At 37.2% G+C, this 72,089-nt stretch overlaps 2 protein-coding genes across 5 annotated transcripts; one reads left to right on the forward strand and one right to left on the reverse strand.

Moving 5' to 3' along the window:
- Window positions 1-27,217: 27,217 nt before the first annotated feature.
- On the forward strand, window positions 27,218-30,732 carry LOC110928869 (protein CHLOROPLAST IMPORT APPARATUS 2). The gene is made up of 3 exons (XM_022171919.2): window positions 27,218-29,616; window positions 29,812-29,967; window positions 30,419-30,732. The coding sequence occupies exons 1-3, from the start codon at window positions 28,351-28,353 to the stop codon at window positions 30,455-30,457; spliced, it is 1,461 nt and encodes a 486-aa protein (XP_022027611.1). The 5' UTR covers window positions 27,218-28,350; the 3' UTR covers window positions 30,458-30,732.
- Window positions 30,733-31,808: 1,076 nt separating this feature from the next.
- On the reverse strand, window positions 31,809-43,179 carry LOC110928870 (pathogenesis-related homeodomain protein). 4 transcript variants are annotated; one of them, XM_022171921.1, is made up of 12 exons: window positions 42,820-43,179; window positions 42,499-42,581; window positions 41,041-41,428; window positions 38,972-39,137; window positions 38,599-38,722; window positions 38,375-38,487; window positions 37,004-37,384; window positions 36,237-36,467; window positions 36,045-36,134; window positions 34,681-34,731; window positions 33,771-34,022; window positions 31,809-32,304 (listed from the first exon to the last, which is right to left on the reverse strand). In XM_022171921.1, the coding sequence occupies exons 3-12, from the start codon at window positions 41,424-41,426 to the stop codon at window positions 32,005-32,007; spliced, it is 2,094 nt and encodes a 697-aa protein (XP_022027613.1). In that variant the 5' UTR covers window positions 41,427-41,428; window positions 42,499-42,581; window positions 42,820-43,179; the 3' UTR covers window positions 31,809-32,004. The 4 variants fall into 4 exon arrangements, with proteins under 4 accessions (XP_022027613.1, XP_022027612.1, XP_022027615.1 ...); XM_022171920.1 differs by having other exon boundaries at window positions 41,041-41,462; XM_022171923.2 differs by lacking the exon at window positions 42,499-42,581 and having other exon boundaries at window positions 42,820-43,158.
- Window positions 43,180-72,089: the final 28,910 nt, after the last annotated feature.

The raw sequence follows: 72,089 nt of genomic DNA on the forward strand, positions 1-72,089 counted from the left end.
TTGTATTCAAAGAGCCAGATGACGATTCTGGAAGAGCTGATAGAGCCAGGTGACGATCCAAGAAGCTGAAAGCACGGAAGCTTAAAGCAAAGGGGAGTCTGAAGGAGGAGTCAAACGAAAGGGGGAGCCGCAGAAGATAAAAACAGATCCACGGGGATTCTGTTAGTGATTGGGGAGTCTGTGTTACTGACTATGTCAACATTACTAAAAGACTTAGGGAGAAACAAAAAGCTACGAGATTGAGTGCAGCAATATCCAAGGGGGAGTCTGTGAGTGCAGTATGTCTATCGCTTGCGTCAATCACGGAACGTAGCTGGAATGAGTGAGACAAGACAGGTGCTAAATTGTGAAGATCATGAAGACAATTAAGAATAGGTGTTTTGGTTCGAAGGGTCTGTTCGAACGAAGCCATGATGGTCATCATATGTTCCTTCTTACGAAGGCTCATGGCTTTGTACGAAGGCTCATGGCTTCATACGAAGCCATACGCTACTTGGTTCGGACCTGGAACTTTATATATAGTAGTCTTGTTTAGTTCATTTGTAATCTTTGGAAAACTTTGAGGTGAAGCTCTGTCCGTTTGGTTTCGTGGTGTAAACTCTGTCAGATCTTAATAGAAACCAGTTATAATTACATCTCTGTGTTCATTCCACACATGTGATTAGATTCCACACATTTCACGTGTTGGTATGCATTCAAGGTCAAGGAATTCATCAAGATCCTGAATTCACAATTGGTTATAGGATTTTTCAAGTTTTATTTACCCATCTTGTTTCTACTAGTACCCTAATCACTTCCATACAAGTTTTATCTTGAAATCATGAAGATTTATGGTTGAAATTAAAGGTTTTAGTATGAACTGGGTTAGAACCAAAACAAGGGAAATCTGACAATTTTAGCCAATAATCGTATGCACAAAGTGTAAAAGACAAGTAATACGTACCTGGAGATGAAGATTCTCGAAGAAATTTGGAAGGAAATGGTGATTTTGAAGTCGTGATGGGTGGTGTCGGGCCGTAGAGCAAGGGAAGCTGCAAATGGGTTTTGAGCAAGACAACTTTTATACCCCACTTTTTGGGTCTCGCTCAGGCACGGACGTGCTAAGCTGGGCACAGGCGTGCTTAACAATTTTTCAATAACATTTTTTTTTATTTTTAATTAATTTTCAGAAAACCGGTTTTATTAAATGAATCATCATTGTGCACGGTCGTGCCTCGGGTTAGGCACGAGGGTGCTTATTATATAGTGTGCCCAAAAATAATTTTGATGATCTTTTGAAAGTTTGATCCACCACTTTTTCAATCCACAGGTCTAGTGAACTTACCTTCCTGATTTCTATACATGGTATGAGCTACCTCAAGGTAATAGATAGATTTTGATGGTAAAAAGATTTAGAGAAAAGTATTTCCCCTAGAAAAAATTTAGCTCCCGTTTCGCCTTTGTTATATTGATGACACATTCGCGGTGGCCATCCTTGAAAGAAATCCGCAAAATAACTCAGGAACGAGCATGAGTGCTAAATATAAAAGTAAAAATAAAAATAGAAGAAGAGAAAAAGAGAGAAAATAAGACTGGTCAATATAATAATTTAAGTTTTTCTATGGAATATGCCATATCTCTTGGCAACAATGCCAAAACTTGATGGCGTGTGAATTAGGTATATTATTTTAGTAATATTTAGCAAACTTAAGTGCATTAAGTTAATAAAGTCAAAGCACGATTATCTAGTTTTCAATTTATAAATGATGATTTTTATTTAAACTAAATACACACAACGGGCAGAGAACCCATCATATATAGTATGACTTTAGATAAGAACCAAATGTCATCCAAGGATATGTTTCCTTTACTCAACCATTTATTGTTATTTTAACCATCCTTATTTATAGTTAGTCTAGTAGACAAAAAAAGTAATATATGACTCTAGGAATAGTCTTTCTTAATCAATATAGTTTACAGTATGAAATGAGGAAAATGGTTACGTCTTCAATTTTGTCTTTTATGAAAATTGGAAGCGGTTCCGGGTCTGGATACCGACAGTCCCTCAACCTTGTCACAACATATCGATAGAATGGTCTGGAAATATGTCCATGATTGTCGCAGCCCCTAACCCCACCCTGAAAGCGGGTGTCGCGAGCCTGACTAGTGGTATTGGTGTTTGTTAAATTTGCAGCGGAATTTAAATCAGCAAGATCGTAGTTAGGAAATAATTTCAGAGTTTATAAAACACCGAACTTTTTATATTAAACAAATGGGCTAAGACCCATAATTCCTTTATAATGTATTTATAGGGATAAACCCTAATTGCTAAAAATATAAACTTCTTCTTTTATTTAGGTAACTTATAGCCACTATATTTAAGCCTTCAGTGCTCCATAGCTGGCTTCTAATAGCTTCACATCAAGTTACCTGAAACGCGTTTTGAAAACATTTTATCAGCAAGAAATACTGGCGAGTACATTCCATTTTTATAAAAGACACATTGTTATAACTTTACAGCATCAGGGATTTTTACATTTGTTTATATCTACCAATAACTTATTCAGTATTTGTCACCTTGGCAGTTACAAACTTACAATGACGGTGGTCATATTACTATTGGCTAATTCTTTGTCCAAAAGCAACGCTTGAATAGTAGTGTATACAAAACCCCACATACTAGCAGAAATTGTAGAATACAAAAACTTAATCACTGTAAGTATAACTGATAAACATTTAGGGTTTTATAAAGTATTTTAAATAAAAAGGTATCACAATAAAGTGACAAAAGGAAGAATGACTCATTTTGTAAACTTAGGTTTTACCATAAGCTTCCTTGTAATATTTTCGGGTGATTTTCCTGAGTTCCTATTAAAAATATACAATGCACGCGTGTTAGTATAATAACCCATTTCAACTTTATCAATATATCAAGAGATCAGAACCCCAACGTAGTTTACAAAGCATAGCCTTTGTTAGCCAATGCTTTGGCATCCGTTGTTGGGTTCAAGATCGATCAGACAGGGTATCGAATCAGTGATCAGGGGTTAAAACAGTTACAACGGGGCAGAGCTTTGTGAAATTAGGGGTATTAGGTATTATATTTTCGTTCCGAAAATCTTGAGAGAGAAAGAGATTTCTAACGAATTTCAACTGCAGACTGAAAGCTCTATTTATAGTTGAAATTTGATCCTCTCGCGCCCCGCGACAGCCTCAGGCTAAGCCTCTCGCAGCCCGCGGGTCCCCTAGCTAGGTTTTAGGGTTGACCAGTCATCAATGTAGGTGTGACACAAGGACGACAAGTGTCTCAAGGCGTGTCCGGAAAGTTACAAGCCTCTCACGCCCCGCGAAAGGTTTTCTTAAGTCTGTCGCGGCCAGCGACAGACATAACATTATTTTTTTTTCATTTTTTCAATCTAAATAACATTATGCTAGCTCGGTTTTTCGTTTACGGAGTATTTTAGGGTACTTTTTAGGGTTGTTTTTCATCCTCGAGATTCACTGAAATAGGTAAGGATATTTCCTTTTCATTTCAGATTCTAGTTCCCATGTGTATTCGAATCCTCTCTTCGAATCCCACTTCACTTTGACCTGAACTAATCTCTTGTGCTTGATATTCTTGATTTTTGTGTCTTCAATTTGTATTGGCTTCTCTACAAACTTAAGCTTTCCATTTACCTCTATATCTTGAAGAGGTATCACCTTCTGGCAACTGTAGCTGATAAGCTACTGGCCTTATTCGTTTGATAATTTCAAAAGGTCTTACATACCTTGGGCTTAGCTTTCCTCTCTTACCAAATCTGAGAACTCCTTTCCATGGTGAGACTTTTAAAGTACCTTGTCTCCAGCTTGAAATTCCAACTTTTTACGCCTGTTATCTGCATAACTCTTTTGATGGTCTTGTGCTGTTTTCAGTCTTTCCTTGACTTGAATGATTTTTTCAGTTGTTTCTTGTACAATTTCAGGACGGGACAGTTGTTTCTCTCCAATTACTGCCCAACATACTGGTGTTCGGCATTTCCGTCCATAGAGTGCTTCAAATGGTGCAGCATTGATGCTTGTATGATAGCTATTGTTGTATGAAAATTCTATTAAAGGCAAATGTTCATCCCAACTTCCTCCAAAGTCTATCACACAGGCTCTAAGCATATCCTCCATAGTTTGAATTGTTCTTTCACTTTGTCCATCTGTTTGAGGATGATAGGCTATACCTAGATTTAATCCGGTTCCCATTGCTTTTTGAAAATTTGTCCAGAAATGAGAAGTAAAACGACTATCTCTGTCAAACACAATAGATAAATGAATCCCATGTAATGAAACTATTTCATTCACATACAGCATAGCTAGTTGTTCCATACTGAAAGTTTCTTTCATTGGTAAGAAATGGGCAGATTTAGTCAATCTGTCTACAATCACCCAGATTGTGTCATTGCCTTTTCGTGTCTTGGGTAATTTGGTAACAAAGTACATTGTTACCAATTCTCATTTCCAAATTGGCATTTCTAACTGCTAAAGTAACCCTGAAGGTTTCTGATGTTCATCTTTAACCTGTGAACAGGTTAAACACTTTTGCTATATCCTTTTTCAATCTTATACACCAAAAGTTTTTCCTTAAATTTTGATACATCTTGTCACTTCCATGATGCATCATATACTTAGATTTATGAGCTTCTTCTAGAATTCGATTTCGTAGGTTTCCTTGAAAAGGTACCCAAATTCTTTCATTATGGAATCTCCAAATTCTATCTGCTCCTTTTTTCTAATTCTTTAATCATCCCTTTTAATCCTTCAGCATCATCCTTGATTGTTATCTCCTGTATCTTTCTCACTTGTTCATTTAAATATACCTGCAGGTTTAATCTGAGAGCACGTACCCTTTTTGGCTTCTCATGGTACTTTCGACTTAATGCATCAACTACTACATTAGTTTTTCAGTTCTTATGGATTACGTATCCTCAGTTTCGTCTAGATCAAGGATCCTCGGGAATGGTGCAGGAAGACTAAGGATCACGAATCCTCACTGGTATTCTTAAACTAACAATTGTTTCCACTACCCTTTGGCTTTGTTTTGCAGGTGCATTTCGTAGAAGACTTATTCCAACCAAGATTCAAGGGGAATATGCTCTCTTTATTGGCACGTGCATGCGCTGAAGACCGTTGGTGGTGAACATGGGTAGATGGCTGAAAATTCGGATAGTTAGTTAAGGATATTTTTTGCTAAGATTAATAGGGGTATTGAGCTAATTTAGAATGCACTTGCACTCTGACTGGCGAACAACAGTTCCGCTACTCTCTCTTTCGTACACACACATACTAGAAATCATTGTATCAAGCTCAATACTTCCGAAGTTGTAACCTTTATTGTTCAATATAGTTGATAGTGATAGTTTTCATTATCCTAGGTTTTTTATGCCAGAGATCATACATTGATCAAGGGTTTTTTCCTCATATAAATCCTCGTGTTCGTTGTCATTTTCATTTGATATTTGATCATACATTTGTTCATTAAACCAAGCACTTAACCTCACAAAAATCAGATTTGGTTACATTATCCTTGTGTTTTTGACCAAAACAATCATAATCATAATCGCTAAGGATTTCCATCCAACGTCTTTGCCTCATATTTAATTCCTTTTGTTCGAAAACATACCTTAAACCTTTATGATCTGTTAAGATAATGAACTTATTACCATAGAGATAATGTCTCCAAATCTTGAGGGCAAAAATTGTCGTTCCTAAATCTAGCTCATGTGTTGTGCAATTTTCTTCATGCTTCTTTAGTTGTCTAGAGGCATAGGCAATTACATTTTGACGTTGCATCAATACACGTCCAAATCCTAATTTAGATGCATCACAATAGACTACAAAGTCTTCAGTTCATCCTGGTAAAGCAGGTATTGGTGCGTTAGTTAATCTTTGCTTCAAAATCCTGAAAGCTTCCTCCCGTTTCGGTCCCCATTCAAACTTAACTTACTTGCAAGTAAGTTTGGTTAATGGAATGGCTATTCTAGAAAAATCTTGAATGAAACGTCTATAGTATCCTACCAATCCAAGAAAACTTCTTACTTCTGTTGGTGATTCAGGGACTTTCCATTTGGTAATAGCTTTGATCTTTGTAGGATCCACATGAATTCCTTCATGATTAATTAAGTGTCCAAGAAATTGCACTTCTTGCAACCAGAATTCACATTTTGAGAATTTAGCATAAAGCTTCTTTTTTCTCAATAATGATAGAAGTACTTGTAAATGCTTCGCATGCTCTTCTTTACTCTTGGAATAAATTAGTATATCATCTATAAAAACAATTATGAAATTATCAAGGTATGGTTTACATATCCTGTCCATCATGTCCATAAATGCGGCTGGAGCATTGGTTAGACCAAATGGCATGACTGTAAATTCATAATAGCCATACCTTGTTCTGAAAGCAGTTTTAGGAATGTCCTCTTCCTGTACCTTCAGTTGATTTTAGAAAAGAATCGGGCTCCTTGAAGTTGATCCAATAGATCATCGATTCTCGGTAGTGGGTACCGATTTTTAATCGTAATCTTATTCAATTCCCTGTAATCAATACACATATGCATCGATCCATCTTTCTTTTTGACAAATAACACCGGTGCTCCCCATGGCGATGAACTAGGTTGTATAAAACCTTTTTCTGATAATTCGTCTAACTGTTTCTTTAATTCCTGCATCTCCGTTGGTGCTAGACGATAGGGTGCTTTGGCAATTGGTGCAATTGCTGATATCAGGTGAATTCTAAATTCAACCTCGCGATCTAGCAGTAATCTAGGAAACTCTTCTAGAAAAAAACATCTGAGAATTTAGATACTACAGGAATATCTTTTAGTTCTTTTCCTTTAGTGCTAATGATTGCCGAAATCATATACACTATTCCTCCTTTTCGTGTGTAGCTTGCAGCTTTCATCATAGAGATGAATTTTGTTGACCTTGTCGGCTTGTCTCTCTTAATCGTGATCCTTTTGCCAGTTGGTGTATAAACTTCTACATAATTTTGTTCACACAAAATTCGTGCATGATTGGCTACCAACCAATCCATTCCTAATACAACATTGAATCCGGCTAGATTCATTGGTAACAGGTCAGCAGTAAACTTATGACTTAAGAATTCTATCGTTCCTTCCCGAAGGATTTCGCTTATATTGACAGAATTTCCATTTTCCGTCTCCACCGTACAGTCTTGGTGAAGTTTAGTTAATGGTTGATTGAGAAGTTTGCAGAAAGAAGTATTTATAAAACTTTGGTTGGAACCAGAGTCAAATAATACTTTAGCATAAACATCATTAACTAAAAACGTACCGGCAATTACATCAGAAATCATCTTAGCTTCTTCGGCTGTCAGTACGAATGCTTTGGCATTCTTCTTGGGTCCTTCTGTTGCTTTTGTTTTGTTGTTTGCTGCTACTTTCGGACAATTGGGTCAGATATGACCTGTCTCTCCGCAGTTGTAACATATTCTGGCACTAGCTTTGTTTCTACACTCTTCTTCATTATGTCCTGATTTCTTACAGAAGTTGCAATATTTTACACATTTTCCTATATGTTTCTTTTTGCATGACTTATATGGTGAAGAAGATGAACCTTTTCCTTTCCCACCATAGGAATTACCAGAAGTTCCTGGGTAATCCTTTGAGCTAGATTCTTTTTCTGACTTTCTTCTTGTGTACGTATCAGCACATCTGTTAGAGTATTAGCAAGCTCCACTGTTTCTTTAATGGTTTGTGGTCTAGCTGCTTTGACCATATCTCTGATCTCCCTGATTAATCCCCAGATATAACAGGAGATTAATACTGGTTCTGGCGAGGCTAGTGTTGGTACTATTCTAGCATATTCAAAGAAGTTGGTAGTAAATTCCCTACAATTTGCCCAATCGTTCTATGGTTCAAGAATTTATTGGTAATCTGCTCCTTTTCATGATGAGGACATAATTTCCTTTCAACTATTTCCTTTAAGTTGTTCCATTCCATGTTGTAAACCATGTCACTTTCTCTTTACTGAAGAATGGTATTCCACCATTCTAATGCTTAGAAGCATACATGATCTTATCCTCATCTGCACACTTACTTATTTTTAAGACTGCTTCAGTCTTTTCTATCCAGCGTAAAGCTGAAATGGCTCCTTCGTTGCCTGAAAATTCTATTGGTTTGCATGATAAGAGTTCTTTGTAAGAACAACCATATGAGATGGTTCTCTTTCTTTTTGGAATTGGAGCTTTGATGAGAAGTCCGTTATCTCCATTCTCACTGTGACTTGACTCGTCTTGCGTACGTTTACTACCTATTATGGTATTATTATTTTCTGCTTTTTTAAGAGTGTCGATAATAAATGGCATGGCATCTATGATTCCTTGAGCTAATATGTGTTCTATAGCACTCTTATCCATTTGGTTCTTGTTATTTCTATTATTCCGGACTTCCTGATTTACTTCGTTTGACATCTGAATCGTAAACATTATCAGGTGTTAATATCACAAAATAATTCAAATAAACAGATACTTAAGCATATTGAATCAAAATCGTCGAACATTGCGAAGTTCTACTCTTTTTCATATATATTATGCATCAATACAAACTACAATTGAAATCCTAAACGTTAGTAATTTTTATGCGTCGATACATATATATATATATATGTGATATATTTTATATATCTTTAGTAGTATGGATTATATATATATATATATATATATATATATATATATATATTATTAATATATTATTATTATTATTATTATTTTTATCAAACTTAAAAAAAAAGAACACACATATATATAGTATATTAGGTTGTGGTTTCTCAGTACTGCATTTCTCTCTCTTCGTATTTCTAGAATAGATTCTCTCCGTTACGGCGTATCCTATTTCCTTCCTCAATCAAATCTTCACCATAGTGGTGAAGTTCAGCTACGTTTTCTTGACTCATGGGTGGCATTATGGCTGGTGCGGGTTCGTTGTAAGCTGGTATGGGTTCTCTGTATGGCATGTAGGGATATGGGTCATTCATCAGATCTTGAAATGCCTAGTCATTAGTCCACCATTGTTCTAGTAGGTTTGGCGCCGGTAACCAGGGTATTTCATTAAGGTTGAAAGCTGGTATTGGCAGTGGGTTTTCTTGATTTGGGTCTGGGTACATTGGTACTGGTGCTATGGGTTATTCCGGGTTGAAGAAACAGTGATCTGAATTGACCGGAATCAATTAGATCATGGGTTTAGTCTCTGCGTAAAAGGTTAACCCCCTTGCTGATTCTGGGGTACAACTTAGCTCCTTCTTCGGTGATCCCTGCAAAACAGAAAGCCGTTAGACTCGCCACGGGGAGAATGGGGGTTCTCTCTGTGACCACCCTCCGGCGTGAGAATAAGTACGGTGATCTCGATGAAGAAGAAGAAGTAGTAAAAGTGAAGTGAAAGTAGCGTGTGAGATCAAACCTGCAATAGCTTATTTATAGCCGGTTTTTGGCAGGAAACCGGTGTGACGGAGGAAAATAACGGAAAGTATTTTCCGTAAGCGGTTACATCTCCCTGCGTTAATTTTTTTGCACACGGATCGTAGATCTTGATCAACGGTTGGGGAGTTGCCATGTAGAAAGTTGTTTCGGGTAGATCCTTCTCCAAGTTAGTGTTATCATCGTGATTTAGATGAGTGTCCAGGATTGTGACACGTCATCTTTCAGTTGTAACCAAATGGTTGTGCACGATGAGCATTAGAGAGTCTTCTAGAAGATCTGCAGCAGTAAACCTTTATCTTTCTGCCACGTGTCTATTTTATTGTAATAGAAAAGATACTATTGTTTAAGTCTTGATTTCAGGCGCGCGGAGAAGTTTAGGATTTTACCTTCAAGTCTAACTTTTCCCTTGCGCGAGCCTGCACAAGTGTGTTAGCTGACTGTTTATTTCTCCCTTCTTCCGACGTATGTTTATCGAAGATTGCTTCTTTCCATATCTTGTTTGGAACCGCTGCGCAGTCACGCATGATCTCATTAAAGATGTTCTAGAAATGAGGCTATGAATGGTCTTCTACGCAAGGCTTTGGGGACCATACTTCGTTATTGAGCTGTTTCTTCCCTAATCTTGTTTGGGACCGCTGCGTAGCCGTGCAGGGTCTTTATTCAAGATGTTTTGGGATAAGGTTGTGGTATGGTCCTATGCGCCTGTGCAAGGTTTTTGGGACCATACCCCTTCATGGGTATAAAGCTAATAGATGTATTTCTGGTTCTGCTACACGATTAAGGTCGAGTATATTTTCTGCGGTTCGGAACCTATCAAGATTGGCTAATCTTCTATCCAGTTCCTCCCACAAAGGTCTAGTTACTGGAATCTGAGCAGTTCCTTCAACTATGGTTATGGTTGCTTGTTGGTTTCTCCTTTTTCTCCTCTTTTCCCTTTTTCTCCTTATTGAACCATCCCATTTTCTTAGGTGGAAAGGCTTCCTCAGATTTAGCTCCAAAAACAAAAGGTTCTTTAGTATCAGCTACGTATCCAGGTGTTGTCTCAGATGATCCTTCATCCATTGGGGAATTGGACAGGTGACGATAGGCGTCAAATATATTTTGATCACTCATACTGTGAACTCAAAAATCATCAAAGTAACATAAAAATCATAATATATATATATATATATTAAGATTTATTTACACAAAATAACACATAAATTATATAAATTTCCTAACACAATTGTTTAAAATTTAGGTATTAAAGAACACCTAAATGGCTTAACCTAGTGACTCTGATACCACCTTCTGTCGCAACACCCGACCCCACCCTATGAGCGGGTGCCGTGAGCCTGACTGGTGGTATTGGTGTTTATTAAATTTGCAGTGGAATTTAAATCATCAGGATCGTAGTTAGGAAATAATATTAGATTTTGTAAACACCAAACTTTTTATATTAAACAAATGGGCTAAGACCCATAATTTCTTTATATTGTATTTACAGGGATAAACCCTAATTGCTGAAACTATAAACTTTTTCTTTTATTTAGGTAACTTATAGCCACTTTATATAAGCCTTCAGTGCTCCATAGATGGTTTCTAATAGCTTCACATCAAGTTACCTGAAACGCGTTTTGAAAACATTTTATCAGCAAGAAATACTGGCGAGTACATTCCATTTTTATAAAAGACACATTGTTATAACTTTACAGCATCAGGGGTTTTTACATTTGTTTATATCTACCAATAACTTATTCAGTATTTGTCACCTTGGCAGTTACAAACTTACAATGACGATGGTCATATTACTATTGGCTAACTCTTTGTCCAAAAGCAACGCTTGAATAGTAGTGTATACAAAACCCCACATACTGGCAGAAATTGTAGAATACAAAAACTTAATCATTGTAAGTATAAGTGATAAACATTTAGAGTTTTGTAAAGCATTTTAAATAAAAAGGTATCACAATAAGGTGACAAAAAGGAGAATGGCTCACTTTGTAAACTTAGGTTTTACTATAAGCTTCCTTGTAATATTTTTTCTGGTTATTTTCCCGAGTTCCTATTAAAAATATACAATGCACGCGTGTTAGTATAATAACCCAATTCAACTTTATCAATACATCACGAGATCGGAACCCCAATGTAGTTTACAAAGCATAGACTTTGTCAGGCAGCGGTTTGGCATTCGTTGTTGGGTTCAAGATCGATCGGACAGGGTATCGAATAAGTGATCAGGGGTTAAAACACTTACAACGGGGCCAGAGCTTCGTGAAAAATTAGGGGTATTGGGTATTACATTTTCGTTCAGAAAGTTTGAGAGAGAGAGAGAGAGAGAGATTTTGATCGAATTTGAACTTCAGTCTGAAAGTTCTATTTATAGCTTAAATCTGATCCTCTTGCTGTGACAACCCGAACCTTGAAGATTAGTGTCGTCTAATCTCATAACTCTTAATCTGGTGTTAGTCCTGTTAAAACGTTTTAACACACGTTACGGTGAATGCTTGTCATTCGCTATTTGTTAAACCCTAACGTAAACGAGTATCACTATTAGTATTGTGGGTCTTGGATATATTTAGGTCAAGTTAATTGAGCCGAGGCCCAAACCTAGCGGGATTTCACTTCGAAATCATGATGGGCCGGACAAAGCCATGTGAGTTAACTGTTGGCTTGTGGGCCGCTTTCCCCTTTCTTTTGTTACCTTAGCTAGTGCGGCCCAAACTAAGAAGCCCAAAGCAAACCTACCCAAACTAACATAACCGATTTGTTTAAGGAATGGACCAGCCCACTTGTTTAAGGGATTGACCTTATATATATACTTGTACGTTACCTCCTCACACGATACACAATCAAAGTTATCAAACCCTATTCTTCCAAGCTTGCGTACGACTGAAGAAACCCCTCCCCTCCTCGAAACCCCATTCTTTTGGAGCGAGCCTTGTGGTTAGTGTTTCGTATTCATGCTAAACCCTACACGATTGATCTTGTTATATATGTGCCTGATTTACACAAAGTATCTGCATGTGATATGTGATAATTGTTCATATGTGATATAATTGTACTAACATGTGGATCCTTTTAATATTGAATGAATGGAAAATATTTGTGAATGATTGCTATGGGACTAATTATAATGGGATAAGGCATGACCGATTATAATGATTATAAATGGGTGGTTACATATGACAGTAGGCATGTGATTGCAGGATATGAATCAGTGATTTAGGGTAGATGTGATCATTGGGGTATCATGCAGATGTTTGTTAATCTTAAACCATATATAATTATATTATAGCATATAACTTCCAAGAAATAAAAGAAAACAATGATAATGTTATTGGTTCTTGTCCTCACGTGAATCCCCAAAAGAAGTCAGCCCTACTCCATGTGATGCCATCCATGTGCACTTGATGTTGGGTTAGTATAATCTTATTTGTTTTAGTTTTAAATTGATTGCTTTCATTTATGAGTGCACCGATTTGATGTATGACCAGAATCGTCTGAGTATATATGTTTAGAGACTAGGATTGCATGAATCAAGGGGTCATTCTAATCATGGCTTGGTCATTGTCGGCCATGTGTGAAGTATCTTGACTTATGGATAATTGAACTAGGATTTAATATAATAATGATTCTTTATTAGGGGGAGTATAGTGTGATCAAACGCTAATCTATAGGCTTGGGTTGCATGATGTCCATAAATTCAATCTGGATGTGTATTATGTGCTAATTGCTATTAATAATTGAAAAATGTTTAGGGGATCGCACATCATGGAAACTGCTAATAATTGGTCTTGCATGGATGAGACTGTTATGAGTGATGGTATAATCACACATGAGGAATTGGTGATTGGTTAATAGTTTATAACTAGGGTAGCATGATTAACGATCGTTACTTTGATCTAACTTAGATAATCACGATTGATAATGATGATGATATAGGATGGTGTTTGTCGAAGTATGATCATAAACTAATGTTATTGTAACAATTGGAGAAATAATTCGGGCTATACTTGTTAACCGGGCCACCCAAACAAACAAATCATAACTGGAACGTTATTTGGGCCGTGAATCTGACTCGGGGCAGCCGAGCAACACAACCGAGATGGGCTGGGCCAGGGGGCTAGCCAGCTTCTTTAATATATGCTAGGTTGAGTTGTTACCTTGAATAGACGTATTGTGGGCCTGCTAAAGAATTGTGACCCACACGTTAATTTTGTATGAACTTGTAAATGAACCAATTATTTACTATGAGATGTCATGGTAATAACCGGCTGTTATGTTGTATGATAATTGTAATAATTCATAAAGCATGTGTGTTTCTTGTATGCTTCCTGTGCTGTGTAAATGAGAAATACGTGATTTATGTACATACAAAACTGACTGTCATTGGAACCATATTAGGACTTGGGTGCCCAACTGTAAACAAGTAACTAATCTTACCGAGCAAACCAAAGGTGAGTTCACTGCACTTTTCTCAAGCATGCGTCCCGGTGGTTTGGGACAACTGGTAAACATTTGGAAGGGAAACATTGGGTAAATAACTTAATCGGTTTTGGTCATTGCCTGGAGGGCAATGGGGGTGATTAGTTGATAGCGCTATTAGGTGGGAAACCTCACACCGGGCCGTAAGGACGGGCGTGAACTAATTATCTGGGCATGGCTATGGTTGTTAGAGGCACACTCCTCGGATACATATGGGCACTCTCCCTAGGGTATCTAACGAAGGCAACATAGCAAACGGTCGTTAAGGGGTACCCACTCCCCGGATACTTATGGGCACACTCCCTAGGGTATCTAACATGAGCAACATCGTAACACAACATTGAATCGCATTAACATATATCTGGTAACACAACACGTTAACGAAACCTTGAACTCACCAGCGTAGTCTGACACACTTGTTGCATGCTTGTAGGTAATTATTGAAGGAACTTGGGAGCTTGCTGTCTGATGCTGCTGGAGTGGTTATGGTCATGATAATCATTTATATTGATTGGGTTTCGACACATTTATACATTTATACTTTTATGCTTCCGCTCAGTACTTTGGTTTTGGTTTAACGTTCAAACAATACATTTCTTTTAATTTGGTATTTCATTATAACTTGTGTTTGATATGATTGGTGGCTCTTTGTTGAATCGTTACACCTCCATTAGGGACACGCCCTAGGTGGTAATTTGGGGGTGTGACAGTTTGGTATCAGAGCCACTGGTTATAGAGAACTCGGTTTTAAAAATGTTTTCATAAAACCAGACTATAACCGAATTGATCCAAACGATGACCATGACACTCAGCTCCAGACTGCAAGGTTCGTTTCTCATCTACTAATGCATAGTATATCTAGTGTACACATATGTATAACATTACACGTGAATTCACACTTGGCACAGCAGCATGAGCCCTTATATTACCAACCCTTGTTATGTGATCTGTTAGTGTGACACTATCCATTGATTATTGTAATTCTTAACCCTGTGATACCTTACGTTTGCTGTTTGGATGAGGGGAACCTTTTAGCGCGAGTTAAAAGGCACTGAGATAAGCATGCAAATTGCCTTATTATTATGGGTGCACACATAATAATAATGTGGGGTGCATGTGAGTCCCAGTGAGGTTTAACGAGTGTGAGAGGGGTTCCGCTCTGTTAATTGACGTTATGTTAGAACACAACAGTCCATGGGAGTCATAGCAGTGATTGTCTCCTACTCGAACATGATCCTTTCACTCCTTTCTGAATCCTTACAAATCTCGATGCTATCAAGTATTATCTGAACACACATCTGAACGCCTAGCGAAACGTGTAGAATGTTAGGTGCTTGAACGAACGTCCTTGAGCTGGTCTATACCTTTCTCGCTTCTCTTCGTTTGCTGGGACTCTATGTATTGACGTCTTAGACTCCGAAGTGTGATCACTTCGGCAACACTCTCGCAGCATACCGTGTATTACTCAATCGACTTACTAGATCGATAGACAAAAGGGTGAGCGTAGTATTTTACCGACCTCAGTATTTGGACAACCCTGATTACCGGCAACGAACACCAGCGAATTGGCTTCAAACGGATCATTCACCCTAGTTAGCGACTTATGGGAGTCAACTCTTACAAACCAAACGGGACATGCACGATGACAATGGACTGTAGAAAGGAATGGATAACTGCCAGTGCAACGAGCGGCGCCTTAGGACGCGGCACGGAATGTGTTATGATGGACCATGTTGGTGAAAGATCGTAGGGCTCTGTTTCGAGCAACAATAGTAGAGGCAACAGTCACGGCAACATCAAGGCACTCGTAATCGTAGTCTATAGTAGGGAAATGAAGGTGCCTACGGCATGGATCGCCCATTGTTAAATCAAGAAGACAACAACCAAGGGAACGACAGAAGTACTAGAAATCCTCGTAACAATAGCAACAACATTGGAAATGATGCTCGTGGAGGGGCATTTAGGATTGGCGTGAGCGACGCCAGGAATACAACAGCATAGTGGCCTGCACGTTCTTGATAACGAATCGACTGACGGCAAGTCAATTGAAACCTTATATGTTCGTTGGGATGCAAACTTGATCTCGTGGGTCAAGTGTTCGACATTGACCTACTTCCCAATACTCTTGTAAGTTTTGACATGGTCCTGGTTATCTATGTATCAAGCAGAAAATTCTCTGCAAAAAGAAAATCATGCGTTCCCTCTCCCCAGTGGGGAATCCTTATCAGTTTAAGATCATCGTGGTGGTGCCGTTGTTGGCATTGTCATCGTCCTTGCAGCTTTTGAAACCCAACCCTACAACACGCGGAGCATCGCTTCTATCCGAGGGTACCGATGATCCAGCGATATACCATGATGGTGTAACGGAGAGGAACTTCACGACCTACAACCTCCGGTGGAAACCGTGGTCATTGGATTTAAGTGGGAGGCATTACTTGGACGGTACCGAATGCACCAATTAGACCGATCACAAGGGCCTCCAGTGCACCCTTGTTTCAATAGAGCTAACCATGTGATGGCATCGCTAGATGGAACTTCCGAACGAACACGGGATTAGGAGAACTATACCCACGCATCCCTGTAGACGAACCTTATCACTTTCACTTGCCATCGCCGCTAGAAGTGAAGCGGTCACAGTTGCACGCGTTTGTCGTTCTGCAACACTAACCTTTACCCACCAAACTCTGTTTTGGACAAATGATACACTCGCGCGACCGCAATATAACGAACCTCCCTGTTGTGCCATGCCGCCATGCACCTTTGTTTAATGAACCCCTGTTTCGCTCGATTCTTTGTACGAACCTCATTAATTCCCTGTTCCTTTGATTGACAACTGATATAACAAAACGCTAACCACCATACCAAGATTTCCACCGATCACAAGATTAGCCCCCAGGCGTTGTAAAGTATCTATAGATCGAGTTCATCGGAACTCACTTCAAGCCATTGTTTTAGATCAATTTTCGGGACGAAAATTCTTTCAAGTAGGGGATGATGTGACACCCCGCGAAAACGCTTAACAAAACCAGCTTCCTCAGTAGCAACGTGCTAAATTTCGGGACAAAATTTCTTTCAAGTTGGGAATGATGTGACAACCCGAACCTTGAAGATTAGTGTCGTCTAATCTCATAACTCTTAATCTGGTGTTAGTCCTGTTAAAACGTTTTAACACACGTTACGGTGAATGCTTGTCATTCGCTATTTGTTAAACCCTAACGTAAACGAGTATCACTATTAGTATTGTGGGTCTTGGATATATTTAGGTCAAGTTAATTGAGCCGAGGCCCAAACCTAGCGGGATTTCACTTCGAAATCATGATGGGCCGGACAAAGCCATGTGAGTTAACTGTTGGCTTGTGGGCCGCTTTCCCCTTTCTTTTGTTACCTTAGCTAGTGCGGCCCAAACTAAGAAGCCCAAAGCAAACCTACCCAAACTAACATAACCGATTTGTTTAAGGAATGGACCAGCCCACTTGTTTAAGGGATTGGCCTTATATATATACTTGTACGTTACCTCCTCACACGATACACAATCAAAGTTATCAAACCCTATTCTTCCAAGCTTGCGTACGACTGAAGAAACCCCTCCCCTCCTCGAAACCCCATTCTTTTGGAGCGAGCCTTGTGGTTAGTGTTTCGTATTCATGCTAAACCCTACACGATTGATCTTGTTATATATGTGCCTGATTTACACAAAGTATCTGCATGTGATATGTGATAATTGTTCATATGTGATATAATTGTACTAACATGTGGATCCTTTTAATATTGAATGAATGGAAAATATTTGTGAATGATTGCTATGGGACTAATTATAATGGGATAAGGCATGACCGATTATAATGATTATAAATGGGTGGTTACATATGACAGTAGGCATGTGATTGCAGGATATGAATCAGTGATTTAGGGTAGATGTGATCATTGGGGTATCATGCAGATGTTTGTTAATCTCAAACCATATATAATTATATTATAGCATATAACTTCCAAGAAATAAAAGAAAACAATGATAATGTTATTGGTTCTTGTCCTCACGTGAATCCCCAAAAGAAGTCAGCCCTACTCCATGTGATGCCATCCATGTGCACTTGATGTTGGGTTAGTATAATCTTATTTGTTTTAGTTTTAAATTGATTGCTTTCATTTATGAGTGCACCGATTTGATGTATGACCAGAATCGTCTGAGTATATATGTTTAGAGACTAGGATTGCATGAATCAAGGGGTCATTCTAATCATGGCTTGGTCATTGTCGGCCATGTGTGAAGTATCTTGACTTATGGATAATTGAACTAGGATTTAATATAATAATGATTCTTTATTAGGGGGAGTATAGTGTGATCAAACGCTAATCTATAGGCTTGGGTTGCATGATGTCCATAAATTCAATCTGGATGTGTATTATGTGCTAATTGCTATTAATAATTGAAAAATGTTTAGGGGATCGCACATCATGGAAACTGCTAATAATTGGTCTTGCATGGATGAGACTGTTATGAGTGATGGTATAATCACACATGAGGAATTGGTGATTGGTTAATAGTTTATAACTAGGGTAGCATGATTAACGATCGTTACTTTGATCTAACTTAGATAATCACGATTGATAATGATGATGATATAGGATGGTGTTTGTCGAAGTATGATCATAAACTAATGTTATTGTAACAATTGGAGAAATAATTCGGGCTATACTTGTTAACCGGGCCACCCAAACAAACAAATCATAACTGGAACGTTATTTGGGCCGTGAATCTGACTCGGGGCAGCCGAGCAACACAACCGAGATGGGCTGGGCCAGGGGGCTAGCCAGCTTCTTTAATATATGCTAGGTTGAGTTGTTACCTTGAATAGACGTATTGTGGGCCTGCTAAAGAATTGTGACCCACACGTTAATTTTGTATGAACTTGTAAATGAACCAATTATTTACTATGAGATGTCATGGTAATAACCGGCTGTTATGTTGTATGATAATTGTAATAATTCATAAAGCATGTGTGTTTCTTGTATGCTTCCTGTGCTGTGTAAATGAGAAATACGTGATTTATGTACATACAAAACTGACTGTCATTGGAACCATATTAGGACTTGGGTGCCCAACTGTAAACAAGTAACTAATCTTACCGAGCAAACCAAAGGTGAGTTCACTGCACTTTTCTCAAGCATGCGTCCCGGTGGTTTGGGACAACTGGTAAACATTTGGAAGGGAAACATTGGGTAAATAACTTAATCGGTTTTGGTCATTGCCTGGAGGGCAATGGGGGTGATTAGTTGATAGCGCTATTAGGTGGGAAACCTCACACCGGGCCGTAAGGACGGGCGTGAACTAATTATCTGGGCATGGCTATGGTTGTTAGAGGCACACTCCTCGGATACATATGGGCACTCTCCCTAGGGTATCTAACGAAGGCAACATAGCAAACGGTCGTTAAGGGGTACCCACTCCCCGGATACTTATGGGCACACTCCCTAGGGTATCTAACATGAGCAACATCGTAACACAACATTGAATCGCATTAACATATATCTGGTAACACAACACGTTAACGAAACCTTGAACTCACCAGCGTAGTCTGACACACTTGTTGCATGCTTGTAGGTAATTATTGAAGGAACTTGGGAGCTTGCTGTCTGATGCTGCTGGAGTGGTTATGGTCATGATAATCATTTATATTGATTGGGTTTCGACACATTTATACATTTATACTTTTATGCTTCCGCTCAGTACTTTGGTTTTGGTTTAACGTTCAAACAATACATTTCTTTTAATTTGGTATTTCATTATAACTTGTGTTTGATATGATTGGTGGCTCTTTGTTGAATCGTTACACCTCCATTAGGGACACGCCCTAGGTGGTAATTTGGGGGTGTGACACTTGCGCCCTGTGACAGCCTCAGGCTAAGCCTCTCGCGTCCCGCGAGAACCCTAGCTAGGTTTTAGGGTTGACCAGTCATCAATGTAGGTGTGACACGTGGACGACACGTGTCCTAAGGCATGTCCAGAAAGTTACATGCCTCTCGCGCCCCGCGAAAGGTTTTCTTAAATCTGTCGCAGCCCACGACAGACATAGAATTATTATTTTTTCAATCTAAATAGCGTTATGCTAGCTCGGTTTTCATTTACGGAGTGTTTTAGGGTACTTTTAAGGGTTGTTATAATAATGAACAATCCCTAGCCTCTCAACTAGTAAACGATATGTCACAACAAGATTGGTTAAAGCCATTTTGGTTTTTGGTTTTATTATCTTTTTATAGCTTAACTAATTAGTGCTTGTAATTCAAGCTTACAATAGGGATCACGTTTAGGGATCTTTAATTTGTTCTAGGCTAAGTATTATTACATTGAGAAAACTTTTGTTCTTCAAATTGTTATTGGCTTGTATCAAACATCTGTTTGGCCACAACAGATGTTTGGTCTTCATGATCAACGTTTTGCTTCAATGGAGTCTTAAATGTCTTGAACAAATGTTCTGATTAGTGTTCATGATTCACTATCTTTGGGATGAGAATGCTTCGTCAACTGTTTATTTCTTGATTAAGAGGTCATGTTTTGGCTTTTGAATATCATATGTTCTTTTGTAGGTTAAACACCCAATTATGGTATATGTCTTCCCAATTATTCGGGGAAAGCCAAAACCACGTCAAGGCTTCACTCGTCGATCTAATGTATATGATGACTAAGATAACCACCGTCGCTCTGGTTTACTCCAATTCAATAAGTTGTACCCACTATTTGGGATTTAACTATCGGACCTCTTCAATCGTCGGTTTCCTTCAACTTCTTACCTTTGAAGCTCGATTTACTATGGAAGTTACAATAATGCTACATTTTGAGATGGCGACTTAAGTAGAATCTGATTGATTTGCTTGTGTTTTTAGAGAACTGGTAGATGTTCAACAATTGGCAGAGGTTCTAATAACTTGCTAAACTACAAACAGTTGGTAGTGTCATTAAACCTGCTAAGTAATTGGTAAGAGGTATTTGTACCCTAAGAAGCTTATAGTATTATAATAAATTTCAAGAAACTTGTTTGATATTTCAAAACCTCCAAATTTACTTCACTGTATGTTTTTATTAAATTTTATTGACACAAGTTGTTTAAAGGTTTTGCAAAACCAAGGTTCTCGAAATGTAACTTGTTACAAAACGTTGAGTTTAAATCATGACCTGTCATTCGTTTGTGCAGTCAATTTTCCGTTATGATTTTGTTATATCGGTTAGACTTGTATGCCACTATGTTTGTTTGTTTGTTTGTGTTGGTGTTTCGCTTAGCCTCATTCTTTCTTAGCACACTAACCGAATAACATTCATGAAGTTTTGTGGTCTTCCATTAGAACTATTCAAATACCTAATGTGGATAACCAACACTAATAGATTCTATAACGAATGTATACTAAAAAAATGCTATAAGATAACAACAAGTATGATAATGATAAATTCTTACTTGACTGTTTCGCTTGTTATTGAAAGGTATGTAATAGTATGGTATGTCGCTCACATTACGTGAATACAACTCTCTTTTAGCAAAGCGCCTGTATCGCAGGTGTCTGAAGCATCGCTAAAGACTTCTTAAGTGGCAGCCACGGTTACTTTTAAAATTATAGGCTTTATAAGGTATGTATTAAGATACACATATTATAGATATGTCGTGACACAAACTTGCGTAGAATAGACGTTTTGTCGACAATATGCGTATTTGGGACATTATTTAGGCTAGGTTTTTATGTACACTTATCGAACATTATAGATTATGCGCAAGTAAAAGTTGAAAAGCGACCATGGATGATATGATTTAAGTAATATAGAATTATTACGAATTAATAAAAAAATGAATTTTGGGTTGGGGGTCGGGTTCAATTAGCAAAAGTCATTGGAATTAAGTGTTCGTGTGATGTTGTTTCCCTTGAGGTCAAGGGTTCAAGTCTCACCGAAGATGGATTTGATGTAATTTAAATCATAATAAAAGAGTTACTTACATGTTACGTCCTTGTGTTTTGTCAAAAATCACTATTTCAGTCCATTAGTTTAAAAATTGTCAAAACAATCCCTGTGGTTTCAATTTCGTAACTGTTACAGTCCATCCTCACTAACGTCATCCATATATTCTATTAGTTTATTTGAAATGACCATAATGACCCTATTACTAAAATTAAAATTACAATAAATAGAGTTAGTTACGTTTTTCATCCCTGTGATTTGTTAAAATAACTATTATAGTCCATTAGTTCTAAAAATTGCTAAAACAATACCAATACTTTCACAATTTCCACATTCAACTCACCAACAATGGCGGTTAACAACTTCATCTCCGCCTCTCAGGTTTTTCAGGTAGGCCTCAAGTTTACTGGTACTGTTTTGGCAATTTTTAGAACTAATGGATTGTAATGGTTATTTTTAACAAACCACAGGGACTAAAAACATAACTAACACTTTATTTATTTTAAATTTAATTTTAATAACAGAGGCATTATGGTCATTTCAAATAAACTAACAGAATAACTGGATGACGTTAGTGTGGGTGGACTTTACGAAATTGAAACCACAGGGACTGTTTTGACAATTTTTAAACTAATGGACTGAAATAGTGATTTTTGACAAACCACGGAGACAAAAATGTAATTAACTCTTAAAAAATTAACAATAAATGAATGCTACAACTAAAAAAAAAACTTTGTTTCAAGTTTTCTTTTTCCTGTTGTTTCAAACCCTGAATTGACAATACCGTTGTATAATTTTTATATTTGTAAACGTCTATCCATTGCACTCGATAACACTCAAAACTAAAAGTTTTAATTTCATAAAATTTTAAATAAACAATACACTTATTTTTAAAGTACACACTTTAATTATGTTATTAAAAATAAATTCAAGACTTAAAAAGTTTAAAATTTAAATCATTTCCCATATGGTACCGTTTGAATTATAATTTTTAATTATAAATTAAAATAAATATAAATATAAATTAAAAAGAGATTGGGTGTTTTTGTTATTAGAAGCCAATGAATATAAACAAGGGAACGTAGGCAATGCATCTACCATACATCTAAGACCTCTTTTCACCCTATGAAAACAAATCCTTTTCTTTGGGTCCTTCCACCAATAAACAATTATCCACGTCACTATGGAAATCTGGATTATCCAATCAATACTTGCCATGTCAGCAGATAAGAGTTATTTGTGTTTGCCAATTATTGTACTATGGAGTACAACCCAATCCCAACCATTTTTCCTTTTTTAAGGATTCAATTCATCATTTTATAGAAAAAAGGCTATTTATATACTTACTCAATTTTAATCGTAGATAACTTTTTAGAAGTAAGTTACTTTATTCGAAATTATATCATTGTAATGAAATCTTAAGAAAAGTTTATACAAACAAAAAATGTGTATCGTCAAGGAGGTTTATTTACTCGTTATTTGTCGTAGTTACGATACTAATGCTAACAAAGTAAATTCATTATTGTGTATCGTTAAGGAGTTTTATTCATAAATGAAAGTAAATAATAAAAATTTATTAAAAATTTAATATATCTGTTTCCTTGAGATTATGCAGACTAGACGCGATTATTATTCATATAAATATATAACCTTTTATTTAATGAGTTCGATCTTAAAAACTTTCTCACGAGCCGAGCTCGACCGTAAGCTTTGTTAAGGTAGACGAATCGAACTCGAGCTTAGGGGAACTCTAGCTCAGCCTGCGTATACCCCTACCTAGCATAGTGGTAATGATCTGGGCTGCGATGTTTGCTAGTGTTGGCCGTTTATACTTTCATCAAAAACAATTAAAAGCGTTGTTCATGTGTTTTGTGGTGGGAAACTCATATTTACGTATCAATTACAACTAAGAATATGATGTTAAGGAACCTCAACCATAACTACTAAATATTGTATCTTCATTACTAATCTTAGTTTTGAATGAAATAAGTTAACATCACTTCAAACGCGTAGTCGTTTAATATAAAAGCTAATTTATACCCTATCAAAATTATCTTACACAAAAATAAACAAAATAAATATTATAACGTGTACAATTTTTTTAGTGATTTTTAAACATCTTTACATATAATATACATATTATATATTTAATATTTATAAAATGACACTTTATCATCTTTGCATGTGATAAAATATTTAATTAATAGGCTATAAAGTGTTGTTGGTTGGTATGGGTGACATACTTAGAAATCTATCCAAAAGGGATATATTTTTCTTTATCATCTTTGCATATGCCCATGATTGGGATTAGATACCACACTTTCTTGCTATAATAATGCCCTTGGATTTTACTTGATTTTTATGGAAAAATATGAAAGAACAATTTCACTTTGATTTTACTTTCCTAACAAAGTGAGACAAAATTTAAAGAGGCAAATCTCGTATTACCAAGTGTCACTCGATATTCTGTTGTGTAAAATATCTACATAGCTTTGATTTTTTGGTGTACATTTTTTAAAAATTTGTTTAAAAAATACAAAAGTTAACAGTTTAATTGATAGAAACGGTTTAATTGATAGAAATAGAATAAATACTAGTAATAATAATATATGAGCATTGGTAATCTCTAAATCAAATGGAGATCATAAGGCGTGTATTAGACTAAGAACGTGTCCAATCGCCTGAAACATTAGCACTACTTTCATGCATTAACAAAAAAAAAATGTTTGACAAAGCAATTCATTTATCATTAGATGATACGGTGTGGGCATGAAAAAGTGGCGTGAAAGCCACAACTACGCCGGAACACCACCCCGTAGACGACGTTGTGGCTGGCATGGGAGAAAGGGAGGAGGGATTTCCACCAGCGTGGGGGCAATTGTGTAAGTGAGGTGAAGGCTCTTGATTGATGGGTGTTGTTTAGGTTTGTTTTGATTGTTTGATTGTTTAATTTTTATTTATTGTTTTCAAATTTTTTTCCTCTTCTACGCCATGCCCACCCCATGTTTTTTTCTCTACGCCACAATGCTGACTTGATTGTCACATAACGTTTCACGTCCATCTTCATGCCCTCCCACACTGTGTGATCTTAACTCATTTCACATTTCCAATATAATCGTCACCTTTTACATTTCTTAATAATATTATAATAACCAAATTATTTATTATAATAAACTATTTAGTTTTCATATTTTTAAATATGTTGAAATTCTTAAACTTCATAAACTCTCAGATGTTTTTATTTTATTAAATATATACAAATTCTTAAATATTATAAGTTCTTAATATTTATGAAATATGAAAAAAATATAACAAATTTTACAAAATTTATAAAAAATTATACTTTATGAAAAACAAAGGTGAAAAAATTCATTACATTTTGGAGAGGTCCAACACATGGGGCACGTGACATGTCCGTCCACATGAACGGCAATGTCAAATCTATCCACGAACATGGAAGCACAATACAACGTTCCTAGGCCTCTTGTTTGTTGGCCGCTTGCGTAGCGTTTTTGGTGTTCATAAGAGAGTCTCATTGCAAACAGTGGCGGATCTAAGAACTTTTTTCACTGGGTTTCTTTTGGTAGATTCATTATTTTTTTCAAATCATACGAGTTTCTCATTAATTTTTCCCGTTTTTTCTAAACCGAATGGATTCCTAAGAACCTACAAAAGTGGCATAGATCCGCCCCTGATTACAAATCTAACAAGTTCAAAGAAATTCACGAATGGTGCTACACTCATTGCAAACAAATAATAGAGATAAATCGATGTAAAAGAAAGAGTCAGGCAAACAAGAGTGGTCCCCTTTACAGAGATGTGATTTTAGCTCCACCCTATATATGTATTTATTTATTTATTCTTACACATAAACAATTTATTATCTATTGAAAAGGTTCAGATCTTAATGATCTTAAGCAAGATTCACATATTGCACTGGACTAAACTCGCATGTCAAAAATAAAACATAACTTATATAACTAAACTCTAATATAATAAATGTGGTTATGTAAAAATATATAAATATATAGGTAGGGTTCAATCGGGAAGATCAAAAATGTTAAGGAACCATGCATTTAACATGTAAAAAATATTATAAAAAATTCAACTTAACATGTTAAAAATTATATTTTTCAAAAAAAAAAAATCAAAACTTTTACATATAGATACATATAGTAATCTTTTTAATAAAAAAATAAAAAAATTAAGAAAAAATGCATAAAACAGTTAAAAAGGTAATAGAAATTACAAAAGTGATATTTTGTGTTTGGATAGCTTCTATACATCTTTATATGCAAAAGCTCTGAAAAACTTTTGAAAATTTTTTTTAGCAATTTAAATTGAATTTTTATGATATATCATGTTAAATGCATGTTTACCCGGTTCCCCATTTTTTTAAAGTTCCCTATTGTACCTCACACTTTATATATATAATGATACTTTTATATATTATTGTCGTTATTACAAAAAATAATTAATAATAGAGGAGCTCAAGTTTGAAAATTACTAATAAGCCCACATTATGCTTTAGATAAACTTGACCTTTAGAAATTTAGAAATAGAATTCAAAATGAGTCCCACATGAGTTTTATAAATAGAACTCTTTTAACACTTGAGTTTAGGAGGGAGAAATATTAAGTTCAAATCTCACATATGACAAGGATTAAAAGAAATTTGTCGTTCAAAAATAGTCAACCTATATCGTTTACTAATAAAAGTTGCTAAATTCCAATTTATACCCCAGTAGTCTAAAGGATATGACATTAGTTTTAGAAGTGTTTATTGTAACCTAAAATGCTAATTTGTAGTGCTTAAAGATTAAAGTTGTCTTCAAACTATCTAGCTAATAGACAAATATATAATAACTTATCTTCTTATAATTACAACTTCATACATAGACCACATAAACATATACAAAATGTTATAATCCATTAACCATTAACTGGCTATGATAGTTTTGTTTTACATAATTCTGATTTGTGGTTGGTTTAGCAACAAGTCACTCATTATCAGCACTCAAACCTTGATTCTTACTAGATCCACATGTCATAGACAAAAATAATAATAATAATAATAAGAGGCATAAATAAAGCATTTTAATATAATTTATTTTGTACAACATATATAATTTTTCTAAAACATTACGTAAATCTAAAAACATGGAATCTCAATAGTAATATTATTTATACGGTGTATAAATCGTTTTACTACATAAACATATGCATGAAAGGCTTTACACAAAACATATACCCTCCTCGACATGATCTTTATTGCTAAGACTACGTTTGTTGACATAACACAAAACCTAACAGGTATTGAGTAGACGAGTAATATATACCCTCCTCGACATGAAGTTAAATCGAATCAAGATTAATATATAACTAGCAAGTGACAACCCGAATTGGAATCGAATTTTGTACTTTTTAAAATTTTTCGAACTATGAAGGAATGATTTAAAAGCAAGCAGAGGGGAGAGAAGATTTTTATTCAAGTTACAAAGAGGAAAAGAGAGTTGGGTCTTCTGCCATTTTGCCAGAACTAAACAACAGATCTCTTCAACCCTTTTTATCTCTTCTCCATCTCCCCGTGACTCTATAATCTCTCTCTCTCTCTCTTCTCTGTCTGTTTGTTTGTATGTGCAAATTTTGGTCTTTTTTTTTCCATTTAAGTTGGATATTTTCTTGTAAACACAACTCAAGATAAGTTGAAATCTTGGGATTTGAGCATTCAGTATTTTCAAAAACAACCATACAACACATACTATATATATACCTCTCTATTTGTGTTCTACACTTCCACTTTCTCAATTGGGCAAACTCTCTATTAAATCTTCTATTAGTTCAACTTCTTTTTTGGTGAATTTTGTTGGTCCTAAAAAACTGTTTCTGGGATTTCTTTACTTTTCTTTTCTTATTCTATTCCATTTCTTATTTTATAAAGAATCCAACTTTTGTTCATACAAAAGTAGACACCTTTAGGGGTTTAAGGGTTTTTTTTTCCATCTAATTCAACTCATTTCCCACTCATTTCAACAGTTTCTTTGATTTGTGGAGTTGGGTTTTCATAATTCTTTAAGATGAATTAAAAAAACTCAATCTTGAACCATAAAGTCACAACCTTTTTGTCAATCTTGGGGTGAATTGAGTTTTTCTTGTTCCATCCAATTCTACTCATTTTCATCATTTCTTTGATTTATGGAGTTGGGTTTTGCATATTTCTTTGAAATGAATTGAAAAGACATAATCTTGTACCATAAAGCTCCAACTTTTTTTTTTTTTTGTCAAATTTCAAGAATTTGGCCATTTAGGGGTGACTTGAGTCTTTCTTTTTTCATCCAATTCTACTCATTTCCAATCAATTTCTTTGATTTTTGTAGTTGGGCTTTCCATATGTCTTTCAGATGAATTAAAAAGATTCAATCTTGAACCATAAAGTTCCAACCTTTTTTTATTAAATTTCATGAATTTGGTGGTGAATTGAGTTTCTTGAACTCTCAAAAATGTCATCAACTATCTTAACTGGTGGTACAGGAAGAGCTTATGGATTTGACATTGAAAATGTTGTCAAATCCCCATCAATGACATCTAGTAGAAACTCCCATTCATCTTCTCCATCTTCAACCCTCTCTGAATCAAGCAATTCCCCTATAGCAATATCGAATCGAAAACCTCGAACTCCCCGAAAAAGACCCAATCAAACTTACAATGAAGCAGCTGTTCTTCTCTCCATAGCTTGTCCCAAAGTCTTCTCAAACAAAAACCTCACAAACAAGACCAACAATCTCTCCAAATTCACCACACAAAATGGTATACAAAATGGTAACTCGGTTTACGACCCGACGGAGTTGCTTTTACCCTTTCCGGTGATCGAAAACTCCGGATTCCTTCTCCGGAATCCGATTCCGAAGAAACCCAATTCAGTTTTCGAGTCAAAGGTGGCGGGTTCTTGCCAGAGTCCCGAGGAATTCGAGTACCAGAATTGTAACTCCGGTTCGAATTCCATGGAAATGTGTGACGGGTTTGAAGGGGTAGACCTTGGAGCAACGGTAAGGTTGTTGCCATGTGACCTGGAGGTCACAGGTTCAAGTCTTAAAAACAACCTTTTTCATAAAAATAGGGTACTAAGTACATCAGGCCCAAGTTGGCCCAACACCACCCTGGACCCCACACATGCTGAAGTCTCATGCACTGACCTTCTAAACAACAAATTTGAAGATGATTTCGATACGGAATCGATGCTCGATGAGGAAATTGAAGAGGGGATTGATAGTATCATGGGGAGCTCGAATTCGACCATCGAAACCCGCGAATTAAACAATGATTCTTGTTTGAATTTCAAGCCCAACACTTGTTATGGGTATCCATTGGGATTGGGATTTGGTGGAAATTTGGAGTTTAACTTTGGAATGGGAATGGGAATGAGGAATGGAATAAGGGCATTGAAGAATGGTGATGATGGGAATTGGTGGAATTTTCCAACGGTGAATGTGGCGGATGTGTCGCCGCGGGTGGCGGTGGTGGCGCCAGTGAAGGTGAAAAAAAGTCCTATGGAAAAAAAGAAGAAGAGAGTGGAGGAATTGATGAAGAGGTCGGAATCAGAATTGGAATTGGAATTGGAACAGGGGAATAAGAATAATGGAGACGGCAATGGGTGCAAATTGTTGTTGAAATTGAATTACGACGACGTTTTGAATGCTTGGTCGGATAAAGGGTCGCCATTGCCGGAGGAAATCTCTGGGTCGGAGTCTGCGGATGGTGATATTCATGTAAGTGGTTATTTCAATATATTAGTTTTTTCAACGACAAATTAAGATACTCCTAAATATTTTTATACTTGTTTTTATATTACTTTTTCAATTCTATTAATAGTAATAATATAATTATAAGAATATTTGGCTATCTAAATTTTAATCTAAATCAATCACATAATTTGTGTTTTAATTGATGTTTTTATCTAACAGACTAGATTAGCTCAAATAGACTTATTCTCGGAAAGCGGTGGGCTAAGAGAAGCTAGTGTAATGCGTTACAAGGAGAAAAAACGCACACGTCTATTCTCTAAAAAGATTAGATACCAAGTGAGAAAGGTTAATGCTGATAGACGGCCCAGATCCAAGGTATGTGTAGTTTTACTTTCTAATTTATTATATTTTAAAAGTTACAATATTATTTATAAAATATCCTACTAAAGTTATGCATTTATTAATTAAAGTTACAAATAAACTACTAACATTAATGTTAGTAAGTTTAAATGTTATTATATAAATAATTAAAGTATTGTCTTTAATTCCATTTATTGTTACTCATTGTCATGAATGGTCAAAAGTAATATGAATTATAGGCATCTCATTAAATTCGTGTTTTGATTATAATAAAGTGTTTAATAATTGATCTTTAACATTCAAAATGTTTAACATTTTTAAGAAAATAAATAACAATTATATAAGTGTTTACAGCCTTAAAAGATTTTAGATTAATAAACCACAAATATTATTAATAAGTACAAATATCAAGATGTTAATATATATAATCAAATGCTTACTTGTGCTGGTTTTGTGAATTTTGCAGGGGCGATTTGTTAGAAGGTCAAACTCTGAGGACACATAAGTTAATACTTTTTTGCTCTCAGCCCCCTCATTTTTTGAAGATAGCTTATTGTGTCCTTTATCTTTTTCATTTTTACATTTCTAGACTTATAGTTCTTTCTTTTGTGTACAACAATAATTATGTAGTGTTGTTGAAAAGAGGCGAGGCTAGTTAAGATGAGAAATGGATAGGAAGGAGAGGAGAGGAGAGGAGAGGGAATTTATATTTATTTTTTTCTGTAATCATAACTTTTTTTCCTTTCACAACTACTATAGTTTACACCATTTAATCATAAATTTGTACCTAATGCATGTATTTTCGGCTTAATTATAATGCCCATTTAAAAAAAAAAAAAAAAAAAAAAAACACTTTTGCAAGTAATTAACCATTATGTATATACAAAGTAAAGGAATATATAAGTTAAACAAACACATATGTAACATCAATCAAATCCTCGTGTGCTTTGACTAAGTTGTTTAATTAAAAACTTAAATCCAACACAAAGTGAAACTCTTGGTACAAAAAAAAAAAAAAATCCCTTTTGTTGATAGATGACGAGAACACTGACAATATGGTATATTGTATGTGTAACTTTTGTCTCACTTAACAGAAGAAGGTTCTAAGAGTTCTGTTCAACTCCAAAAGATGATGCACATTTGCACATTGATAAAATGATATATTATATTTGTAATTTTTGTCACAATTGGTTTTAGTCAGTGGCGGATCTAGAAAACCCTTAAAGGGGCAACGTTTCAAAGAAAAAGGGTAACGAAATCGAAAAAACGTCAATTTTTTTTCAAAATTTACACTACCGTCGGAGCGTTAAGGAGCAACGTAACTTACCCCTTATTAAGAGGTACATACGCCCCTGGTTTTAGTGTTCTAACATTTTTAGTAGATGTATTAACCGCTAATGTTGCATAATTAAGTTGACATAGATTGTATACCAGTTGTATAACGAACTTGACACAAATTGTGTTATAAAATTATGTGAAGTTCATTGCAAATCATAACAATGTGTTTTAAGCACCATCAAAATGTATACCGGAAAGAAGTTTTTCATCCGTATAAAATACAAACCGCGTCTCACTATCATACAAGTCGTTGAAGCATTCCATGCGCAAATCATCGTTTTTTATAAAAATGATGCTACGAAAGTAAAACTGTTTATATCCTTCGGTGTCTAATTATACTCTAGTAAACGTCAGTAGCGCCTAAATGCCATTAGTGTAGACAATTATATTCAGTTTTATTACAGTCTAATAATACGAACGATTATTAACCAACCCGACTACTTTACCACATCTAATATAGTAATATTTATGTTTGTTTTTGTATTGTAGTGATATTTTGTTCATGTAGAAACAAACCGAAGAGAGAACAAGACCTTGGTTCTGAGTCGACTCGATTTGATCCGAGTCGATTTCCACAAAAAACAATTACACAAGAACTTATACAACAACTATATATATAATCCATCATTTCTCCAACCCTAATGCTAAATAGTTTAAAGCAACTGTTATTACAACCAAGGGTGGGGCGCGACGGCAATGATGGTGGTGTAAGAATTAAGGCTTCTCCTTGAGGTGTGCAATAGGAACAAAGGTGGTGTGACTCTGATCAACAGATGGCGCTATTGTTTTAGCCGCTTTTCGGTTTGGTGTTCTTAAGAGTATTACCTGTTGTAGTTTTTCCAACTTCGTTTTCAAAAGACAAAGTTTCTCCATTTGAGCTTCTGCTGCTGCTTGTTGATTATCACCTTCACTAGTGCCACCGATGATAACATCTATTTCCTTATCTTTTTCCGTCGTTTCTTTCAACGTTTTCAAGCTCGGGTTATTCTCTCCAAGATCCGCATCACCATCAACCTTAAAAAGTTATGTACACATGAAGTCTACTATGATATGTATATTGTATATAAATACGTGTGTGTGAATGTGTATGTGTGTGTGTAGAGAGAGAGAGAAATCATTTCAGAACACTATTTTTTTTCGAGAACACACAAAACAAATCTAAAACACTTCGCTTTCTATTACACATGCGTATGTTATGTACATAACAAACATCAAAGTAATGCGTTCATATATTTTAGGTTACATGTATAAGCGAACAATCAAACAAACTTGTTCATTTCTTTTTTGAATTTCAAGAGAAATAAGTCAAAAGCAATTACCAATACATTTGTATCATGTTCTTTTATTATTGGAAAATAAACGTTCATTTATGTTCTACATGTTCTCATAATATATAGTGTTTTGATTTTGAATTAATCTCTACCCTATATGTGTGTTGGGTTCATTTTTTAGCCATCGGATCTGCTTGATAAAAAAAAAAAAAAAAAATTCTATACAATGGCGTCGTCGTAATAAACGCAAATACATGTATTCTCCAGTGAAAGCAATACACGCACATTCAATATTCACAGATGAATACAGTACATCAAGCAGTGGCATTTTCATAATTATTGCAAATACATGCATTCACCGGTGAATAAAAGTACACGTGTGCATTCACTATATGGATGTGGTGGCATTTTTGTAATTAACGAAAGAAACATGTATTCAACATATGTAGTGCATTCCCACCTAAGTAGCACTGGAATGGGTACGGGATCGGGGTACGGGAACGAGGAACGGCATACGGGTACGGCAATAAAAATATAAAAAAAAAATAAAAATACATTAAACAAATTCCAAAAATATTACATCTTCCAAAGGTAATTAAATATCAATAATCAAATCATTTTCAAATTCCGGTTCATCTAGTGAGAGATCGGCAATCGATAGAGAATTAGAGATGATGAGACTTGAGAGTTTAGAGATTAGAGAAGCCGAATATGATAGGTCTATTTATTTAATGGCCGGTTGTGGAATTTGAAAGGGTAAAAACCCTAAAAATAAATGGAAATGGGTTGGATACTTCTACCAGATACGTCCCCGACATTGGAAACGTTTAGGAAACGTCCCCGACGAGTACCCATGGTGTTTCCGTCCCTGACAAGTACCCGAGACGGGTACGGCCACATAAATGGAGTCCCCGTGCTACATAGATTCCCACTGACTACATCATTAGAATTAGAATTATAGTATATTCACCAGTGAATACTGATTACGAATTAAATGTTGACCTAATGTGTTTTCGCGTTAATTACAAAGATGCCACCATGTAAAAGAAATCTTCATCAAGCATATTCAACAGCTAAAAAGTGGTTCTCATTTAAACCCAAACCTATTAGACAAAATTTCAAATTGTTTTTCATGTTGAAAACATGAAATTATCAGAGTCTAGATAATAATAACTAGAAATACAAAAAAAAAAGAAAGAAAAAAAGTACCTTGTTATTTGATGCCGAAAGATGCAACTCTCCATTGTCTTGTGGTTTTGCAGTATTGGTTGGTGACGTGGTATTCTTTCTCCTACGAAACTTTTTTGTGCGTCTGTCCACTGGGGTTTCAATGACATTTATGAGCATATTTTGATTATTTTCTAATGGAAATTCGTCGACAGCTTTGTTCTTGACGGGTGCTGGTTCAGATTCTTTTGAAATAGAAGGATCCTCATTTTGATTTGAAGTATCCTCTCCCGCCTGCGTATTTAGTTATTTACCACAAAATTTAAACATAAATGATAATATTTTAAAATTCAGAATAGAGGTGGAAAAATGATGTCTATTAATTACTAATGATTACTAACTGTCACAGATATGATTTGCAAAGATTATATTATTCTACGAACATAATCTTATTCTTTTGAGTAAAATAATTTGGGAGACGTTATGCATCAAAGATGCGACTTTGATCCATTTGATTCAAACAAATATAAAAGATACTACCTGGAATAAAACGATGTTTCTACAAATTTATAGCAAAGAATAATAAAAAAAACACGAATAATCATAAAAGTCTTACAAGAATTAATATTTTCATGATAGTTTGAATGCTTAATTTAATGTGTGGATCCTGAGTTTAAATGTAGCCACGGGAAAGATAACAGGTTATAAACTGAAGGCGAAAAGAACATGAGAGACACAAAAATGTTTTTAAGCTAAACAGTTCCATCAAATGTCAAATAAAATTCTTATATCATTAGGTATCAAACTCTGAGTGTTCTATGATGTCTCTAATTTGGAACAAACTAAGTATAATATATTTAAGGATTTAAAATACCGAAGGAAATATATGCAAGCATGCAAATAAAATATATATGACTACGGGACTAAAAGAACATGAAAAGAACAAACTCACCTTCTTACTTTTAAGAGATAGGTGGCGTGCATTTCTGAACCACGTATTCACCTGAGAAATGTCACATAAAATCATCATACACCAAAATGAAACTGACCAGATGTTCAATTTGTTGTTCATAAATCATAATAAACCCAACTTCATGTTTTCCCTGGTGGGTATTAGAGGCGGCAAAACATGTAGGTTAGGGTAACCGTCATGGGTTGAATGCACTTCGGGTTCGAAACGTAGATAAAAATAAGCAAATCACCAAAGTTAAAGTTTTTTGGTGTTTAATTAGGGGGCATGTCATTATTAAAGTTGAGGGGCTAAAGTTGTTTAGTATTAAGGTTGAGGGGCTAAAGTTGTTTGATGTAGTTAAAGGGCTAAACATGTAATTATTAAAGTTGAGGGGCTAAACATGTCATTATTAAAGTTGAGGAGCTAAAGTTGTTTATTGTTAAAGCTGGGGGGCTAAAGTTGTTTTAGTTAAGAGACATGTCAATATCAAAGTTGAGGGGCTAAACATGCAATTGTTAACGTTGAGGGGCTAAAGTTGTTTATTATTAAAGTTGAGAGGCTAAAGTTGTTTATTAATAAAGTTGAGGGGCTAAAGTTGTTTGATGTTGACAAAATAGCATATATATAGTATATATAATATGGGTGAGGATCATTTAGGAACCACCATTTATCACGAGAACCACTTGTGAACACAACCAAAACTACCTTAAAAAACAAACAAAAAAATTATTATTTATATTTTAAAATTTCTATAAGATCGCAACTTTTTATTAATAATTTTTATTTTGATTTTTTTTACTAATAAAAAGTCGCAATTTTAATAGAAAAAATTAATTAATTTTTTTAGCATTTAGGTTTGGGTTTAGCTTTAGGGTTTAGGTTTTAGCATTTAGCTTGGGCGGAAGATGGGGTGGGTGGGTGGGGTGGGGTGGGGGGTTTGGGTTTTTTTTAGGTTTTTGGGGGGGTGGGGGTTTAGTTTGCTTTTGGTTTAATTTGCTTGTGTTCACACTAGTTCTCATGGTGCTCTCCTTAAAGCTAGTTCTCGCATGAACCCTACCATATATAATACACTTATAGAAAACTATGTTATCTATATAGTAATCTAATATTTTGAATAAATGATTTAGGAGGTTCTATGGATTAAGAACACTTTGGGCTACTTTTGACCCGTTTGACACTTTGACTCATTTTCTTTTAAGCCATTTATACGAGCTTTCACGTTTGACCCCATTCGAGATAAAGCATAGCCCGAATCAATCCAATTAGAAGTAAACGAGCCGAAACTGTCACCCCTAGTCCCGGATTCTAAATCCTATATTAAACTTTTGTATATGTTCCAATTTTGCCCACAGAAAAAAAATTACCTTCTCAGGGTCAAGACCTAACTCTTTGGAAATGTCTTCTTTAACGGCTCGAGAGGGGAGTTCATTCTTTGCGAAAACAGCGCGAAGTTTCTAACATACAAAAAAATAGCAATAGAAAAGTAATAAATACCACTAGCATTGAACACTAGCAAGTAACAACTTCAATAGAGAGAGAAAAAAAAATGGAAGTACCTGAACAGCTTCAGCTGGAATCCTGATAATTGACCGTTTATGTTCATTTAAGTTTGTGTCAACCCTATTGGTTTCAGCAGTATCTTTAACAATTGATTCCTCAGTTTCACAAAGAGTCATTAGGGTACTGGCTGCATCAGACTCCTTTTCTCTTCGTTTTCTGTTAGTGGGTCCCCAATCTTCATCTTCACTTACTTGTTCGTTTGCAAGAGCATCTTTCCCAAACATTTCCTGCATAATAAGGCACAACAAATGCTAATTATATATTTTAACAGCATCCAAGTGCATTGACTATAGCCCATAGAACAAAGAAAGGGATAGAAGAAATAGAGTAAAATGCCATTTTCGCTCCTGAGGTTTGGCCAGTTTTGCGACTTCTATTTTTCCGGCATCTGAATCCAAATGGTTTGAAATCTTGCCATTTTCATCCAGCTCGTGAACTCCATCCATTTTTCTCTGTTGAGTCAGGGATATTTTCATCTTTTTTCTCCGTTAAGGGATTTTGAATACTTGTACATTATACAAAATGCTTGTACATATAAAGTGAAAAAGACCGAATTGCCCTTTAAGTTAACAAAAAAGACGGAAATACCCCTGACTTAACGGAAAAAAATGGATGGAGTTAACGAGCATGGCAAGATTTCAAACCTTTTGGATCCAGATGCGGAAAAACAAACCTTTGGACGAAAGTCGCAAAACTGGCCAAACCTCAGGGACGAAAATGGCATTTTACTCGAAGAAAAATCATATATATAATTTGTACCCACATCATAAAGTTTCCTATAATCAACCGACCGACGTTGTCTACGACCACTCACGAACTCACAATCAGAACCCGAACCTGAACCGGAACCCAGACCGATAAAATCAGTGGAGGTGCTTTCGAGACCCGAATTTCTAATTATCTTGCAAGATTGATCATCAAGAACTTCATCATCTAGTGACAGTGAACTGTAGCTACTGCTGACAGCACTATCGTCAAAAGATTCGCCCGCAGAGCAAGCTCTGCTATTGCTGCAACTATTTTCATGTTTTTCAATTCTGTCTGGATCATAATCATCATCACCAGAATCATCTGAAGGCCATTCTTCTTGATTGAGTATAGTATCCCCACCATCAGGTAATGTAGCTTCATCCTTAAATATATCCTGTTTCAAGCATAGATTTTTTTAATCGACTTTGTAAACAATCTAAATAAAGGTGGTTCCAATTGGTGGATTTGAGTTGTTTGAAGCTTTAGACTATTATTTGTAAGAATATTATCTTCGTAACCAATTATTAATTACCACATTCATTACTTAAGATTTTTTAGAAAGTGGACAAAAAATTGAAAAAGGGTTTTCAAGTCAACCCGGCCTACGGCAGCAAACGAACCGAACGTTCAGCGAACACTTCGTGAACCATTCGGCGGGAAGTTCGTTTGTGTTCGTTCGTTTACTAAATGAACGAACACGAACAAGAAATTTCGTTCGTTTAGTTAACTGAACGAACATGAACAGCGGCTGTGTTCGTCCATTTATGTTCGTGAACGTTCGGTAACGTGTCCGTTTGTGTTTCATAGTTCATTAGTGTTTTTGGTTTTTATATTATATTTAACTACTTCAATATTTCGACAAATAAAATACTTAATAAATATCAGTTTATTATATATTATGTTCATGAACGCTTGTTTGTGTCCGTCTGTGTCCGTTTATGTTCATGAACATCAGTTTGTGTTCATGAACGTTCGTTTGCGTTCTTTCCTAAAATTAACAAACGAACACGAACTCGTTCATTTCCTTAATGAACGAAAACGAAAATAAAATCTCGTTCGGTAAGTCTTCATGAACAGTTCGTGAACATATACATTCTTTAACAAACGAACATGAACAAGGTCTTGTTCGTGTTCATTCGGTTCGTTTGCAGCCCTAAGTCCCAGCCTGTTTTGACCTGTAGTTAAAATGGCACGTTAGCATGTAAAGTGGACTTTTCAAAATTCGATATCTCCTTCACAAGACAAAAAGCCTATTCAGCATTGCATGTTTTCTGATGTTATAAGGCACATAGCATCCATACATTCTATAAAAAATCTATGTTTGGAACTTTGAAATTAAATTTCAGGAAATGAAGTTCAAAATAAAGTTTTTAATACCGCCAACCTGCCAATTGGTGTCATTAGAGTAACTTGTTCCAAGGTGCGCATTCATCGAGTCTATGATTTCAGTCTTGCAAATGCAATATTTACAATACCACCCTTGGTCTCCTGGTGGAACTGATTAAGCATATAAAAAAAAAAAACACTTCAATTAAGATTCGGCAAAAAGAAGCAAAATTCCATTACTTCCATAGATGGGATATAATGTAAGATTTGAAAAGAGCTTACTGTTTTCAGTTAAAAGGGGAGGGTCGATGCACATTTGATGAAACGCACAATTGCAAGTCCCGTCACACAGTATAATGTCATTATCAAGATATGCCTCCCTCATTTTACACTTTGCACAATGTATCTAAATAGAATAGAATAAACAAAAAACAAATCATTATCATTGTGATCATAAATTCACGATATTTTACATACAAAACTGTTTTGTTTGACTTCAAGAATCTATCGATGGTTTGAAGCATACAGCTTAAGATTAATCATGATGAACTTTATTCTTACTGTTTTAGCTACTTTGAATGTTTCTATGGTAATATATTTGTTTTATACAACAATAGAGATTTGTAATTAACTATAGTGGACACTGGATACGTACATTATCATGATGCACAGATCCATCTGGAGCTATTACAGATTCATCAATACAACCATCTGAGCTAAGTAAATCTAGTTGGCGTAAGGCATCACGGAGTCCCAGTTTACATTTCAGTATCTGCTTCTTGGCTCTTTGAAGTTCTCTTTCTGGCTTAATTTTTTCCCGGCTGAATATAATAACAAAAATTAGTGCAACAACAAGGTGAAGTCCCACGTGTGAGAAAATAATCCACTTCCATGCTAATTTATATGAACTGAAAATGTTAAATTATCATTGCATGATTTCGTATGTTGCGTCTAAGAATTTGAGACATGTGGTTTTAAAAAATGATTTAAGAGTAAGAATTGCACTCAGGAATAACTTATTCATGTATCTTAACCCTGATTACTAATTATATATATATATATATATATATATATATATATAGGGTAGGGATCCTAAGAGAAATGCACCCTGTTTGAGAAACTTGAGAAGCATTCTAGACCACGCATTTTCCTCAAGCCATCATCATCATCATACTCAGTAAATCCCACCAATAGCAAAGCTAAGGTAGGGTCTGAGGAGGGTAGATGTAGACAGCCTTACCTCTACCCCGTAGGAATAGAGAGGTTGCTTCCAGTGAGACCCCCGGCTCGATTGTAGTTTTGTATCAAGCCTTGGACCTAAGACACGTAACACTCAAACAATCGGGACAGAGACTGATTGGTGCATGTACCCCCGTGTCTTTTAGCTATCAACGTCACCACATGATGCATGATTAACCATCCGCTGCTTTTAACGTTATTTTCACGAAATTAGTAAAATAACGTTAGAGTTAGTACCATTTCACTTTTGCCCCCCGAGCGCCCAGACATATACATTGTATGTGCACACCGCAAGCGGGGAATCACATTTTCCTCAAGCCAAAATAAAAAAAAAAATAAAAAATAAAAAATAAATAAAAAAACTTCTAATCGCACGTTTTTAAGGGTTTTTTTGCATATATACATATATGTATACGTATATTGTCAATTTTAAAGTATACACATATGTATATAGTCAATTTTTAAACTATACATGTGTATATTATGAAAAATATATATCCTTAACTTAAGAAACGTAAGAAAACGGGTCAAACGAACTCCGATTGAGCTCATTCCAGCAGCATTGGAGCCGGCTTGGTGAACACTAACCAAAAACTCTAAACCCTATGCTAAAACCTAAAAACAAAACCCTAAAGCTAAACCATAAAGCTAAATCCTAAATACTAATGTTAAACACTAAAGCTAAACCCTAAACACTAAAACTAAACCCTAAAGCTAAAGCCCAAAGCTAAACCCTAAATACTAATGCTAAACCCTAAATCTAAAACTAAATCTTTCCCCTAAAACATAGATGTACAATACTTATTTTTCAATTTTAAACACGTATATATATACATTTATGTATAGTTGAAAGATTGACAATATACACATGTGTATATATCCCTAAAAAAAATTGCATTTTTTGCACTCTTGCATTTTTGCTTAGGGAAATGTGTGGTCCAGATTGCTTCTCAAGTTTCTCAATTAGCCTAGTGTTTCTCACACGATCCTAACCCTATATATATATATACACACACATATATAGTGAAATGTTTAAATACAAAAGGCTCTTAACGTGCGATAGTATGCGACCACCAATATAACGTGCGTAATTATGCAAATAACGTGCGTAATTAGGGTTAACCCAACCCATGCGTAATTATGCAAATAACGTGCGTAATTATGCAAAGTTAATTACTATTGTGCCACGTGCCACCGTGTTCAATTGAAGGCCTAGATTAGATCAAATGTGCGGTTGAGATGCTCGCGTACGCATCTCACGATAAGGTGGTCTTGTACGTTAACCCCCCCCCCCCCCTATATATATATATAGGGGAAGGTTTAAATGAGAACGGCACAACAAAATAATAAAAAGAGTTACCCTCACTCTTATCTTCATAAGTTAATAAGTGTAATGTTTCACTTTTACTCTTATAAGCAAAAAGTCGTCATATTAGAACATAAGCATCAGACTGAATAAAAGAAAGATTTGAAAATGGTAAGTACCTTTGACCTTTCCAGCCTTCGGTTGAGTATGCATCTAGAAGGTTCTGTTCAACTTTCATTTTAATGAGAAGGTACCTCGTTCGCCTTTTCAACTTGGAAGCTTCATCAACCTCAACTTTGTCATCTGTCCTTTTTCTCTTCCGACCCCTCTTACGCTTCTCAGAGGAAAAATCCCCCTTTTGATTTTGGCAATTTACTAAAAACGGATTACTCAAGGATTCAGCTACATTTGTGTGTTCAAAGTCTTTGTTTTTGCTATTGGTTAAAAAATCAACAATCTTGTTCTTAGAATGAGATTTCAGTTTTCTTGATCTCTTTGCACATGACTCTGTTGTGATGCTTTTTGAGTGCGGCGATTTTCCAATATTCTCCTGAGCCTCTTCCATCCCTGATCCAGTTATGTTGATTATCTATCTATCAAACTAAGAAACAAGGCGAATAAGTCGGTCAAATGCAAGATAACAATTCTGAAAGAGATATACAAACTCAACTCAACCCAACCAACATTCCATCATGATAACATGGTGTATTACACATTTACACTAGTAAACTTGGTTTTAAAAGGGAGAAGCGCAAAAAAGTGACAAGGTCCAAAATCCGTGGCACAAAGCTTTAAGCGCAAAAGCACACTGCTTATCGTACCCGAGGTGCGAATGATTATTTAATTTTTTATATATATCCTATAGGCTTCCAGCATCACTTATTCAATATTTAGAGACAAATAAAGTTTTACATGATTTAGTATGGAAATAACATACATGTACTACCTGTAAAGCATGCTGTACAGCAACCTGCTGTACAAAAATATGAGAAATACATGAGGCGCACACCTCAGGGTCAAACTTTTTTTGCCAAGAAATCGCATCTCATGTACGCTTTTTGAAATAAACGCACCTTATACTACCAAAACAAAAGCACAGGGGCTTGAGCCTTGCGCCTAGACGGGCCCAAGGCGCACTTTTTTAAACCAGGGTAGTAAAAGAGAAAACAAAAAACCCTAGACAACAAGCAAAGCCAGTCAAGTAAACCAAAACCTAATTTAAACTTAAATCAACTGAAAAGCAAGGTACTCTACCTTCATACATTGTTCCTGCCAACAACTCAACGACAACGAGTTTGCCTTAGTTATGATGTGTTCCTTACGATACTAGCAAAACACTACAGCATTGCAATCTCCTCCCATCAATTAACAAATTAGAGTGAGAGAAACGATTCAAAAACTGGCATACCCACAGTAACTTAACACCAAACTAATGGCAAATTAGGGATCAGCTGGGAGATCTTCAATCCGAAAAAAGTTCCTAGGGCAAATAAACTTAAACATAACCTAACAACGACAATCAATTCGTAACAAACAGAAACTACTACCAGTCACAATCCAAAACAAGAATCAAGATACAAAATCACTCACAACATGAATCTACAACAAGCGATAATTAGAAAGTTAAGAGAAACAACCTGATCATAAGTAACATTCACACATTGTTCCTGCCAACGAGTGTTCCTTATTATGATGCCTTCCTTACAGTAGTAGCAAAACACTACAGCATTGCAATCTCCAATCAATTAACAGATCATAGTAACACAAACAATTCATATATCAACACTAAATTAGGGATCACCTATCAAATCTTCAATCCAAATAAAGTATCTAAGTCAAATAAACTTAAACATAACCTAATCATAACTATCAATCTGACAGGAACAAACATGAATCTGATTATAACTCTAACAACGTTAATCTATAACAAGCAAACACTGAAAAGTTAGAGAAACAACCTGATTACGACGATGATCCGGAGCCGAAACAGTAAGCAAATGCACGCTATACGTACACGAATAGGAGTACATCGGGAAACGAGTCGAGTGTAACGGACGAACGATTCGAATTCGTTGAAGAAGAAGTTAGAAATTGGAAGTAAGGTTTGTGAATGAGCATTTAAGTTGCGTGTAGGTCGGTGATGAGGCTAGTTGAGGTTTATGGTGGAGGTGCGCCGTCGCCGGAGGTGGTTAAGTGGAAGCGTAGGGCGGTGAGTGGAGGTGAGTCGTGACGTTGAGTCCCAATTGCTGGCTGGGTTAAGAGTTACACTGGTGGGTTTTAACGCGGAAGTTGACTTGTATAGAAATGTCACCATTATTTTGTCAAAAGTGTAATTATATTGTTATTTCTTACAACATTATATCTTTTGAAATTTTAAATATTTATCATTTATCCCACTCACTATTATAGTATTATTTCTTAGGAGTAGGATCAAATACAAACCACATTTTGCATACAAACTGTAAGAACCATTTAAAAATGTCACGTGTCATCCAAGAAATTATAGAAAAATGATAAAATAATATCATAAATAATATTAATTATATTGAATTCCCTATAAATATGCTAACAAGCAATTAATTCTTTATTTGGATCTTTCTTTTGTTTTCAATGTGCTGATTAAAATGGGATCAAATACAAACACTTAAGTTTGTAAGAACCATAAGAACCAATACATAATTGACAAGTGTCCATCAATAAAAAATTAGTTTAGGGGTAATTTAGACTTTTTGACCATATTTATTTATAACTAATTAAAAATAATTACAAAAAATATAACCAGCACAACACTATATAATTAGCACAACATCATTAATCGTTCTTCATTATCAGCACATCGTCCTCGAATCGTTCTCCATTATCAACATAAACGACATTAGCACAACATCTTCAATCGTTCTCCATTATCAGCACACCAGATGTGCTGATTATATCTACTTTTGGTGTTTGTTTGTATTATTTTGTAATTAACACATAATCAGCACCTTATTAGCACAAATATAAAACACCTTTTGTTAACTTTTTTTAAAAAACACTTTTATAAATACAAAAAGGTATAGCAATATGGTACTCATATTAAAGATAAAAAAATACTTGATTTTATGGTATATATTTTTAAAAAAAATAATGAAGTATATAAAAGTTATTTTAGTTTAAAAAACCTTGGTGGAATTTGTATTTAATAGAAAATGGTCAAATGACTAGCAATTTTACAAAATTACCCCTAATTTGTTAGTAGTAATTTTTAATTATAAGAGTTTTATTTATAATCAATATCAACCCTTGATTTAAATTAACAATGGTTCAGATCTGTTCTTACGGTTCTTATAATTAGCACTGTTTGTACAGGATCTCAACCCTATAGAGTTAAATGTCATTTTAGTCTATATGGTTTACGCTATTTTATCAATTTAGTTCAAATATTTCATTTTTTACCTATGTGTCTAAAAACGTTTTAGCGTTATCATTTTAGTCTACTAGGTTAACTTTATCCATTATTTATGTTAATGAGAAAGGCAATTCGGTTATTTTATATGACCAAATTGTCCTTCTAGTTCACGAAATTATATATAAAATGACTGAATTGCGCTTCTGTTAACAAAAAAAATAGATGAAGTTAATCCAGTGGACTAAAAGGGCAACGATGAAACTTTTTTGGACTCACAAACGAAAACTGAAACTTTGGACTAAACTGGCAAAATGGCACAAACCATAGGGACTAAAATGGCATTTAACTCTTTCTTTTAACATTATATGTTTTGAAATTTTAAATATTCATCATTTATCCCACTCGCCATATATAAACGGATATTTATTATTAAATGGTGTCGTAATGATTAGAAGTCGGACAAATTACAAACTATTGCATAGAGCACTTATACCTTACACACCGAAATAAATATAGATTGGTTGTCAAGGTCCGATCAAATATATAGTTAAAGTGTGTGTTCATAATTACCTTAAACTATATAGTTAGTGACAATAAGAGTGTAATTCACGAGGACTTTTTGGTTAATGTTTAATCTCAATTGGTTAGGGTTGTTTATGAAATTGTCATAATTACGAAGGTTATTAGTTATTTTCTTATAAATTTATTGATTTTGAAATTACAAAATTATCCCGATTTGGATTAAAAGGATATGAATAAAAACTTGAATCAATATATGACTTGAAACACAATGATTATTGTCACACCCCTAAAATAACACATGCGGGAATACCGCAGGACGTGTGACGTACCAGGATCTAACCACTAATCACATTGAACTCATAACAAGATTTCTAATAAAAACTTTCATTCATTAAGATAAAGTGTTACAAAACATTATTTGTAACTCGTTGTGTTTAGCGGAAGCATAATACAAGTTTAACTAAAACCCAAGTGTATGAAATCAGCTAGTCTCGATTCAAGTTTCCATGTTCCTCGACCCATGACCACTCTAGCATCCCAGACAGCAAGTTCCACATCCATACGTATCAATAACTTGCGAGCATGCACACACGTGTATCAAACAACGCTGGTGAGTTCATAGCTTTTCGAATACGTTAGTTACCAAGTGTTTAGTTCCGTTCATTGATTACAATGTTGATAATAACTCGAATACAAGACGGCTCCATATTTATTTTGCCCTTTCCCCAATGCTCCTATCAAAGCATTGGGCATGACTGAGTCATTAGTTCACACCCGTCCTCTCAGGTACGGGGTGAGGGTGCCAAACCTAGATAGCGCTACCAACTAATACTCCGTTACCTCTCAGGTAACAAACAAGATGGGACTTAATGGTGATAGGATGAGTGTATTATCCAACATTACAGATTTTACCCACAAGACGTATTCCTCTCAGGGATACCCATTTGATTTACCCAAAACCTACCCCTCTCAGGGATACCCAATGATTGTCCCACCCACCGAGACGCATGCTCAAGAGGAATGAACTCACCTTTGACTTGCTCGGTATGTTAAACTACCCGTCCAAGTTGGTCAACCCAAACCCTACCGTGGTTACCAAACAATATTAGTTTCACAATCATTCACGTCACATGTTTGCACACAGTAAATCACGTACGGTTACACAGATTGCTTTTATCATAAAATCATGACATGGCATGTATCAGTACTCAATTTCGCATGCAAGACCATATCCAATGTGATTATCACAAATCAACACATCATCAGATGAATGTTCTAACCATTCCAGACAAGTCAGATTTTTCGTACTTGTTCAGTATCGTTTTCAAGCAACAGTTAACATCCGTAAACACAAACATCCAACATTACACACATCGTATACTTCTACTGTTCCATCTGTAACCCTTACGACGAAGTATACTAGCGACGAAGAACATACTTCGTCGAAGCCGTGTGTGACGAAGTATCCTAAATGTTCGTCGTGCTATACTTCGTCAAGCAATCAATGTTCGTCGGGTCCCATGTGACGAAACATCCCCAAGGTTCGTCGGGGTTGTGCATGACGAAACATCACTATTGTTCGTCGAAATCATATAGTCAACAGCTAACACATTTTCAAACATGAGCAATGGATCTACGGCAGTTACTTTGCTTAATCCAACCAACCCTAACATGAACAATCATCGACTATACAAACGTAACAGTTTCCATTTCACACACATATAGTTATAATCAAACAATGATCATTAACACACACAAACCCTAATTCTAAATCCACTAGATTCATGTAATTCGTAATCTGTTCGTGACCATCAAATCAAATCAATCCCCTAAATAAACATTAAACCTTACTTTGTATAAATTCCTAACAATGAGTCAATCCAAACACACATGAACATAGAACATCATATCATCATTATTTCTATCAGCATGCAATCCTAGCATAACAATTTCATCATCAAAGTACAGCAATCACAGACCAAACTCAATCAGGTGTTAGCCTATCATGTAAGCAATTCACTACGCAGGATTCATCGAATCACCATGTGAACATAACCGCATACACAATCATTATTTTCAATCCTATAACGAAACTCTAGTTTCACATATGATCACGTCACTCTGATTTACAATCTCAGTTTCAATATCATCATAAACTCCTAACTAGACATCACAAAAGTATACAAATTGATCAAACAGTGACTTACTAACCATGATCTTGAGTGTTTAGATAAATCAAGGTGGAGAGCTTCGAGGTTCTACGATTGTCACCGCACAGGAAGGAAGGAATTAGGGTTGCAGTTTTTAGAACAGTTGCACGCGAATAAAAGAAATAACACTAACAATATGTTGGGCCGTGAATGGGTCTGGGCCTCAGCGAAGTACCCCCTTGTGACGAAGATCATTCTTCGTCGAAGGGCTGCTTTTGACGAAGATCATTCTTCGTCGGAGGACTGCATGTGACGAAGATCATTCTTCGTCGGAGGTGTGTTTGTGATGAAGATTAATCTAGGTCGACGAAGATTCATTGAACAGTGGAACACAAATAGGGAGACATAATGATACTTTGGATAATTTCTAAGTTAACATACAACAACCATCATAACAATAGTTTATTTATTCATATACCGTGCAAGGTTACAACGTAGAACGGATTGTGAATACAAGATTATAAAACAAGTGACACGTAGAGAGAAAACCTTGAAATCTCGGGTTGTCACATCATCCCCAAATTGAAAGAAATTTCGTCCCGAAATTTGACAAGCAATCCAAAACGGTGAAATGTTAAATCAGTGTGGATCTTCCGCAGGTGCCACATCATCCCCAACTTGAAAGGGAATTTTGCCCCGAAATTCGCCAGTTGCATGAGATTTAGATTGGTCAGTTGGGAATAAGTGAGGGTTCTTGAGCTTCTCTAATCCTCGCGTTCCCACGTGAACTCCGGTCCACGTCTTGAGTTCCAACGAGCTCTCACGATTGGAATACGACTATGCTTACGAACCTTAACTTCCCGATCCACGATTTCGATGGGTTCTTCGATAAACTGCAATTTGTCATCGATTTTCAGTTCTTGGAGTGGTACAACAAGTGTTTCATCAGACAAACACTTCTTTAGTTGCGAAACATGAAAAACATCATGAACGTTACCCAACTCAACAGGTAACTCAAGCTTGTACGCCACTTTGCCAATGCATTCCAGAATTTTGAATGGCCCAACATAGCGCGGATCAAGCTTACCGCGTTTCCCAAACTGCACTGCACCCTCCCCGGGTGAGACTTTCAATTATGACACGTTCACCTGCAGTGAACTCCCAGCGTCTCCAAAGCTTGTCGGTTTTCCTGGCGGTCACGCGTTATCGTCGCGCGATTTCCGATCTAAGCAATCTTCCCAAGAGTTTCGAGTACAAGTCCTGGACCTGTGATTAGGTTGTCACTCACCTTAGCCCAATAAGAAGATTGGCATTATCATCCATACAATGCCCCAAATAGAGCTATTTGAATACTAGAATGATAACTGCTACAGTAGAACTCAGCCAAAGGTATGTGTCCTTCCAATTTTTTTTTACTAAGCCAATCACACACATGCTCGCAGCATGTCTTTGAGTGTCAGGGGGGTTCGTTTACTCTGACCATTTGTCCTATGGTGATAAGTAATGCTCATGTCTAGACGTGAGCCAAGAGTGTTGTGTAGTGCCTGTCATAAATCGGGTATAGATCAAAACTAGAGGTAACAGGAGTTGGCACCCCCTGCCTACAAACCGTCTCTCTCAGAGGAATATTCACAAGCTGCGAAAACTCGTCAGTTTCCTTAATTGCAAGAGGGTGTACTGGTTACATGAGACAATCAACGATCACCGAGGTGATATTGTTTCCGTTCTGGGTTTTAGGTAGTCCAGTGACAAAATCCGTGGCAGTCTGTTCTCATTTCCAAAAGGGTGTTTCTGGTTGCTGACACAAACCAGAAGGTTCTTGATATTCCACCTTGACTTTCGCAAAAGTCGAACATCGTTCACATACATTGTTATATGGACCTTCACGCCCGGTTGCCAGTACCAGATTTATAGATCCTAATATTCCCTATCAAAATCCAGACGACTAGAATAACGATGCTGGTGTGATTTGTTCAACACAAGTTCCCTACGGTTGCCATATAGTGGGGTCCATATTCGCTCCATGAAGTAGCGAATATCGTCCGACTTGCCGAAAGTTGTTCCTCCATGCCCCACATAGGTTAATCTTGAAAAATCTCTTCCTTAAGTTCTTCAGTTTGAACGGAGCGAGTCTGATCAGGTAGGTTAGAGTCGATAGTGTGCTGCGAGGCTCGCACATGTCTAGGTTTCACAGTCGAAATTATTCAAAGGTTCCATCCAGCAATGTCACCACATGTTTAGCTCTTTCGAGACAAGGGTACACAGGAGGCCCTTGTGATCGGTCTAAGTAGTGCATTTGGTACCGTCCAAGTAATGCCTCTAACTTAAATCCAAAGACCATGGCTTCCACCGCAGGTTGTGACTCATGTCATTCTTCTTGTAACTCCACTATGTAAGCCATCACCATCTCGTGTTGCATCGGCGTGTAACTAGGACTCTGATTCGAACCATAATGGTATACCACTAAATCACCCGTACCCTGGGGTAAAGACGATGCTCATTGCGTTGTAGTAAAAGCTGAAAAGACGTTCTCCTATTTGTCTCTCACGAATACACAGCACCCTGCTGTGCTAAAGAGATTAAAGCTGCGAAATCCTCGAAAATCTTGTGACGAATCTACGTTAGTATCTAGTTGGACCAAGAAATTACTGTATCCCCGATGGACTATTTGGTGTCGATCAATATCTATTGAAATGGATCTTTAGCGAGATCTGCATGTATGATATGTGGTCGAAAACCGGTGATCGTGATTGCTTAATTTGACGTTTTTACACAAGTTTTAATTTCGAATAGCCTACTTTTGATTAGATATGTATTTTGCAGGTCTAGCGGAGTTAAAGGAGCTTTTTGGGAGCTTTACGGGTCACCGGGATGAAAAACGAGCCAACAAGACGCGAAAAATGAAAACTGGAAAATGCACATACCGCCGCTGACGCCCTCCTGGGTCGTCGGCGACGCCACCTGAATTGTTCCGTCGCCCAGATTGTTCGTAGACAGCAATATAGGCCGTCGGCTCACCTCGGATTTTCTGCATACCGTCGGCGACGGCTCTTCCTTATTCCGGACGCGAAATTTTGGTTTCTTTAGTGTTGGAACGAATCAAAACATGGGGCGAGCCATTAATTCGAGAGTTACACATCCTTTTGAGTTTGAAAGTGATCTTGGAGCCATATTCACCTATCATCTTCACTTCCAATCTACCTACCATCACAAACATCATCCGAATAAACCGAATTAGAACCCTAGTTCATCACCCTTTCATTCATCTTTCAATTCATCCATCATCACCATCTTACCCAAAACCCTAATCACCATTCCATCATTCTCCGAATCCAAGATGACCCAATTCTAGCTTCCATCATCCGGTGATCGTGCCTCTTCGACCATGAGCGGCTAATTTTTGGAGGTTTCACTCCAGTGTAGGTTTTTGTAAGTTTTTAGGGTTTAAACATTATGTTTGAAATTCAATTTGTGACAAGTTATGATTTGATTTTGAAACTTATGATAATTGTCTTGCATTTGTATTGTATTCGTGAATTGTCGAATGAAGATTAAATTTGACTTCGCAAAATGTTTATGTGCAATTATGCCTTGTCTAGGTTAGAGTTTACATGTTCTTGGTAACGAAGTGCATTGTGGTCCGTCATTTACGACGTTGATAGCTCTTGGCACCTAAGCCTTGTGACACTAAATTCGTTAATCATCTTTGCAATTGAATTGAATCTAAAACGTGTAGAAACCCTAGGACTTCAATCACCGAACCGGGTGTGAACCTTGTTTACATATCTTGTTCAAATTATAAATTAAGTTTTCTTGAATCATTAATCTTAATTGTTAATCAATTTCAGTAGTTACTTTACAAACATTTCAATCAAACAAAAATACAAAAATACTTTAGCAATCTTCATAACTGTGACATCTTTTAAGAATTCATCCAAATCCATTCGCAAACCACATACTCTTCGTGGTTCGACCCCTTGCTACCACTAACTATTTGTTAAGGGTAATTAGGGCTTATAAATATTATCTTTGACCGGAGCGTGACATTCTGATCAATGTATCCCCACTTCGTTGACAACGTGACCAAGAAAGTGTACCTCCCAAATCCTGAAGTCACACTTAGGTAGACTTCCCGTGGAGTTTCTCCTCCCCTAGGAGCTCTAGGACAAAATACAGGTGTCGTTCATGGTGTTCCTTTCCCCTGGTAGTGATTCTAAACATCACAGATAAATGCGGTCGACGAATCTGGCGAAACGGGGTTGACGCATACTACTCATGTAATCCCTGAGGCTGCTGGTGTGTTGGATATCTTAAATAACTTGAACATAAAATCGTAGTGGCCAAACTAGATCTGTAACGCCGTGATAGGAATCATCCTCCCCATGATCTTCCATCAGATGACAGTCCAGTCTTAAGTCAGTTTTCGGATAGAATCTTGATTATTGCAACGGGTCAAGCAGGTCGTCAATGCAAGACATGGGGTGACGGTCTATGATAGTCACCTTGTGGTAGTATGTACACGTACAAAAGGACTCGTCATTCGTTTCCGCAATAGAGCCCGTTCCCCCAAAACGAGGAGCTAGCTAGATCTATAAAACTCCCATCCTGTAGTTTCCTGAAGTTGATTGGACAGTTCTTGCAACTTTCCAAGCGCCAGACGATAAGGAGTACGAGTAATCAAGGTTGCCTCTTGTCATGTGATCAATCTGAGACTCTACCTAATCAGTTGTGGAAGTAAACCTGAAAGTTCCTCAAGTAGCATGCTGAGTGGAATCACGAACAATTGGTGGATCCTCGATCCTCTTTCCTTAGCCCAATCATTAGTAACGGTTGCCAACATAGCGGGGTAGTCCCTCCGTAGACGCTCCTAGCTTTCATTGCTAAAATGATTCTAACCTTTACACCACACCGATGCTTTAGGACAGACGACGATTCGCCACTAGGGAGAGGGATACTCAAAATTTTCTCCTCACAAGGTATATCCGCGCGTTATCTGGATAACCAATCCACACTAACTACTACAACAAAACTATCAAGGGTAGATGTCGAACACTTGTCCCACAAGGTCGAGTTTGCATCCCAACGAACATAGGAGGTTTCCATTGACTTGCCATCAGTTGGTTCCACAACAGGTTTGGTTTCCGGAAGCATCAGCGTTAAACAGAACAGAGACGAAGCGATTAGTTACCAAGGACGCGCAGGCCACCATGTTGCTATACTCCTGGCGTCGTCCACGCCGATCCTAAATACTCTTCCACGAGCATCATTTCTAGTGTTGCTATTACGATCACGTGGATTCCCAATTACTGTCATTGTTCCCTTGGTTGTTGACATTTTGACTTAACAACAGTCAATCCTTGTCGGAGTCACCTTCGTTTTCATACTGTAGACTACGATTACGAGCGCCTCGATGTCGCCGTGACTGTTGCCCCTAATGTCGCTGCTTGTAACGGGGTCCTGTGACCTTACACCAACAGGGTACATCTTTCACATTCCGTGTCACGTACTAAGGCACTACTCAGTGCGTGGGAAGTTACACATTCCACTCTATAGTCAATTGTCATCGCTTATGTCTCGATTGATTCGTAGGAGTTGACTCCCATAAGTCGCTGGCTAGGGCTAAGGATTCGATTGAAGTCAATTTGCTGGTGTTCGTTGCTGGTAACCAGGGCCGTTCTAATACTGAGGTCGATGAGATACTACGCTCATCCTCTTGCCCCTCGATCTTGCAAGTTGATCGAGTAATACACAGTATGTTGCTAGGGTGTTGCAGAAGTCATCGCACTTACGGAATCTAAGGCGTCAATACACTGAGTTCCAACCAATGAAGAGGAGTGAGAAAGGTATCGACCAATCATTCGACGCTGCGACATCCAACTCAGGGATGTTCGTACAAGCACCTAACATTCTACCCAGTTTGCTAGGCGTTCAGATGGGTGTTCAGGTAATACTCGATAGCATCGAGATTCGTAATGATTCAGAGAGGAGTGAGAAGATCACGTTAAAGTAGGAGGCAATCATTGCTAGGACTCCTATAGATTTGTTACGCTTCTTACTGATTAAATAATAGAACAGAGCCCCTTTTTCACTTGTTAAGCCTCCCTGGGACTCACATGCACCCCACATTATTATTATGTGTGCACCCACAATAATATTGTGATTTGCATGCTCATCTCAGTTCCTCCTAACTCGTGTCAAATGGTTCTTCAAACCCAAATATCAACGGAGGTTGTCAAAGTAATAAGATCACAAAAATCCAAGGACTATGGCATACTATCAACACATCATAAAGTAAGCAAGCAATCTATGCCATCATGCTATAGTGACGAATGTGTGTTCGTATGTTACATCATAAACAAATGTGTACTAGTCATGTAATGTATGCAACAAGTGAGAAAGACGAACCTTGCAATCTGGAGCTGAGTGTCATGGTCGTATTCACGTGTTCAGATCTGTTCGGTTATAGTCTGGTTTTACAAAAACGTTTTAAAACCAAGTTCACTATAACCAGTGGCTCTGATACCAAACTGTCACACCCCCAAAATACCACATGCAGGAATACCGCGGGACGTCTGACGTACCAGGATCTAACCACTAATCACATTGAACTCATAACAAGATTTCTAACAAAAACTATCATTCATTAAGATAAAGTGTTACAAAACATTATTTGTAACTCGTGGTGTTTAGCGGAAGCATAATACAAGTTTAACTAAAACCCAAGTGTATAAAATCAGCTAGTCTCGTTTCAAGTTTCCATGTTCCTCGACCCATGACCACTCTAGCATCCCAGACACAAAGTTCCACATCCACACGTATCAATAATCTGCGAGCATGCACACACGTGTATCAGACAACGCTGGTGAGTTCATAGCTTTTCGAATACATTAGTTACCAAGTGTTTAGTTCCGTTCATTGATTACAATGTTGATAATAACTCGAATACAAGACGACTCCAGATTTATTTTGCCCTTTCCCCAATGCTCCTATCAAAGCATTGGGCATGACTGAGTCATTAGTTCACACCCGTCCTCTCAGGTACGGGGTGAGGGTGCCAAACCTAGATAGCGCTACCAACTAATACTCCGTTACCTCTCAGGTAACAAACAAGATGGGACTTAATGGTGATAGGATGAGTGTATTATCCAACATTCCAGATTTTACCCACAAGACATATTCCTCTCAGGAATACCCATTTGATTTACCCAAAACCTATCCCTCTCAGGGATACCCAATGACTGTCCTACCCACCGGGACGCATGCTCAAGAGGAATGAACTCACCTTTGATTTGCTCGGTATGTTAAACTACCCGTCCAAGTTGGTCAACCCAAACCCTACCATGGTTACCAAACAATATCAGTTTCAGAATCATTCACGTCACATATTTGCACACAGTAAATCACGTATGGTAACACAGATTGCTTTTATCATAAAATCATGACATGGCATGTATCAGTACTCAATTTCGCATGCAAGACCATATCCAATGTGATTATCATAAATCAACACATCATCAGATGAATGTTCTAACCATTCCAGACAAGTCAGATTTTCCGTACTTGGTCAGTATCGTTTTCAAGCAACAGTTTACATTCGTAAACACAAACATCCAACATTACACACATCGTATACTTCTACTGTTCCATCTGTAACCCTTACGACGAAGTATACTAGCGACGAAGAACATACTTCGTTGAATCCGTGTGTGACGAAGTATCCTAAATGTTCGTTGGGCTATACTTTGTCAAGCAATCAATGTTCGTCGGGTCCCATGTGACGAAACATCCCCAAGGTTCGTCGGGGTTGTGCATGACGAAACATCACTATTGTTGGTGCATTCATCTGTCGATTTCGTCTTGTATCGAGTCTAGTATTAGAATTGTTAGATCAGGGCACGTTGTTCGAGAAAATAGGTTGTTTTAGGGTGAATTTGATCTGATTTCGCTTGAAGTGGGTTATTCCGCTTGAAAGTGACATGTAACACTTTCAAGCGAAATCAATTACTTTTGATTTCGCTTGAACTGACACACATCACTTTCAAGCGAAATCAGGCATCTATATATACCTCCCCAAGCGAAATCATTTGTATCTTTGAGAATTCCGGTAGCGAAGTGCTGCCGAAGTGTCGTCTGACTGTAAACTGATTCTAATCAATATACAAGGCAATTTTAAAGTGAAACAAGCTGTTTTCCAAGTCTGTTTCTAAGTTTCCGCCTCTGAAACGGATAAGAGCTCTTCCGATTGACTCGTTCGGGTCACTACTCGATCCTACAAGTGGTATCAGAGCTCAGGAAGAAGAGTTCTTGCCAAAAATAACAATTTTTCTGACTTATGCACCTTCTTTTTAAAACTGAACAAGTTTTAACAGTCAAGATGGCCTGAATTTTTCAAAATATAAAGGAAATTGCATTTTAACAAAGCCTTGAATGAATTAGAACAAAATTCGGATTAAAAGTGACTAAAATGGATCTTAGAAGTGATTTCGCTTGAACGAACACTTGTTGATTCCGCTCGAGTTTGGTGTTCCGCTTGACTGATTCCACTCCAAAGTGCTTGTTTCAGCTTCAAAGTTGCTATTTCGCTTGAAAAAGGTTCAAGCGAAATCTGTTATTTCGCTCCAATCAGATTCCGCTTGAAATTTTTTTGTGATTTCGCTCCAAACCGCTTATTTCGCTTGAAATTGTTGTTTAGAGATTCCGCTTGAAGAGGTTTCTTAGTTTGATCTGGTTATTTCGCTTGAAAAGAATTGTGTTTGTGTTTGAAAAAATTTTTCCGAATCATGGCTGAAGAGTTTTACAATGCGTTTGCGACACCCGTTGCACCCATTACAGCTGCTGAAACTGTGTACAATGAGAATGAGACAGGAACTTATCAGAAAGCGCCAAAACTCATGTATATTGAAGACTTTCAGGGATGGAAAAATCGATTTGAGAACTGGGTGCAAGCTTACAAATTTGATGCATGGTGTTCTTTGTTGAAAGATTACGAGAGACCAAAGAATGAACGTGGGATTGAAAACGCTATTGTTGACTATTCAGGGGGTGACAAGTTAAAATTTACAAGTGAGAAAATGATGATCAGTATTCTTCAACAAGCAATAAAAGAAGATATCTTTATTTTGCTTCAACATAATGGTACAGCTAGATCAATTTGGGAGGCTTTGATTCAGAAATTCAGAGGGAGTGCAGATATGATCAAAAACAAAAAGGCATTATTGAAGAAATCGTTTGATATGTTTACAGCTTTTGATCATGAAACAACAAAGCAGACCATTGATAGATATTGTCATCTGGTATTGGAAATGGGAAGATTGGACATTAAGAAAGAGGATGATGAGTGGGTCGATAAACTAGCTGAGGCTTTACCACAGCATAAGTGGGGAACTTATTTGATGATTGTGAAACTCATGAGGAAGTCCGAGAGCATGAATTTGGCACAATTCATTCAGAAAATTGAAGAGCAGGAATTGGATATTCAGAAAACTGCTATCATGACAAATCCAAATGCTAAACAGGATGTTAGTCTGTATTACCGAGGGAACAAGTTTGAGGCTACCCCCAGCCAAAGTCCAAAGACTAGTACTGCTGTTAGGATCTGAGTTTGGATTGATTGTGATTTGTGTTTGAATTTAGATGAACAAATGAAAGGGTAGTGCAGCGGAATTTAATGGAACCAAACTTTTCACAATCAGACAGAAGAAATGCTATCAATCATACATTTTCTAACACTGAATCAAATGATTAATTTTATTTTTAAACTCTGATTACAATGTGTGTATGATATGCAAACTCCCCCTCGGCTTGAGCTTAGTGTTTGTTCGTGCAGAAAGAAGATGGTGAATGAGCTAAACAGAACAGTACAGAGTACTGTTCTATTTATAGGCACTTGCAAACCACTGAGCATCACAGCTGACGTCACCATGAAAGTGACATCTAACCTCCTAACAAACTCTAACCTCTGATATATACAAACACTGCTATGCTAACAACTGATATTACATTTCAATGCATAAACTAAACATAAACTGCTGCTGCATCCTTCCACTGCTGTGAATCCAGCAGTACTTGTCATGATCAGCAGTGCTTGAACCAAGGCAGTAGATCGAGCAGCAGAGCTTTAGTTCTTCTATCAGACTTTGTCTTGGTCAGCAGTTGTAGGTCAGCAGATTGCATGATCAGCAGATAGGAGGTCAGCAGATGTTGAAACCACTTTCAAGGGGAGAGACTTGCAACCAAACATCTGCTTATTCTGAATCTACTGCTGTGATCCAGTTTTGGCTTTTATTATCTGTTCCTTTGGTAGGGTTCAATCCCAACAATCTCCCCCTGGAACAGATAATGCCAAAACTCTCCATTATTGTAGGTTTTTATTGCCTCAACAACAGTTCCCTTATTTGCCCTTTGAATTGTAGTTCAAAGGTTTTGCATCTGTATCATCTTCATCCCTGCTAAGTGGAAGATCAAGGAGATCCTGCAAATCTTCAAGTCTCAGGCCAAGAGCTTGTTCCCTTGTAAATTTCTTCACTTCGCCATCTGCCCTGACCATAGTCAATACGTGGTTCTGTTTATCAGTTTTCCACTCTTGTATTTTTAGGCGAGATGGGTTTCTTGGGAGATTTTTATTTGTTGAAGAGTTTGGTGAGGCTGGCCTATTCATAACTGGCTGAGCAGTATGTGCAGATTTTTCCAGTTCAGATTCTTCTTTCAACATTAACAACAGGCCCTTTTTCACAATGGCATTTCCAGTAAGAATCTCTTGAACTGTTTCAGAACCTAACTGGCTTTGTCTCCTTCTTTTGTAGATGGCAGTACCAGCAGGAGCAGTGGTTCTTTTGGGATGTGGCTTTGATGATCCTTTCGAAACCTCTGCTTTAGAGTAATCATGCTTTTGTGGAGCTGTTGGATCTTTCTTCCTTAGCTCTTCCAACCTTTTGTAGGTGGCCCTGACCCTCGCTTCTCCCCACTTAGACACAGAGTTCTTTGACCCATAATCAGCAATTATCAGCTCCTCTTTCATTCTCTCCAGCTCTAAAGCTTTATCAGCTTCAACCTTTTTGAATTTTTCTGGGAGAGTCTGCTCGACCTTATTCTTGATCATTTCATGAATCCTGGCTACTTCCTCTTCAAGCTCAGGAATGGTCCAGTTTCTGAACATGTGTTTCTCCCCCTTGTATGTCTTGTAGGTCATTATATTTTCAATGTAGTCTTTTCTCAAGGACTCATATGCCCTTTCAGAGATTTGCTGACATACATTTTTTGCAAATTGTTCCAAAGCTTTGATCTGTGTAAGTAGAAACTGATAGTTTTGTTGATACTCTCTATCAGATTTCCCTTGTTTGTTTTTGATTGAGATATCCTCTACTTGCTTGGCCTTGATTTTCAAGTATTCTTCAATATTAGTTGGCCTGGGATATCCTTCAATCGATGGCAAGCTCCTTTTGGCAGGGTCATCCTCATAGTAGAAAGACTTAATTTCATCTCTGACTGTCACAAGTTCAAGAGGAAATTGAACATCTGCAGGAGGTAAGGGTTTGTACAGTTGAGCTGAAGAGAGAGGAATGGGTTTTGAAACTGTGACAAGTGCTTGGGATTTTGAAGCTTTTGGTGGTGGTGATGGAGAATCATCATCTGATATGACAACCCTTCTCCTTTTTATTTTAGGGAGGGCAGATGATGTTTTGGGTGGATCAGTGGGAGTGATTTGGATGGCAGTGGTTTGTGACTGACTAACAGCTGTTGAAACAACTGGTGTTTCAACCACTGTTGTCATTACAACAGATGTTTTGACATCTGTTGTCTTCTGCTTTAGGGCAGGAACTGATGGTGGTGGTAAAGCAGTGGTAGTGGTGTGTGTTGAAGTGGTGTGTGTTTGAGTGGGAGCAGATGTTTCAGCAACTGCTTGGATGGTGGTTTGATGTTGGTGGCTTTTGGACAGTGGTTTTGGAGTGTGCTTTGGAAGGCTGGATGGTGTGGATTTGGGTATCCTTACTTTTCTAGTAAGTTTTCCTTTTGGAATCGGATTTTGATCATCCTTTTCACCAGAACAACCCTTCGCATTCAGCTTCATGAAAGCTTTCTTCTCCTCATTCCACCTTGACAAGGCCTTTGCCGCTCTATCCCTTTTTACACTTATGATAGCATCATCAAGTGCATTCTGGGTAACATCAACCCTCTTACTACCATCTGGTAAGGGAATTTCTCTGAGCATTGCACCTGTTACTGTATCAAGATATAGCCCATTTTCAATCCCTTTCTTTGTCCACTCCTTGATTTTCTCCCCCTTTTTGGCATTATCTGCAGGGAGGTCATCAATATAAAGCACAGTTGGAGGAGCAGTGCCAGTGGTAGTCAACAAATGGGCCTTAAGAGCCTTGATGTCATCGTTTGTATCCCTGAACCTAGACTCCATTGCCTTTTTGAGATTTTGAATATGTTTTTCATGTTGTTTCTCAGCCAACAGAAATTGTTGATGGAGAAAAGGTTGAAAGAGGTTCCAGAGCTCATTTGTAACATCTGCTGGTGGTGGAGCAGGTGTTTGAGATGGAACAGCAGTGGATGGTACCTTTTGAATTGTTAACAACTGTTGCAGCATTTCTTTAATTTCTGCAACAGATGTATCCAATTTTTCAACACGTTCCGTCAATTCCTGGTACTTTAAACCATCACCCAATTGAATGGGATCATCTGATTTCCCACTAGCAGTGGTTTTATCAGAAGTGGAGGTAGGGAGTGTACTCCAAACATCAACAACTGATGCCCCTTTTTCTTGGTACTGGGGTCTTCTTCCTTCAACACTTGATAATCTTTTGATGTTACCAGTAGTTAGTACAAACTCACTGGCAGATAACAGAGGTGTTATAGAAGGAATTGCCTCCAAGGAAGTCTTATTGATGTAACCACTGGCCAAGTGTAAACCTGTAGGTTCAACACTTGTAGTGGCTGTTTCACTTGGAATACCACCAAGAGTTACGTGTAACTCAAGGGGTGTAACCTCCTCAGGTTGTGTTGGTGGGTTAGTAAAGATTGATACATCAAGCCCAGTCTCTTGTTGAGGTACTTTCTCATGAACGGGTGATTGAGAAGGACTGGTTTGTGCTAGATTCAAATCAATTACATCCAACAGCAGTTTGGTGTTTGGTGGAATTGGGGATGTGAAGGTAGGTTTAGAAAGCGGAATTGCCCCAGGTATTGGGCTGTGGAGGATGGAAACGAGTGCTTCCAGAGCCTCATGATGTGGTGACCCTGTATGTACAGCCTGTTCTTTTTGTGAAGAGACAGGAGGAGTTTCAGGTATAGGTTGAGATATTTCTACCAACTGTTGTGAGGAAGTAGCAACAGTGGTTTGTTGTGATTTTTGTGCAATCACAGGCAGTTGCTCTGGTATCTCATCCTCCAGAGTTGCCTTTTTGATGGGTTTGGGGGGTTTTTGATTTTTCTTTTTCTGTGGTTTTTTGGTGATTTTAGGTGTGGGTTTTAAGACAGTTGTTTGGCTGCCTTGATCACCTTGAGCAGTGGGCTCAGCAGCAGATACCTGAGGAGCAGTGTTTGCTGCTAAAGTCTGCTCAGGCACCTTTGCTTGTGTTTTACAAGGTGCTAACATTCTTGAAAATGTTTCAACAGTTAAGCTGTTTATTTGAAAAGATTCACCTTGGTTTATTACCGCAATATCATCCTTACTGAACTTTTTCTCAAAATAATAACTTAAAAATCTTGGGAACAGTAAGAATGATTTTGTTTCAACATTTTTAACCAAATCATTGCAAATTGCCTTGGAGTAGTTAAGTTTTTCTCCTTGTAAAATAGCATACCCCAAGTTTTGAATTTTCATTGGTATTTCATTAAAGGAAGTGGTTTTGTTTGAAACACACATGAGAAGGGTATGAAATAAAAATCTGGTTGCAGAAGGGAAGAAACCTTTTTGTAAGGTGTCCCTCTTCATTGTGTCTGCATACCCTCTCTCAATGAAGTCAATTTTTAACTCGTTTTTAGGGAAAGAATCTTTACCTTACAGATCATTGAGTTGAAAGACTTCAGATATTGATTGCGGTGTTATTCGGACTGCTTTCTTCTACAGAGTAGAGTTAATGGCTATGACATCTTTTCCTTGTTTTTCAAGGATGAAATTTTTCCAAAACTCTCTCTGAGTTTGCAGGTAAATCGGTGCATCAGCGGTTAACAAAGTTTTGTACTTTGAGGCGTTGAGCAGATCGAGGATGGAATCAAATGTGTCGATGGTACCGGGTTTTGTGAGAAGACCCAGTAGATTATGAGATGGTTTGTGTGGGATTTCGGTGGAGGTAGCCTTTTGAGAGGCCCCTTTAGAAGCTTTTGCGGATGATTTCGATTTTGTCATTTTGAAGATGAGAATCGAAGATGAAGTTGTGAAGGAATTTGACGAAATGTTTTGGAAACTGCTTTGAGAAGAGAATTTTTGAGAATTCAATTCGACAGTGAAACCTTGTTTGGGTGTTGAAAAGGGGGTTTTATAGAAGAAGAGTGAATGCTGACGTGGCAGCAGTTACAAAAGGTCTGACCCCTAAGTACTGCCCGCATGCCATCTCCTGGTGAGGTGAAGGACAGTACTTTTAAACAGTACAGGTTGTGAAAACAACTGGTGAAGACAGTAGTTGTAGTGATAATGGATGACAGTGGATGCTTTTTACCATCAGTAGATAGCCTAGCAGTGGATGCACCACTGATTTTGACCATCAGTGGTTAACCAAAGAAAATGAGAACAGGGGATGACTTTCAACAGAGGACAGACTTTTGTAGCAGCACAGACTTTTGAACCCATCAGTGGTTATGGCAGACTTTTAGGATTTTAATGAAAAATTCATTTTTAGCTATTTTTAAGGATGGATTTTTGATTTTCTGAAAACTTTTTAATGCTTTTATTCATAGAAAAACAGGATTTTGCCTGTTATTCCATGTTGAGCATACCAATCCTAGAGATCAAGCTTTCAAAGGTAGATGTGTCTAATGCTTTGGTTAGCACATCTGCCAGCTGATCCTTAGTTGGAACATGATGCAGGGAAATCAAACCTTTTTCATAGCAATCCCTCACAAAGTGATGTCTGATGTCGATATGTTTGGTGGTTGAATGGGAAACTGGATTTTTGATGATATTTTCTGCTGCCTGGCTGTCCAAAATGGGTGGTGTCTTCAAGGCAGTGATACCAAAATCCGGTAACTGATTTTGAAGGCAGAGCAGTTGGGCTGTACAGCTTGCAGCAGCTATGTATTCTGCCTCAGCAGTGGATGTGGAAACAGCTGCTTGCTTTTTGCTTTGCCAAGACACTAAGCAATTGCCTAGGAATTGGCACCCTCCTGAAGTGGACTTCCTTGTTTTATCACATCCAGCAAAGTCACTATCTGAGAAACCTGAAAGCTTAATTTTACCATCAGCTGGATACTAGATACCTAGTGTGGGAGCACCTTTGAGGTATCTGAATATCCTTTTTACAGCAATAAGGTTTGACTTTCTAGGGGATGATTGGGATCTTGCACAGACACATGTTGCAAACATGATATCTGGTCTAGATGCAGTTAGGTACAATAAAGACCCAATCATGCTTCTATATAAGGTCTGATCAACCAAATCATCCTTTTCTTCAGACATGACCAATTTGTTGGTTGCAATGGGTGTACTACATGGCTTACAATCATCCATATCAAATTTCTTTAAAAGTTCTTTTGCATATTTGCCTTGATGGATGAAAGTGCCATTTTGCAGCTACTTTACTTGGAGACCAAGAAAGCACTGAGTTCACCCATTGCACTCATTTCAAACTCAGCTGTCATGAGTTGTCTGAACTCTTCACACATTTTATTACATGTGCTTCCAAAAATGATGTCATCCACATAAATCTGGACAATCATCAAATCCTTTCCTCTCCATTTTAAAAACAGTGTTTTATCAATCCTGCCTCTGGTGAAACCAATGCAAAGTAAAAAGGTGGAAAGAGTTTCATACCAGGCTCTGGGTGCTTGTTTCAAGCCATACAAAGCTTTGTTTAGCTTGTAGACATGATCTGGATAAAATGGATCCTCAAAACCTGGAGGTTGACAGACATATACCTCTTCTTGAATCTTACCATAGAGGAATGCACATTTTATATCCATTTGGTACACCTTGATATTGTGGTTGACAGCAAAGGCCAGAAAGAGTCTGATTGCTTCAAGTCTTGCAACAGGAGCGAATGTTTCATCATAATCAATTCCCTCATCTTGTCTGTAGCCTTGAACCACAAGCCTGGCTTTATTCTTGACAACAATGCCCCTTTCATCAGTTTTGTTTTTGAAGACCCACTTTGTGCCAATAGGACTTACATTCTCTAGCAGTGGTACAAGCTCCCATACTTGTTGTCTTCTGAACTGTTGGAGCTCTTCTTGCATGGCCTCTACCCAGCTGTTGTCTTTCAGTGCCTCTTGGTACTTGACTGGCTGATGGAGTGATAGAAAGCCAGTAAAAAAACAAATGTTTTGGGACTGCTTTCTTGTGAGCACCCCTTCATTGATGTTGCCAATGATTTGATCTGGTGGATGAGATTTCAAGAAGATTAGCTCTCCTTGGTAGGGAATGATGGCATTTTGTGGTGAAGGCTGCAGATGTGTATCATCTGAGCTAACCACTGCTGGTGACTTTGATGACCCAGCAGTGGCTTCAAAGGGTGGAGGCATTGGAGGTAAAGGTGTGAACACCTGCTGACTTTGATCCACTGTTTGAGGACTTTTGTCAGCAGTGTTTGATGAGGTGGAAGCAGTGGTTAAGGGGCTACTTTGGTCAACAACTGTTGAGGTAGCAGTGGTTGAGCTTTGACAACTGTTTTGAACAACTGATGCTCCCCCTTTTGAAGCAGACTTTTGAGGAATGATGATTTCATATCCATAGTCTGGTGATGAATCCTCTGATGGACCTGCAGTGTTAGTCTTGACAGCAGTATTTTCAAAAGTGAATTTTTCAAGATCGAACAATTCTGCAGGATTTGCAGGGATTTTCAGTGATGAAAGTTCATTGAACTTTACATTCAAGGTCTCTTCCACTGCTTTGGTCCATGTATTAAACACTTTGTAGGCCTTATCAGTGGATGAGTATCCCAGGTGATATCCCATATCGATTTTGGCTGCAAACTTTGAGATAGAATCTTTTAAGTTTAAAATGAAGCATGGGCAACCAAAAACTTTGAAATATGAGATTAATGGCTTTATTTTATACAGAATTTCATAAGCAGTCTTTTTGTGCCTGGAGTTGAGTAAAACTCTGTTTTGGACATAGCAAGCAGTGTTTACTGCCTCTGCCCAAAAAGTTAATGGCAAACCTGAATCTGCAAGCATAGTTCTGGCAGCCTCAATCAGTGTTCTGTTCTTTCTTTCAACAACCCCATTTTGCTCTGGTGTTCTAGGAATGTTGTACTGCCTTACAATCCCTTTCTTCACACAGAAGGCATCCAACTCCTTATTTTTGAATTCTGTGCCATTGTCACTCCTGAAGACTTTTACTGGAAGGTCAAATTGCTTTTCAACCTGTATCACAAAGTCTTGCAAAATACCTACAGTCTCATCTTTGGAGTGTAAAAAGAAGGTCCATGTAAACCTAGAGAAGTCATCAACAATAACCAAACAGTATCTTTTCTTTTTGAGACTCATGACTTGCACTGGGCCAAACAATCCATGTGCAGCATTTGCAAGCACTGGGTTGTTTTGGACTCTTCAATGGACTTAAAAGAGCTCTTGTGTTGTTTTCCTTTTAAACAGGAAACACAGTGTTCAGGACATGAAAACATTTTTTGTGGTAAGCCTCTTACTAAGCCATTTTTTGAAATTTCATTGATTGTTTTGAGATTTGTGTGTCCCAGTCTTTTGTGCCATAACTCTGTCTCTTTGTTAGAGGTAGCTGAGAACAGACAGGCATCAGCTCTGGACACTCTCTTGACAAGTCAACAACATAAACATTGCCACTTCTTTGAGCAACAAGTTTTGTTGAGCCTTTCTTGATTATTGCTTCAATCTTACTAACCATTTCTGGTCCGACAATCCTACAACAATCCTTTGTGAAGAATGATCCAAACCCTTTATCACTCATTTGAGACACACTCAGGAGGTTGAATTTCAGATTATCAATAAGATTGACATTTTCAAATTTTACATTTCCAGACTTTACAGTACCAGACCCAGAACTTTTCCCTTACTATTATTACCAAAGGATATATCACCCCCTCCATGAATTTTGAAATCTTGAAGAAGGGCTTTACATCCTGTCATGTGCCTGGAGCCTCCACTATCTACATACCAAAGACTATCTAAGCATGCAGAATCTCCCTGCACATGAAGTAAAGGATTAGTTCAAAAAGGTTTCTAAAGCCAACAGGGCTTTGGATGGGGTCTCAACAGTGTCTAGGTTGGAGGCAGATGCATGGACAGTGGTTAGCTCAGAGGTTTGTACATTTTTGGGAATGTATTTCTCTAACCACTGTTGGGGGTCTTGACCTATCATCTGTTGATAACCAAAAGGATGCATGTTCACTTTTGGTTTAGAGGGCTTTTTGTAAGTCTCATAAACGTGTGGAATCCTTTGGTATGATGCTTTTTCCTTGCCTTTTCTGAATTGATTGGTTGGAGGTGCATCTCTCACCTGTACATCCCTTTGAACAGATGTTTGGTTCAGCTGTTTTGTGATAGCAGTTTGGACAGATGATGCTGATGAACTTAAGGATGTTTTTGCAGTGTACTCTTTCTTCTTTTCATCAAAGTTTTTGAGATACACACATTCCTTAGTTTTGTGGTTATTTTTACCACAGATGGTGCAGCTTGCAGCAGGTGAAATGTTGCTTGTTTTGTTTATATCATATGCTTTTAGATGAAAAAACAATCTTTTGTTAGATGATTCTTCTTTTCACATAATTCACAAAACAAGTTTTTGATCTTTTCTCTTTTCTTTCTTTTCTCAGATTCCTTTGCAACAGAGTTTTGAACCTCTGTTGGGATATCTTTGATAGGAATGACTCTTGCTTTTGGAGCTTTTACACCATCAGTGGTTGTGAAATCCATTGGTTTGAAATTTTCAAGGATATCACACTCATCAGACCATGTGGATTTAAATTGGTATTTCTCAATTTCCTCAAAAGTTGAGGATCCCACAGATCTTTCCAGAGTAATTTTGTTACCAAGTTTGTCGGTTATTTTAACCTCTTGGCCATTTTTGTTGGTTGGTATGATTTCAGGAGAAACAACTTGCATTGCAGCAGTGCTTGCAATGTCATCATATTTTCTATGACCTATACCAAACTTGACATTGCTTTTAAGCTGTTTCTCAAGCATAACCTCATACCCTTTGCAAGACTCCACCCACCTTTCACAGGTGATCTGGGTAGACTCTAACTCTTTTTTGCAAACTTGGTATTTTTCTACCATAGTTTGGAGTTGAGTTTTGGTTATGCTTTGTTCTTCTTTCAAACTGCTGATCTCTTTATCTTTTTCAGCCAATTTGTTTCTAAGTCTTTCAATGACTTTTCAAATTTGACCTCATCAGATAAGATTTTATCTCTAAGGTTTTCATTCACCTCTTTAATGTTAGCAAACGCAATAATACAGTTGTCTGAACACAGTTTTTCAAGAACTTGAGGTGATACCTTAGCAGCAGCCATCATGGCACAATCACATTGATGATTATCTTCTTCATCAGCTCTCTCTTCTTCATCACCAGCTTTCTTCGGCTCTTCTTCCTCTTTGTCTTCTTTGGACCAAGGGTCGGTCAGTGGTTCAATCAGGGTTTCGGAATTTTCTTCCAGCAGTAGTTCACCAACAACTGCAGTAACCACTGCTTCAGCAACTTCATCCACTGTTTCAGCACTTAGCTGTTCACCTTCAGCTTCATCCACTTCTGGTATTGACTCTAATGCCATCAAACAAAATTCATCTTTAAAAGCATCATTAGAAGCATATAGAGCGAAATTTTCATCACTAAGCTCTTCAGGCATGCTGCTCCAATCAACAAAGCCTTGTGTGAAAAAGCTTTGTTGATCTGGTTGTGTCACAGTTGGAGCAGTTGTTTGAGGTGCAGCAGGTTGCACTTGTGCCTGAGGGACAGGGGCTTGAACATACTGAATTTGTGGAACAGTGGTTTGAACATAATGCACCGGCACAGGGGTTGCAGCATAATGAGCAGTGTTAACATGTGCTGCAGGGGCATATTGGGTATAGTGCACAGTGTTTTGTTGTTGTGGTCTAGGATTTGTGCTAGGGTGAGTTATTATGGGACCAGTAGTTTGACTCCTACATTCTCTAGCAAAGTGACCTAGCCTACTACACTTGTAACACTTGATTTTCGATTTATCCAACCCCACCCTAAAATTTCCATGAAGCCCTGGAAATTTTCTCCCTGTTCTTTTGTAGAACTTGCTTGTTCTTACACTAAGCAAGGCCAACTGATGCAAGATGTCCATCTCTTCTAAGTCAGTGGGATCAAAATGTTGCAAATCATTCAGCTCAAAACACAAATTATCTGACATCTGGTTTTCAGTATTTGCTGTGAAAGCATAATTTGTAGAGTGAGAATCAGAGTTGACGAAGTTACCCCCAGCTGTTATGTCAATAAAATGATCACAACTCTGATCCTTACTACTACTGCCAGATTCTTCCTGACCAAACAGAGCTGTGCTGCCGAATGAATAGTCATCAGCAACTTTACCAGACTCTTGCAACCTCCGTTTTTGGTTCAACTCCCTTTCATAGGTCAGGAGTCTACCATGGAGTTGGGTCAGGGTCAGATCTTTGAATTCAGTTGAATTCCTAGTGACAAAAACAATTGTGTCCCATTTTTCTAGCAATGATCTAAGGAACCTGCTATTTCGGGTTGCATTTGGAAATGTAACCTTAACAAGCCTTAGCTCACTGATGAGACAACTGAAACGTTCAAATTGTTGGGTTAGTGATTCCCATTTGATGTGACAAAATGTTTCATACTGCTGATTCAGAATTTCCCTATTGTTTTCGATAACCTCCTCTGTTCCTCCGAACTGTTCCTTCAATGCATCCCACAATTCTTTTGCACTGTCACAATGTAACAGTCCAACATAGATTTCGTTGGGGAGAGCAGAGGCTATGATGCTAAACGCTTTGGCATCCAGTTCAAACTTCTGAAAATCCAATTCAGTGTAATTTTCAGTTGGTTTAGGAACGGATTTTTTGGCGTCCTCTGCGCTTGGCACCATAGGAACATGAGGACCGAAAACGACAGACCTCCAACATCCAGTGTTTTGTTGAGCGAGGATGTGACGTATCCTTCGCTCCCAGATGTTGTACTCGTTTCTTTTCAGCATAGGTGGTTTAAACAAAGAGCCAATGTTATTTTTATCATCTTGTGATTGCGACATCTTTCGGGTTGTTTTACAGGTACTGGTTTCAACTTTATCGGTGATTAAACCTTACTCTGTTTTTCAACACAACGAACAAACGATCAGTATCAACAATTTCGAGCTGAACTATTTACGTCAAAATGATTGTTAGATCAAGTTTGACTGTCCTGGCTCTGATACCAATTGTTAGGATCTGAGTTTGGATTGATTGTGATTTGTGTTTGAATTTAGATAAACAAATGAAAGAGTAGTGCAGCGGAATTTAATGGAACCAAACTTTTCACAATCAAACAGAAGAAATGCTATCAATCATACATTTTCTAACACTGAATCAAATGATTAAATTTATTTTTAAACTCTGATTACAATGTGTGTATGATATGCAAACTCCCCCTCAGCCTGAGCTCAGTGTTTGTTCGTGCAGAAAGAAGATGGTGAATGAGCTAAACAGAACAGTACAGAGTACTGTTCTATTTATAGGCACTTGCAAACCACTGAGCATCAAAGCTGACGTCACCATGAAAGTGACATCTAACCTCCTAACAAACTCTAACCTCTGATCTATACAAACACTGCTATGCTAACAACTGATATTACATTTCAATGCATAAACTAAACATAAATTGCTGCTGCATCCTTCCACTGATGTGAATCCAGCAGTACTTGTCATGATCAGCAGTGCTTGAACCAAGGCAGTAGATCGAGCAGCAGAGCTTTAGTTCTTCTATCAGACTTTGTCTTGGTCAGCAGTTGTAGGTCAGCAGATTGCATGATCAGCAGATAGGAGGTCAGCAGATGTTGAAACCACTTTCAAGGGGAGAGACTTGCAACCAAACATCTGCTTATTCTGAATTTGCTGCTGTGATCCAGTTTTGGCTTTTATTATCTGTTCCTTTGGTAGGGTTCAATCCCAACAACTGCTTTTAGTGCTGATGGTTCGTCTAGTCCAAATGTTAGCACTACAACTAATAGTGGTGGATGTTTTTCATCATTTTCAAGTTTTGATCCAAATAGCACAACATCAAGTCCTCAACAGCAGAATTCTACAAATCTTCAATGCAATGTGACTTTGAACATTCAGAATGGTCAAAATCAGTCTCCTGAAATGGCTAAGCAACACATGGCATCTCTTGTCGCCATGTTAGAGTCGTATGAAAGCCTGGTCGCAGGAAGAATTGGTAATCCAATGCTTACAAAAGAAGATTATGACCAAATTGATGCAGAAGAACTTGAATTGATGGATGTGAAATGGTATATAGCCAGTGCTGTTAGAAGAGCTGAGAAATTTCAGCAAATCACCGGCAGAGATGAGTTTCGGGGATTGGCTACCTCTCCATTAGGTTTTGACAAGTCTAAAGTTACCTGTTTCCATTGCAAAGGAAAAGTACACTTTAAACGAGAGTGTAAAAACCAAGAAGCAACTGGGAATCAAGATAAGAACAATTATTATCAGAAATCAATTTTTCATCAGATTGAGCAACAACCATCATCATCTCGTGCCATTGACGATGGAAAGAAGAAAGCTTTGATTATTCATCAAGATGATGAAAAAGTTGCCGAGGGATTTAGTTGGGACAAATACATACCTGGAACAACTCTTGTTGCTAGAATTCTGGGTGAAAATGAGGCTAGTCAGAAAAGAATCCCAATTTTTCCAGATCTAGGAAGTGATGTTGATACTGATGATGAGGAAGAATATTTTAAAAAATGTAGAAAAAGCATTGATCCTGACAGTTTAAATTTTTTCTATGCAGATAAAGTTGAGATGTTGAATCAAAAGAAGATTGACAGATTGAAGAGAGAGCTGGAAGCAGCAAAGTTACTCGCTGATGAAAAGGCAAAGATAGAAGCTGGAGAAACAAAAGTTGAAGCAGTGACTGAGAATGCAATAGAAAAAACTATTGAAGTAGAGAAAGTGGTAGAGAAAATAGTTGAAGTTGAAAAAGTTGTCGAAGTAGAGAAGATTGTTGAAATAGAAAAAATTGTTGAAATAGAAAAAATTGTTGAAGTCGAGAAACTTGTTGAAATTGAAAAGACTGTCGAAGTTGAGAAGATAATTGAAAAAGTGGTTAAAGTTGAAAAACCATGTTTGAAATGTTCAGAATCTTGCAAAGCTTGTGAGGAGAAAGAAAAGAAGATTGCTGAGTTGGAAAAGATTAAAGAAGATTTATTGTCTGATGTGAAGTATGTGAAAGAGTCATATGATGTTCTGAACAGAACAGTTGATAGTCTGAAAAAGACGAATTCAGAAATTGAAAAAGCAATGGAAAAAATGAGCGCAACATTAATGACAAAGCAGAGCGTCATCAATGAGTATATTGAAGATTGTGCTAAGCTGAAGCAGGAGTTGGAACTTGAGAAGATTGAGAGTGAAAGGATTAAACGATTACTGTTGAGTTATACTACTTGTGATTATTTGATTGATCGTGTTTATCCTACTGTTGCAGGTCTGGAGGAATTCAAAGAGAAAAAGACCAAAGATACTGACACTGGTAATAAACAAAGTGTCAAGTATAACAGATGTCCGCCCCCAATCTTTGAAAGTTATTCTCCCAGAAATCCAAATGAGGAACGTGTTAATAAGGCTCTCAACATCAAGTTAAAGTCTGAAATCATTGATGAATTACCAGACAATATTGATGTCACATTCACAGCATCTGATACTGATCATGAGTCTGAGTTAGTAAAGAAAGTTGTCGATCAGGTGTTGGATACGGATGAAGGGTCAAAGTTGGAGTCTAAGTCAGATAGTTCGAGTTTGTCTGAGAAGAGTCCGTGTTCGCCGGTCAAGAGGGTTTACAATAAGGAATTCTTGTTATCAAAATCTAATTTGAGTGATGGTTCAATCAAAGTAGCTTATACTTTGAATGATTCAGACAAATTATATTCTGATAATGAATTTCCAATAAGAAGTGTAAAAACTGAAATGATTAAACAGGTTTTCAAATTAGCAGAAATTAACATTTCTGAAATAAAAGATTTAAATCTTAAGGAAAAACCTAACAAATACACTTCTTCAAGAATTCAACAAAGAGTAAACAGGAAAATGGATTACGGTTGTGGTTATGGTTTTCAAAAGAAACCAAACCATAATGGTAACTTCAAAAAGAAAGGTCTTGGTTTCATTTCACCAGAAAATTATAAAAATCAGAAAACTTATAAACCAAATACAAAATTTGTTGCAGGTGGAAGTTCAGAGGATGAACAGAAGAAACCTTTCTGGAAACAGTCAAACCAGGAGTTTCTTGCTGAAGTAAAGAAGAATGTGAAAAAGTTTGCTAAGAGAGTTGACAGAAGAACCTGTTTTAAATGCCAAGAAGTTGGGCATATTGCTTGGAATTGTCCCAAGTCCAACTACAAAGAACAGGGAGTTTCTTCTAACTTTGATTCGATAAGAAAATTTGTTGATAAGACAGAACTATCTTTGAAAAATGATAGAATGTTTGAAAATTCTAGTTCTGAAAAAGGTGAAAGTTCAAAACAGTTTTACAAAAGAAAAGGTGATATGAACAAGCAAAAATGGGTTGTTAAATCTGAGAGTAGTTCTGACAATGAATCTGATTCCATAAAATCAGAGGAGTCTTTGGTTGAGAAAAAGGATGTGAATTCCGTTCCAGAGGTGAACGATGAAAATTTTCCTCCATTATCAAAGGAAAATCTGAAGTCGAAAGTTGGTAAGGTTGAGATCTCAAATCAATTCTTCACTGGTAAAGGAGAATTTGATGTTGAGAAGGCTTTCAATGGAAAAGTCAAGCATATTTTTGGTAAGATGGTTGACAGAAAGGTGAAGGGTGCTAAAGAATTTTATAAATCAA

The sequence above is a fragment of the Helianthus annuus genome, chromosome 3, assembly GCF_002127325.2.
Source record: "Helianthus annuus cultivar XRQ/B chromosome 3, HanXRQr2.0-SUNRISE, whole genome shotgun sequence".
Classification (NCBI taxonomy): domain Eukaryota; kingdom Viridiplantae; phylum Streptophyta; class Magnoliopsida; order Asterales; family Asteraceae; genus Helianthus; species Helianthus annuus.

Bases quoted from the DNA above. Each gene is read 5' to 3' on its own strand.
- LOC110928869 (XM_022171919.2), top strand. From the start codon at position 28,351: ATGTCATCAACTATCTTAACTGGTGGTACAGGAAGAGCTTATGGATTT. The intron at 29,617-29,811 runs GTAAGTGGTTAT...TTTATCTAACAG, and splicing joins CTGCGGATGGTGATATTCAT to ACTAGATTAGCTCAAATAGA. The intron at 29,968-30,418 runs GTATGTGTAGTT...TGAATTTTGCAG, and splicing joins ATAGACGGCCCAGATCCAAG to GGGCGATTTGTTAGAAGGTC.
- LOC110928870 (XM_022171921.1), bottom strand. From the start codon at position 41,426: ATGGAAGAGGCTCAGGAGAATATTGGAAAATCGCCGCACTCAAAAAGC. The intron at 37,385-38,374 runs GTTGGCGGTATT...TGCTTGAAACAG, and splicing joins CTAATGACACCAATTGGCAG to GATATATTTAAGGATGAAGC. The intron at 36,135-36,236 runs GTACTTCCATTT...TTTGTATGTTAG, and splicing joins TTCCAGCTGAAGCTGTTCAG to AAACTTCGCGCTGTTTTCGC.